The 56,822-nt window shown below is 37.4% G+C and overlaps 1 protein-coding gene across 1 annotated transcript; it reads right to left on the bottom strand.

Moving 5' to 3' along the window:
• Nucleotides 1-14,956: 14,956 nt before the first annotated feature.
• On the bottom strand, nucleotides 14,957-40,626 carry LOC109084636 (NLR family CARD domain-containing protein 3-like). Its single transcript, XM_042713959.1, has 8 exons — nucleotides 40,445-40,626; nucleotides 39,359-39,465; nucleotides 32,114-33,973; nucleotides 30,890-31,027; nucleotides 25,187-25,411; nucleotides 17,396-17,569; nucleotides 17,078-17,124; nucleotides 14,957-16,986 (listed from the first exon to the last, which is right to left on the bottom strand). The coding sequence occupies exons 1-8, from the start codon at nucleotides 40,460-40,462 to the stop codon at nucleotides 16,331-16,333; spliced, it is 3,225 nt and encodes a 1,074-aa protein (XP_042569893.1). The 5' UTR covers nucleotides 40,463-40,626; the 3' UTR covers nucleotides 14,957-16,330.
• Between the last annotated feature and the right edge of the window lie 16,196 nt (nucleotides 40,627-56,822).

Below are 56,822 nucleotides of genomic sequence, written 5' to 3'. Positions count from 1 at the left end.
TAATTTGCAATCAAGTCAACAATATCGCTGTAAATGAAGTGTCCCCAACTAAGCAAGCCAGAGGCGACAGCGGCAAGGAACCAAAACTCCATCAGTGACAGAATGGAGAAAAAAACCTTGGGAAAAACCAGGCTCAGTCGGGGGGCCAGTCCTCCTCTGGCCAGACGAAACCAGCAGTTCAATTCCAGGCTGCAGCAAAGTCAGATTGTTCAGAAGAATCATCTGTTTCCTGTGGTCTTGTCCCGGTGGTCGTCTGAGACAAGGTCTTTACAGGGGATCTGTCTCTGGGGCTCTAGTCCTGGTCTTCGCTGTCTTTCAGGGGTGTAAAGGTCCTTTCTAGGTGCTGATCCACCATCTGGGCTGGATACATACTGGATCCAGGTGACTGCAGTGACCCTCTGACTTGGATACAGACTGGATCTGGTGGCTACGGTGACCTCGGAATAAGAGAGAAACAGACTAATATGAGCGTAGATGCCATTCTTCTAACGATGTAGCAAGTACATCAGTTGTTATGGGAAGTGTTCCCGGTTCCGGTTTACCTAATTAATGCAGCCTAAAAATCCTTTAACGGACTTGGATATTAGAAGTGTATTAGGATGTTATGTGTAAGCCAGGTTAAAGAGATGGGTCTTTAATCTAGATTTAAACTGCAAGAGTGTGTCTGCCTGACGAACAATGTTAGGTAGGTTATTCCAGAGTTTGGGCGCTAAATAGGAGAAGGATCTGCCGCCCGCAGTTGATTTTGATATTCTAGGTATTATCAAATTGCCAGAGTTTTGAGAACGGAGCGGACGTGGAGGACTATAATGTAACAAGAGCTCATTCAAATACTGAGGTGCTAAACCATTCAGTGCCTAATAAGAAAAAACCAACATTTTAAAATAAAAACAATATCTGCTGCATTTTGGACTAACTGGAGTTTGTACGGGCTAATATGATCATACTTCCTGGTTCTAGTAAGAACTCTAGCTGCTGCATTTTGGACTAACTGGAGTTTGTTTACTAAGCGTGCAGAACAACCACCCAATAGAGCATTACAATAGTCTAACCTTGAGGTCATAAACTCATGGATTAACATTTCTGCATTTGACATTGAGAGCATAGGCCGTAATTTAGATATATTTTTGAGATGGAAAAATGCAGTTTTACAAATGCTAGAAACGTGGCTTTCTAAGGAAAGGTTGCTATCAAATAGCACACCTAGGTTCCTAACTGATGACGAAGAATTGACAGAGCAGCCATCAAGTCTTAGACAGTGTTCTAGGTCATTACATACAGAGCTTTTAGGCCCTATAATTAACACCTCTGTTTTTTCAGAATTTAGCAGTAAGAAATTACTCGTCATCAAGTTTTTTATATCGACTATTCATTCCGTTAGTTTTTCAAATTGGTATGTTTCGCCGGGCCGCGAAGAAATATAGAGCTGAGTATCATCAGCATCAGTTTTTCATGTCAGACTCAGCGGGTTGAAGCAATTTCAATAACATGATATTTATCCCCTGGAATGCGAATTTAGCCAGGGAAGAAAATGTGCTCACGCCAAAATAATGTAATTTTTAACTAGGGAACCCCTCGAAATGCAATTGAGCTAGTTTTGGGCTTGTTTTGAGTAGCATTTGGGAAGGTTTTCTTGTGAAAACCTGGAAACCCAGAAGATGCAACAACAACAATCAACTGAAGACCGCAACATCAATAGACCGCACATTGACAAGCGCTTTTGTGAGGGAGTTATCGGAGTTAACTCTAGTTTAAACGAATATAAAGACAGTGTTATCGGTCATAACATCTGTCGAGGAATAGCGCAGACTGGATGAAGGTGATTATCAAATGCAGTATAGTTTGAAAGTCTGTGTGTTCGGCTAAATATATGCTGGCTAGCCGCTTCAAACAAGGGCGCCAGTAGCACTTCAAATGACAAAAACACACACAATCATGTCAAAATGCACGGTTTTGGCAAGTGATTTTGTAAACACGGCCTTAAATGAGTTACAAAGTCCAAATAATTGTAAAGAGTTGGGAGAAAACCGGATATGTGTCAGATATGCATCATGCGCATCAGATTTTAAAGAGACAGAGCTGCTTTTAAAGTGAAACTTGATGAAGTCTGTGAAATCACAGAAATTAAAAAGAGAAATAACTCAACTGTTCTAGTCACTGATTAACTTTTGTAGCTTGAATAAAAAATGAATTTATATAGTTTATGCATATACAATTTATAGTGAAGATTGTTTTACATTCACTTTAATTAAAAGTTATATTTTTCAGAGCCTAGATAAAGGTTAAAAAATAACACTTTTCAATTATACTGTAATGTTGAATGGCTATAATTAATGGCTAAAATTGAGAGGAAGATTTAACTGAGACATCATCAGCAGTATTATCAAAGGTTTGTTAGTAATAAAGAGACTTGGTGAAGAGATGTCATTAAACATATTTAAAATATACCATCTTTATGTTGTTTCTACATTCATTTGGAGGTTCAGTGTGAAATTATGACAATATATTAATAATCAATTAGTCATGATTAATTACAGAAAATGTTTGATTAATTAGTTTGTTTGTTTTTTTTTTGATTGACAGACAACACAAATATTAACTTTTCATAGACGTTGCTGTTGGTAATATTAATTAATTTACTGCTGAATATGCATTTAATTTTAAATAATTATTTTATAGACCCCACCCCTCCCCCCACCCTCCCAATAAAGAGATTGGGATGGCCCCCATCCCCCTTGGCCCCTTTCAAATTTTCAATTCGATAATCCAGCCCTCAAATGAAACTAATTGAATAGCCCTGCCTTAAACGGTATAGAGTCCCCTCTGCCACACCCCAATCTAGTTCCTCTTCCAGTAAGAGGGCTACTTTGGCTGGTGGCCAGGGTGATCTGAGGGTTACAGTGTGGGTTTCCCCGACGAGTCAGTCTCCTCTGGCCACACCCCCTCACAAACACCGCAGCCCCTGGAGTTTCCGGATGAGGTTGCTGGGCCCTCTCACCAGGTTCCCAGCATCTCATTCGGGGCTCCTGAGGATGACCAAATGTCGATCGCTGCATCACAAGGCAGGCTTGAGTCATCAGGAGATGAGGATTCAGCTGCGCTGCCTCCCTCCAGAGTGCCAGCATTGCCCGAGTCTGATCCCGAGCTGAGGGTCATGCTTTCCCTAGAAGCTGAGAGCATCAGGCTTGAGTGGGATCCTCCATCAGGTCCTGAATGCTCGAGGCTAGACGATTGGTTCATGGGGGCTTCACACGCTGATTGCCAGCGGCCCCCTCCGGTTCCTTTCTTCCCAGAGGTGCATCAGGAAGTGACCAGTTCATGGAAGGCACATTTAACTGCCTGAAACTTTTCTGGTGGGACCTCCGCCTTCACTGCCCTTGACAGCAGGGCAGTCATAGGGTATGCGGAGATTCTCCCAGTGGAGCACTCTGTTGCGATGCAACTGTGTCCTCAGAGCGCCTCCACTTGGCGTGGTGGTCCCAAGCTCCCGTCCAAGGTCTGTAAGTTCTCATCCACGATTTTGTGGCCCAGGCTTACAGAGCTGCAGGCCAGGCCGCTTCTGCCCTGCATGACATGGCCACCCTCCAGGTCTACCAGGCCAAGGTGCTCAAGGAGCTGCACGAGGGCAGTGCTGACCCAGAGGTCTTTCAGGAGGCATGCACTGCTACTGACCTCGCCCTCGGACTCAGCTCCTCAACTCCCTGGTCTCTCAGGCTGGCCTCTTCGGCGACACAGTTGAGAGTTTTGCCCAGCAATTCTCTGCCACATAGAAGCAGTCTGAGGCCATGAAACATATTCTGCCCCTGCTGCCTCCACACTGCTGCCGGCTCAGCCACCTCAGTGGTCCTGCTCGGCCACAGCAGCAGCCTCCACCCGAGCCGCAGCGAGGAGATGGCCGCAGAAGTGCAACGAAGCCTGTCTCTGCCCCCAAACCTGCCAAGCATCAGGCCAAGCGACGTTCCTGAGACAGGCGACCCAGAAATGGGGAAGTCAGCTCTTCAGGAGATGGTAGCAGGACCACTCCTTTCCCCAGAGGAGGGCCGGGGGAGAATCTTTTGTTCTCGTTCTCTTTTTGTTCCACCACTGGGCCCATGAGTGCTCATACTCCACCCTCGCTAAGGGACGCTATGCCTCGCTGCCCCACTGTGGGTATGCCTGTACTTCCTTTGTCTCCGCTGGTTTGAATTCTGGGAGCCTGGTTACAGCTCTCCAGTCCATCCCGCTAGCACATTTGTATGATCAGGCTAGAATGCATGATTCAATTTGCCGGCCCCCACCCCCTCCCAGGTTTCGGGGTATTAGTTCTACGATGGTGGGCAAGGATGCTCCTGTCATGCGCATGGAGGTCGTGACCCTGCTGGCAAAGGCTGCGATAGAGACGGTCCCTCCATCCGACATGAAGTCCAGCTTCTACAGCAGTTCCACAGTTCAGAACCCTTGGTTCCTCCAGCACTGTTGGTGTCAAGCACTTGCGTGCATGCCATGTAAATCAACCCCTGTGTTTGACTATTGCCTCCATGTGTTGTGATTCCCCTCTCGGGCAATCCCATGTGTGTATTTCCACAGTAAGTCTCTCGGTAGTATGTGTCTTTCCCTTGGCAAGCCACCCTTGTCTTCTGTGTCGATGAAAGATTACACCCTGTGTGCTGGGTACCTCAGAGATTCATGTGTATTACCGCTATGCATTGGTATGTGCCTTGTAAGTCCTTCTCTTAGCAGGCAGCCTGTTAGCATACTTCCAGCGGGAATATGCTACCCAGTGCATTCTGTGTTAGGTATAGCCCCTCACTCATGCTGGCCTTATGACAGGCTGCTATCACTTGCATGGGTCACTGGAAGACAGCCATTGTGGCATTTTGTTAGGGACCCCATTTGTCAGTCTGTTCTGTCGTAATGTCGAACATGACCGACTCAAAGGGAATGTCTAGGTTACGTATGTAACCCTCATTCCCTGAAGGAAGGAACAGAGACATGACGTCCCTTTGCCACAATCGCTGTTCTGCTGAACGGCCGGGTCATCTGGCTTGTGATGGTCACATGGTCACATTGAATGCGAGTTGCTCACGCTGCTCCTTATACTGTTTACCCACACAGCGGGGTGGAGCTTGCGAAGCAAATCCCGCAGACCAAGGTACTCAGCATACCATTGGCTCGTTCTGTTACCACTCGAAGGTTATTGGGTTCTCGGGCGAGAACCTATTCGTCAGTCTGGCTTCCCTCCTTCAGGGAATGAGGGTTACATGTGTAACCTAGACGTTTCCAGCGGAGCGGTGTGCTTGTATACTTATAGTATTCAATTATTATTATTTTACAAGAACAACGGGAAGAGAGCATGCACAGCTGTTGTTTATATTGCTGTATGTAGCTTGTGGAAGTAAGGTTAGCTGCAGCAAGGGGCTATAATATTTTTGTTCAATATTTTCCTAATGACAACTTTATGATTGGTTTATAAAGACTACTGTGAACAACATTTTCCCATTTTTATCACAGAATAAGGCAGGAAATATATTTTATAGTTTCTATTCCAAATGATATGTCAATCAGAACTGCATTATTCATTTAGTTTATTTATTTATTACCTGGAGATAAGTTGAAAAAAACAACAACATGTAAACCATACATTTTCGCAATCCTGTTTATTGTTTTCACGTTTCATCAGTAAAAACGTTTCTGCTTTTTATTCAGCTCAGCTATAGCGATAACCGGATGCTTTTGTCCATATTAGGGATTTCCTGCAGAGTCCGTTTTGGACTTTCTAAGTGAGAGCACCCTCCAGCTTGCATGAGAGAGTTTTTCTCCATATCTTGAACAAAAATGGCGGAGGAAGGCAGTCGCTCGACAGGTGCTGCTGCACCCTTCCCAAAACAAACTGGGAGACCGCGAGATCATTTTTTTGTTAAGGGAATTTATGCATCTTGGAACTCACGCATCAAATACAGTGGAACGGAAAACTCATTGCATCTCTGGGTAATTCTATGTGTGATGTTTCTCCTACTGACTCAGCTGTGGGGAACTCGTGAACGCGAACGCCATACTTTGTTGCAGGCCACGGCGTTCGCAGACTTGGCCGTGCCAATGCCACTTGCTTCATGGTGCCAATACACCATATACTCAAACGTTTTAAATGACGGAAGAGCATGTGCTCGTAGCGCGCTGTGCGAGCGGCGCTGCTCCAGACCGACGGTACCAGCGAGTCGGACTCGAGGATATTCTGTCTTTCTCTGCATGGTTCTGCTTCTATGTGGGGATATTCATCTAAACCCGGGGCCTATGGATCATCAAGATCGTGTGAACATTCTAAAATCAGCTGTTTCCGCTCATGTGGTGCAATCGCCGGCGTCGCTGACCCATATCCAAGACTCTAGCGTGGGAAAACGAGGTAACCCCCTGACAAACTCTGCTTCTAAATTCATTCCTGAGAACATATTAAAAGCAGTGATCCACGCAAAGCCAGCAGCAACTGCAAATACGGCCGCCTTACTTAAACAGCAGCAAATGAAACTGTTTCAGACTGTGAATCATGCGAGCGTACTTTGGAACCCGAAAACAAAGCCGAAGGGTATTTTCGGAGGACACTTAAACATCCGCAGCATCGTTTCGAAGACTGAGCAAATTCAACATTTGTTGACAGATTCAAATCTGGATTATCTGTGCTTAACGGAAACTTGGTTAACTCCTAATATTCCCTCTTCTATAGTGAAAGTGTCGGGATACACCTTGTATAGACGCGACAGAAACAAAGGTAAAGGTGGCGGTGTGCTGATTTATGTAAGAGATCACATCCAAAGTAAACAACTGGATATCAGTGACTGTAACTTGGAGTGTGTGGGGACTACTATTACTTTATCTCCTCAAATGACTTTTTGTGTATTAGCAACGACCTCCTAAAGCTACTAATGATTTCTTTATTTCTCTTGGTAATTTACTTAAACAGTGTGATGGAAAAGAAGTCATTCTGGGTGACCTTAATTTAAATTGGTTTGAGAAATCATGTAGAAACAAACTCAAAGAAATAACAAAACCTTTTCAAATGACACAACTATTAAGTAAACCAACTCGTATAACAAGATCCTCTCAAACTTTAATAGATTTAATATTGACAAATAAACCCGACAGAATAATTAAAACTTATAATTTAATTACAGGCATGTCTGATCACAATTTAACTCTAGTAGCTAGAAAATTGATAAAAACAAGGTGCAAGAATGAAAATCAAACGAATAGTAAAATGTATATCACATTCATTCCAAAGAAAGATTTACAACTGGTGGAAAAAGATTTAATACAAACAAAGTGGGCAGACATCCTGGAGAAAAAATCTTGTGAACAGGGCTGTCATGATCTTATGTTGGCTGTAAATGACATTTTAATCAAATATACAAAAAAGAATCAAAGAAAGCGACGTGCAAAACGAAATTTGCCATGGTTTAACAAAATTATTGAGGATATGATGAAAAAGCGAGATATGGCGCTAAAAAAATTTCTCAAATCAGGACTAACAACGGATCGATTCGCCTTTACAAATCAAAGAAATAAAGTTACAGCTGAGCTTAGAAAGGCCAAAGCTAGTTTTTTTCTTGAAATCATTAGAAATGCACAAGGTAATAGTAGATTAATATGGAAAACTATTGATAAACTGATTGGAAAGGAAAAGTCAAAATGTGAGAATATTTGTCTAAATATAGAGGGAAAAATTATTGATGACTCTTTTGCAATAGCAACAAATTTTAATGATTATTTTTTAAACAATATCCAAAAAATGGCTCAGAATTTTCACATTGCTCACCCCCTTCTCACAATCAGTGACAAATCTGGTTTTAATCTTAGCTCAATAACTAAAACTAAAGTTGAAAAAATTATTACTGTGCTAAACAACAGCAAAGCAAAAGATATTTATGGACTTGATACTTCATTTCTTAAACAATATAAGGACATCTTCTCTGATCCGTTAACAATAATGATCAATCAATCGATTAGTGAGGGGGTATTTTTCCAGCAGCCTTAAAACCTGCGATTGTCACTCCAATATTTAAGTCTGGGAACAAACAAGACATGAACAATTATCGTCCAATAAGTATCCTCCCAGCTGCGTCAAAAGTGCTCGAGAAGACAGTGGCAGAGCAACTTACTACCCACTTTGAATCACAAGCTCTTTTAAATCCAATGCAATTTGGTTTCAGACGGAAATATTCAACAGACTCTGCCTGTTGTTACTTCCTGGAAACTATCAGGGCATATGTGGATCGGGGAAGGGTGGTGGGAGCAGTCTTCCTTGATCTGCGTAAAGCTTTTGATACTGTCAATCACCAGATACTTTACAGTAAATTAAATCAATACAGTCTCTCTGAGCACACCCAAAATTGGATAAGATCTTATTTGAGCAACCGACATCAGTGTGTGCAAGTGAATAACATCCAATCTGTGTTCAGAGCCACTTCGATGGGAGTGCCGCAAGGGTCTATTTTGGGACCCTTGCTTTTTAGCATCTATATAAATGACCTCCCTACAGTGTGTTCGGACGTTGATATAATCATGTACGCTGATGATACGGTTATCTTCACTTCTGGGGAAAATGAGCTGGAGGTTGCTGACAAATTATCAAAAGAGATGCAAAAAGTTGCACAATGGTTACATACGTCTTGTCTGACCTTAAACGTTGATAAAACGGTCTCAATGTTTTTTTCAAATAAACGTAAATTACAAGTAACTCAAGAAATTCAAGTAAATGGACAAACAATTAAAAATGTAAATGAAACAAAATATTTAGGTCTAATACTCGATTCGAACCTTGGTTTTAAAAGTCACATAAAAAATCTTAGTAATAAATTGAAATTTAATTTGATGAACTATAAACATATTAGAAATTCATTAACTACGGAAGCCTCAAATATATACCTCAACACTATGATTGTCCCACATCTTCTGTATTGCATGTCTAGTTGGTCTCAGGCGTGTAAAACATCGTTAAAATTACTTGAATCATTATATAAAAGGGCCATAAAAATCCATGATAAAAAGCCTCGCCAGTACCATCACTGTAAAGTACAAAGTAAATATAACATTTTGAGTTTTGAAAACCTCATTAAATATAATCAAATTTCTGCTTTATTTAAAATTATCCACAACATTGCTGCTCCCCACTTGAGAAAATTTGTCACATTAAATTCGGAGAGAATTTCTAGAGCCACACGGTCGACAGTCAGAGGAGAGTGCAGTGTTCCAAAACGTAGAACCACATATGGTCAACAATCATTCTTTTATAAAGCAGCGAACCTTTGGAATATTCTTCCAAATGAAATTATTTCATGCACAAACTACAGTACATTTACACGCCTGTCCAAACAGTGGTTATTATTAAAGCAAACCTGTACGCACTAAATTGACTGTGATACGAACGATGTAAATTCTGAGTGAGTGAGTAAGTGAGTGAGTGAGTGATAGATTCCTGAAGTGGAGTGTGTTTTTATGATGTGAGTAAAGTAATGATTTTATGTATTGTTCTGTATATGTTTTATGAACTTTTGTACGTAGGGCCTATAACATCTACCTGTCCAGGGACTGCGGGTGGAAATTAGCATTTTTTGCTATAACCTGGCACATGACATCTCTTCTTTTTTAGACTAATGTTTTTTCTGTGCATTGTCCCTGATCAAATAAAAATAAATTCAAATTCAAGTGCTCCTGATGTTCACATCTCCTCATTTTGGACATGAATAAAACGTCAGGTCATGCATAGACTATCGATACTCTCTCTTTGAATTTAAATCTAGATTTAAGTCTAGAAACCTCTGCGTGAACACACCTGCCCAAATAAAGTGCAAGGGACGAATTTACATTTTATTTAAATTAAATATTTATTTAATATTAAAAATGCAGGTAACATAGTTCAACACACAGCAATATAAAAAAGGTGAGTGTTCTCTTTCGTTCTTGCTGTTTGATTGAGAAAGGTTTAAAGCTCTTTGAGGGGTCTTGTCTTCTTATGTTATCTGACTAAAAGCTATTCATACTTTAAACTGTTATTATTACAGTATTTATTTAAAAAACGTAGAGTGCCTTAAAAATAATTATCACAACACTGGCTTATGCTGATTTTCTCATTCTCCAAATTATACTATCCTGTTTTTATTTTCATTATCTTTCAAAAATTAATAAATTCATAACAGGATTAGAATAGAATTCTCTTTTAAAGGGGTGGTTGATTTCGATTTCACTTTTTTAATGTTAGTTAGTGTGTAATGTTGGTGTTCGAGCACAATATCTGCCAAGTTATGGCGCTGAAAGTTCTATGCGAACGGAGATATCGTCTTTTAAAATTCTGGCACATTAATGTCTACAACAGCGGCCCTTATAGACTACAACGAGCTACTTCCCGGGTTCGTTAAATCACAAACCCATAAATTTACATAAACCCCCGTCCCCAGGAACATGCAACAAAGGGGGCGGGGCCATGTTGCATGAATTTAGAGAAGAGGAAGAGTTGTAGCCATGCTGTCGATAAATTAATCAATTGAACAATACCTTTACTATTCAGTCATTTAACATTTAAACACAAAACTTAAATAATCAAATAAACAAGCACAAAATGAAAGTAAAAGCGGCAACCCCTCACGGACGACTGCCACATAAAACAACAAAAATCCAGGCCTGGTCCTCTCTCATCCTTCACTGTCGTTACTTCTCTTTTTCTTTCCTGAGCTCCCCCATGGGACTCAAGATCAGTGAGTGGCACAGGTATCGCTCATTATTTTTCATCCCCCGGCCTCGCTCCGTTCCCACAGCTCTCGGCCCCGCCCCACTCGTCACACTTACCATTAAGAAATGTCTTTTAAGTGCCATGCTTGATCCTCTTCATTATTGCTATCTGAGTCTGATTCTGGCTCAAATTGAAACAACAATATTGACACCATTATTTACATTCCACTTGAGCACATGCAACAATTGCCCATAATGGTAATGGGCATGAAGTTTCCAGACAATGTGCAGTACGCGATTAACAAATCACAACACACTGGACCAGCTAACCAATCTGAGCCCATTGCTTATTTCTGAGGAAGTGGTATCATAGAAACAGGAAGTTAACCGGCCGTTCAAATTACAATGGAGACAGCAGCTTACAATAAAGTTAAAATATATGAAAAATAAGTTGTTGTTTTTTGTTAAATGAAGCATGAAGACTTGTTACATTGCACCGTATATACACAATCATGCCAAGAAAAAAAAAGTAGTCAACCACCACTTTAAATCAGACAGAAATATTTTTTCTACAATAGCAATGTTTACAATAGCAAAACCACAATATCCTGTAAGCTCAATAATTATAAGAATAATATAATTCAGTTTCTAATTCCAGAGTAATTAAGAGTAAGAAAAAATTCTTTAACTTTTAAACTTAAAATGGTCTTTTCTGTTCTGTGCTTCATTTTCAAAACTGCGTCACAGCAGTTGCTGCTTTGTCAATACAGAAGCATCTGTTTCGATACACGTTTTGATATCAGCAAGGAGCATAGCAGTATTTAAAGCCATGTTCCATGTGCCCCTTTTATATTTTGAGTTCCACCCCCCAAAGGTCTTTGCATGCCCCTGTTTCATAGTACGGTGCGGGAGCTCACTCTTTCAGTCCCTCATTAGGGGAGGACCAACAGTTTCAAAGGGAAGGGTTTACGGATTCATGAGTGATCTATACTGAAGTATCAATAAAATATAGGCTACAAGCAAATGCTGCAAGACAGAACCAATCAATAACAGAGAGTGTGCGCTGCTGATGCTGCATTCAAACAGAGCAAAGATGCATTTCCTAAAAGTATCCTATCATAAGACCTTTGAGATTACCTTAGACCAGAGGTGTCCATACTCAATCCTGGAGGGTCGGTGTCCTGCAGAGTTTAGCTCCAACTTGCCTCAACACACCTGCTTGGAAGTTTCTAGTATGCCTAAGAGCTTGATTAGCTGGTTTGTCTAATTGTGGTTGGAGCTAAACTCTGCAGGACACCCCTTTGGGCACCCCTGCCTTAAGGGCCTTTCGCACCACTTTAGTTCCAGAACTAAATGTACAGTACTAAAATACGATTTTGCATGAACTATTTCCCAGTACCATTTAAAAGGTTGCATTCGCACTGACAGTGTGTACTAGGAAGTGACGTAAGCCGGTCTGTGCGTGGCGTTCTACAGCGGAAACAAAGAAGAACAACGTTAACAACAGGAAGATGGAGGATGCTGTGATCGGAGCTGTGTTTTTGTTGTGTCTCGCAAGTTTCACAAAAATGGACATGGAATGTCGACGAATACGTAAAGCAATTGAAAGAACGAAAAGGAGTACTAAGAATCTCCAACGACAACTGACAGTGCTATATTTGCTACAAGTGCCTGCAGTTCAGCATCCGTTCATCTATCGCTGTTCTCCATACTTGTGAAATAAGTTGATACAGTGTTTACAATATGTTTACACAGAGTTTTAAATCATGGCGGGTGAGAGCGTTTTCGTACGCGTCTTGCCAATCAATGTCTACTTACGTCACGGGTAGTACCAGTTGTGCTGGTTAGACCCTGCCCCGGTGCAGGAGCTAATTTGTTAAATGTTTCCTAGTGAAACGATCAGTCATTTTCTTAAAATAAAATATATATATATATATACTTTTTAACCACAAATGCTTGTCTTGCACTAGCTCGACTTCACGCATTACGTTATCACGTTGAAAAGGTTATGTGACTTAGGCGGAAGTACGAACCCATTTTTACAAAGTGCACATGTAAAGAAAGTCAAACGCCCTTTACAAGAAAGGTAAAACAGCGATGTCAGACGATTTTGAAGTTGGAGGAGAAAATAAGATTTTTCACCCTACCCTTTTGAACCGAAGTATACAGACGAAGAGCTAACCGTGTGTGACGTTTACAACATGATTACGGCATGCATGACACGCATTGCAGAGCTAATAGGCTCGTTTGAGATGAGCAAAATCTGTGCAGAACTGATCACCGGTGATCACCACAAGATTAATGCTAGTTAAAATGTGTCTGAGGGTGGTCCACCTTCCTCTGATGTCATGCTGACATATGCCAACAATCTCTCGCGACAGCAAGTCAGCCGTGCAGTGGAGCACAGTTTGGCGCAGTTGCCCTCCCCCAGCTGCGCTGACCAAAAACACGATGGGAAATGACTTGCTCACGACACAGCTTAATGTTCATTGGTTAAAACAACCATGATGTTGCCTTCTCTTCTAAAATGTTTTATTTTTAATCTGATATCATGTGATTATGTGTTTAAAATATACATGAATATTCCCCAACACCATGACAGTGCGATCACTGTTTGAGAGTGTCTTGTTCATCATAATTATCATAATTATATATGTTTATCAGCAACACAGCACATTAGAATGAATAATATCTGCCTTTGATCTTGTAGGTGTCTGTTCAACTTCGAAAGCTCGGAACTGTCCGTCTTGACTGCGCTTATTTCACTTCTCCCCTCACTGCAGCCACCTACTCACACCTAAATTTAAGGCGAGGCTAGGTGCATCTTAAACGAGCCTACTGTAAGACGAGCGTTTGTGGTTTAAAAGTATATACATTTTTTTAAAAAATTTAAGAAAATGACTGATCGTTTCACGAGATAAGACCCTTATTCCTCAGCTGAGATCGTGAAGCTGCATTGATTTGGCATGATAGTGCAATTTGGAAGTTCAAACTGTTGAGAAGCATTGAAGTCCATTATATGGAGAAAAAATATATTTATTATTACTAAAAATAGATATTATTAACCTTGTTTAAAACACTTTACCATTTCCTACTCTTAAGTTCTGTGTTATTACAGTAATTAGGAATAATAGTATTTAGACTGTTTTCTCCTTATTAACTCACTATGACTGGATAGGATAAGTCTTTATATTCTGATTAGGTGCTATAAAAGTGGGAGGTCATACTGTCAGGCACATGGACTGTCTGTGTTGTGTTTTTGCTCCCCATGTGCTCTGTTACTCTAGTTTTTTCATGTGTTTGATTGTTCATTGTTTCCAGGTGTTTCTGATTATTAGTCGATTCCACAGTCTGTCCCTCCTTATCTAGTCCTTATAAGCCCTAGTCTGTTCAGTTTGTATTTGTTGTTCTACTTGTTCATGTCATCAGCTACGTGTGTCTTCTTGGTTTCCGTGTGTTGGATTATCTGATTAAAATCTCCTTGTGGATGTACTCCGTGTCGCCTCGTTCCGTGCTCCTAACCACCGCAGATATGTGACACATACAGTATATTCATGTGATTAGACAAGTTCTTCTGTCTGATTTTAATTGGTGTAGCCTATTTGCTTTAACGGCAGCATAAACCTGAGCTGATTTTGCATGTATTTTTTTTTTATGACCCTATCTGAAAAACCAGATTCATTGTTTTCTACATATACTATCCAACAGACTCCAACAGACAACCATTCATTAAAAATATAATTTTCATATATTTTATATTGACTGAGTAAGGCCATGTCAAAAGCTTGCAGAATTTCGGGCTCGGAAAGTCAGGTTGAGAAATTCCAATGTAAGACAAGCTTATTTTTAAAACGCATTTTCAGTGATGTAAGACACACTTATTGGAAAATTCAAAGTTTTGTAAAACAGGTCTATTTATTATGCACATTTCCAAAAAGCATGATATTTTGAAACACTATTATTCTGTGTGTATCTGACCATTCAAGCATAGAACGCCGCTGATTTTGGGTTTGCTTGCTGTCTGAGAGAGGTGTCTTTCTGTGCGCGCTTCAGGTAGGCTATGTGTCAGTTAGAGCGAGTAACGCTCTGTTTTTTTTTGTTTTTTTTTTGCTTATTATGTTTAATAACTATTTTAACAGCAAGCAAGTCCCACACTATATGTTCTCATTCATGAATGTTATTTTTGTAAAAAAACAAAACAGAAACATCAGACGCATCCACAACTTCTTTTATTAATACATAATAAGAGTTCTTGGTTACACTTTAGAATACTGTTCTATCGTTAATGAATAACTACACAGGAACAAATAACTAATGCACTAATAACATTCTAGTAACTACTATTAACTAACAAGAAACTAACGATTTAGTAAGTAATAGCGCTCAGCTGAAAGTGGTAGTTCACTACTAGCTAATCAGTAACTATATATATATATAAGTACTAAAAGCTACTATACAGGTTCATAATTAATGTGAATTATGTATAATGTATAATTAATTCTAAAGTGAAGATCATGGTAACCCACTAGTAATGACCCAAGTATTACCAAATCCTACGTATTTTGAGCGGGTTTGGGGTCTGCTGAGAAATAAAGCTGGGGGGATGGGGGAGGGGTTGGTCACATGACGAGAGTGATGAGAGACACCATGATCCAAAAGCACAAGTTTTGTTAATAAAAGTTTAATTTCTTCGTTTGAAATAAGCGACTTTGTGTTTATTGTTGCTGTTTTCATTTAAAAAATAAATAAATAAAACAACAAACCACAAATTGTAGCATTTGTTTTAAAAGAGGGAAAGTCCTTATTTATTTGTGTTACAACACAAGACTATATCTGCCTTATTCATTGTGTTAATAAAAGTAAGACGTTTAATATAGGCCCATGCGAATTTGCCATTGTACCATTTTATGGCTTATGTGTTTTAATTAATAGGCTAATAATGAACCACAAACTACGATCGTTTTAAAGAAAGGGGAAATCCAATGTTACAATGCGGGTAAAACATGTTTCCCTTATTCATATTGTTAATATAAGTTCAAAGTTTAATATAAGTGAATTTGTCATTGTAGCTGTTTTAAGTAAGTTTGAAGTAAGGGGAAAATCCAAAAAACCTTTTATTTGTTACATTGCGTAACATTCATTTTGTTACGTCTTATTCGTTCTGTTAATAAAAGTTTTGTTTAATATTGTCATTGTAGTATTGCTGATGTTGTGTGTGTGTGGGGGGGGTTATTTATTAAGAGTAATACTGAATCAACCTTAAGCATTTTTTTTGTTCCAACAATAGGAAAGATCTAACATTAAAGATCAAAATAAGCGCTGTAGATGCGAGAATGCGAGATTGGTTTCTGCTGAGGTAAATAGATGCTCACGATCTTTCTCTGCTGTATCTTTGCAATGGCTGTAGAAACGGCCGTTAATTCTTGATTTGGGTATGGCACAGACATGTTACAGATAATAATATGATCAAAAAGTCATGGCAACAAACAAATTCCTAAGTCAGTTTAAGTTTAAATGACTTTCACAATCAATTTGATTCAACTTAATTCATGTTTCACTGTTAATTTAAATATTTATAATGTTATTAATTAAAATTAGAGTACTGAATCTTTGACTATGACTACTTTGATGCTCTTTATCTCATAATTAGATTAGGCAACTTTAGCCGGGTTTTCACAGACGAGGTCACATTTGTGAATGTTCCAGACTGTTCAACCCCACTAATACCTTTCACCCCATTGTTTCGAATCTTTTCAATCTGACGAAGAGACACTGAAGACCCAATAAGAACCCTAAATCCAGCACAGAGGGGTTTAGTGAATGTGGAGTAAAATGTGTGTAAGTGTGTGAGTGTGTGTGTGTCATAGACACTGTAGAAGGACAGAGTGCCTTCCTTCCAGTCCAGAAACACTCCTACTCTCTTAGAGGAGAATGGGATGGGGGCTATGTCAGTGCTTTTTTTATTGTGCCAGACAGTGAAAATGTCATCAGAGCAATCAAGGCTCCAGGACTTTTCATTGAATCCAAACCTACAATCATCACTTCCTCCTTTCCTGCTCATTTCTCTATGTGCCACTGATATGACAGCCCCCCTCCAGCCGCTCCATTCGACCTCCCAGTAGCAGCGTCCCGACAGACTCTCTCTACACAAAACCTGAGGAAAGTAATCAAATCTCTCTGGATGATCAGGATATGACTGCAACTCCTCCAAACGTGTCACCTTTCTGTTCTGCTCAGACAGGCAGAGATGAATGTTTACTGTGTTTGGATCCAGTGTGAGATCACAGGCATCTGAACACAATAGAAATAAACAGGGGGAAGAATGAGAACACAACATAATAACAGTGACAAAAGGTGTGTCTGTGTGTGTGTGTAAACTTACATTTGCATAGTCCTGCTGTAATCATGACCTCTCCAGCATGATCCACACTATAAGAAAGGTCACATTCTCATTGATTGATGCCATCAATAAGTAAATACATAGAAATAAACCCAAATAACAGAAACAGCAGAGAAAGGCACTAGAAACACCAAGGACAGTTCCAAAGACTGCCTGCCATAATAAAAAGTCATTTGCTGTTTCATACATTTCACTTGAAAAAAACTGCCCTTGATACACTAGCACAAACACAATATAAAAGCAAACATAAGTAAAATTGAATTAATCAAAGGAAATTGTGAATCTTAATGCCCAACATACTTGAGTTTCTCCAATTTACAGTGTGGATCCTCCAGTAGGTCAGAGAGCAGCTTCACTCCTGAGTCTCCTGGATGATTGTAGCTCAGGTCCAGTTCTCTCAGGTGTGAGGGGTTTGCCCTTAGAGCTGAAGCCAGATAACAACACCCTTCCTCTGTCACCATACAGCCAGATAATCTAAGACGCACAAAACACTAATTGCTGTCTTTTGTCTCGTTTATTCTTGTGAGTTTCACCAATATTTATGGTTATGTCATGCAGTATGCAAAGTTACTGTAGCTGTGGTCAGAAAGCCAGAACCTAGTATGTCTCCTTACAAACTCCAGGCAAGACTCCAAGGTAATGTTCTCACAATGTTCTCATACCAGCGGTATCTAATTCTTCAGAGTTTAGCACCAACCAGGTCAAAGACACTGGAAATAGCGGATGATGGGCACAGAACATTAACTCATTAACATTAACTCTAAGACATTTAGAGTCACACGCAGGTGTAGTAGTGTGCAAACACTATTACATGGGGATGTTTTAGATAACTGTAAAAAACTCACGTTCACGTTTTTTGAAAATATTTATTGAAAATATTAGTTTTTTTTTTTATAATATATTATATTTTAAGCTTAATAAATGATTGACCCCAAAAAGGGAATTTATAAGCAATAACTGCTCTTTTTCATATTATATTATATTATATTATATTATATTATATTATATTATATTATATTATATTATATTATATTATATTATATTATATTATATTATATTCACGATAGCCTACTGTGTAGGAGCGAGGAACGAGGAGCACACAGGAGAATCATTAGCAACAGTCTTTAATAATCCAACTGGAAGGACACACACGTAGCACTTCTTATACGTACAGTAGGTGGACAACCAAAATGGCTATTACCGCCGTGTGCACTGCCACCGCAGGGCCACGGCATTAACTGCAAGTCAGTCACGCGTTAAACTCATTCATGAAACTACCGCCAGGTGGCGCAAAGGGACCGTTTGCAAACTGACTGGAATTATATGTTGTTTTGTAAACGGAGATCAAATAAATAAATAAAACAACAATAACATTATAATATAACATTATAACATCCCTAAAAATCATTAGAAAATGAATTTAAAATTAATTTTTAGACAGTTTTTCAAAACACCCTTAAACATCAAAAAAAATTTTATTAAATTTACAAAAAGGCTCTTACTGTATGTTATATTTATTAAACAGTCATCGTGAAAACCATTAAAGCTACACAATTTCCTTATGTTGTATTAAGGGGCTTTCATTTCAATCAACAGGCTAATGAAAGATTTTGAATGAAAAACCCTGACCCTGGCCATTGGTCCTCTGTTCAAGGCTGCAAATTCATGAGATTCTATTCGCATTGCAATTTACTCTGACTCACACCATAAAAAAAAAATAAAAATTATGAAAGGCATGAAACTGACATTTAATAATTCGCTGATGTATTTAAGCAGGTCACACATATTTATTCGTTATCTGGCCTATTTTAACACATTTTATTCCCGTATACAGAGCCCATGACATGCCGAAAATTATGTCCGTTAATTAAGAAATGTATCACTTTTTATTGTTCCTTGTTCCTTTGAATTAATTAAAATAATAATTAAACAATTTTTTAAATAAAAAAATAATAATAATACTGATAATAATACGGTTTAGATATAGAATAATGCTGCATGTTTCAAGGTGTTTCAGGGGACCTTTAAGAATTTTATCATTTAATTAAAAAACAACCCCTGATTTACAACGTTCATTTCCAAATGCAGAAATGAGGTAGAGCCCTGCACAGGCCTCAAACCTATGCCCTGTATCCGTCCCTTGGCCCGGCAGCTTACCAGTATCCTTGGCCTGAGTCTAAAGCATGTTCATTATGAAAAAAAGGCCTATTTTATTTCAGCATTTGAACACTAGCTATAATAAACACAGAAGAGTTATCTGCATGGTGACACTGTTATTTTTATTATTGCGAAGTGAGATGAATGAAGAGTGAGTCTGTCTTGCGTGTGCAGACACGCAATGGAAAAGGCAAGTTGGTAGTTCAGTGGAAGAAGCTAGTCAATGATTTCAGTGACATTCAAATCCTGGATTGGGTGTTTGCGATTCTTTTTTTTTTTTTTATAATGAAATAATATATAAAATGATTAATACAGATGTATGTATCCTGCAGTTCGCTGGTTAATGTTATTTTTTTTTTTTTTAAATAGAGCATGTCCATTTTACACTAAACAGCCAGTAGTGTGAATGAATTCAGTTCATCTGAGTGTGGGTTGGGGTTTGGACGTAGTTCTGTATAGCTTGTGGGGGTTGAAATAAAGGTGTGGATCTCTTGCTCTTTCATATGGAGAGTGTGTTGAGCATTTCAAACTTGCAGAGCAGGTTTAGGCAAAGTGTCAGAGTCAGAGTGTCAAAGTGTTTTAGGACAATATAATATGATTTTGTTTTTTTTCTCAGGAGACATGAGGCGCTCTGAAAGAGACAAAGAAACTGACAGAAAGAGATGCGTTACTATATATATAAAATATCGCCTCTGAGAGAGAGAGACGTGTGTCTGCCAGAGAGACAAAAACTTTTGTTTTGTTGTACTATTTTCAATTTTGCACTGTTGTAATCCTACGCGGCAACGCTGCAGTCGTTTTGGCAACACAAATGTAAAAATATATTGCAGTAAAGAAACTGTCCAGAGACAGTTTAGTTTCATTATTGGGCAATTCCTGCATTACTGACGTGACATTCGCAGTCAAAACCTGAAATATAAATTCTCACAGAATGTATTCATTAATAATACATTGAACCATATCTTAATGTTTTTCTAAATCCCAAATAGAGTCCAGACATCAGAAAAGTATCCATCTATGAATGTGTTTTATATGCTATTTTAGATTTTGGAAAAACACATGCGTTAAGGATGTGACAAGAGTTTTTGGGAGACATTTTGTAGACTTTTTGTGATTTACAATGGACAAACCAGAAGCAACAATATTTGCAGAATGGGGAAGGGTTGACCATTCACAAAACATAAAATATAAATTTTATTGAAATTTTAATTTTTGTGTTTCAGAGGAAAAATCAATGTTAAGGATGTGTCATCTCTCTGTTACGGACTGTTGTGAAAGCAGAATTTATGCAAAGGCGTATAAAAAAACTTTAACAGAGATGTCTAGAGAGTATTTAATAAGGCAAGTAATTATTCAAGTAATTCAAGTAATTATTCAACTAATCGCACGTTTATATTAAATTAACAATCTACTAATCCATATGAGCCTTAATATATTCCGCGCTCAAGCACACGCATTAAGTTTGCCACAAAGCACAGGCAGAAGTAGGCTAATAATTGTAAAAAAGGAAACATTTAATTTATTTATTAATATATTAATGTTTTCTTGTCGGCTGCCAGATGAAATTCATGGTGCTGACTCTCCTCTCCACAGCAGCCTACTGCTGTGCCTTCAGAGAGAAATGCAACCTTCACAGATTACATAACCAGGGAGTATTTGCTTTCGTTTTGAACTGGTTCATTTAAAAGTAGACATTTCAAGCTTTCTGTATAGGCCTATATATTTCTCATATATGTGAGGCACACAAATTTAAGTTATTTCATTATCAGGAAAAGATTCAAGTGATCACGAGGGCACCTAGCTCCCTGTCATGCATGCGCATTAATAATTTTCCACAAAAACACTTGAATATGAATAAAAATAGAGCACTTTTTTTTAGGTTACAGTATGGTATCCGCATTAATAGTAAATCTTCACAAGTCTACAACCGAAACAGATGCAATTATTGCCTGTTAATTAAAGGCTATTTGATGTTGTAAAATGATCTAAGATGTTCATGCTCCAATTCGTTGATCATTAGTTTTTTTTGATCAAGATTAAACGGATGTATGACTCTCATAAACTTGTTTTAATAAATCTCTTTTGCATTAAATGATACAGATACAAAGCAGGGTATGTTAAATATTATTGTACAAATAATTATAAAATGCTATAGACTGTGAATAGATTGCAGTTTCACATTTTGCATATGCATTACAAAGTGATGTTGTAATAAATGAAAATTATTTTTTTACATGCAGTGATACAAAATAAAACCAAACAAGATTTGCAATGAAAAAAAAAAATATATATATATATGTAGACATAAGAATAAATGTAACCCCACAGCACATGCAAATCTTGCACACTGATACACTCCTGCATTTAAATGTGGGTGCAATTTTATTAATTTAATAAATAAATATTAAATAAAATTATTTATTTTTATTATTTATTTTTACTTAAATTGTATGAAAGTGAGTAAAAAGGCTCCCTTCAAATCACTGAAGTTGTCAATTAATTAAGCTTTTTTTTCACCATGTGCACTTTGTTGATTATAATGAGAGAACTTGAGTTTAAGCTGAGGACGTTTTATTAATTCATCGCTTCTTTTCAGTTTCAATGATTAAGCTAAATCATGGCCAGGTTTAATTCATTTTTCTCTTGTTTTAGGCCTAAATAATGGGAGTGAAATTATACAGTCCCTCACGTTTTACTAAAATAAAGGAAAGAATTCATAAAACACGCAACAATTTCTTAATGAGTGTATACAGATATATTTTCCCCAAGCAGTTCTCTGTCAAAATAAAGGACAGGTAACAAATAACAAAGTATGTGCGTGACAAAAATGTATATTGTTTTATTAAAGGAATTTTAAAATATAAATTAAAAATGTACTTGTGACAAATATTAAGTAATGTAAGAATATTGACATTTTGCATATAAATCCATTTATGTAGCCTAGCCTACTAAAATAGGCTACCACTTCATGCTCCAATGCAAAGTAAACCGCCATTTCTTTAGGATAATATAACATTATTCGTATTATATAAATACTGAACACCTGTTAAATGTTTCAAATCTAAAATATGGTGTAGCTTAGAGTAAATATAAGCACAGGCTCATAGGCTTGACATTTATCCTGCTTGAATTCTTTCTAAAAAATGCACATAACTTCATAAATGGGCTACTAAATTTTAATCTGTGAATCTTAAATATTTTAACTATAATGTTTTTCTTTAATTTTCCCCAACTGCAGTCATCAAATGTAACAAATTGACAAGGCAAAGCTGCAGAGGTGGGTAGTAATGAGTTACATTTACTTCGTTACATTTACTTGAGTACATTTTTTTGGGTAACTAATACTTTTGGAGTATATTTAAAGATGGGTACTTTTACTCTTACTTAAGTACATTTTTAGTGAAAAAAAATTTACTTTTACTTAGTTACTGTGGGCGACACTCCTCTCGTTACTTTATCTTAATGCAATATAAGTTATAAATGCTTCAGTTTATTCCAAATGCGCCGTATACTTTTCTCTTGGCAATGAGCGATGCCCATTTGCAAATGATTCATTCTTTTGAGTCAGTTCTGTTCAAAAGCTTGATCAAACCAGTTGGCCAACCAGTGAATTGGTTCGAGAATCAGTTTGAATGATTTGTTCAGATCCCTGCCGCTCGCGCTGAGCCGTCTGAAGCGGTTCACTCAGAGTTGTAACAGAAAGTTTAAGAACATCAAGAGCGTTGAAGACGTGGCTTTGGATCTGCAGTCAGTTGAAAGCAAATCTGCAAAGGCTATTTGGTAGCGAAGAAGATCTTTATTGGATGAACACAGTGTGTGCTGTCTACGGTTCAACAGGTATAACTTAGATAGGCTACATTCAATTACAGTACACAATACCACAACATTACCAGTTTGTTGTATGTGTAACTTATACATTAAATACATTTTTACATTAAATAAGCTGTCATTTCATACTCTGTGAATACCCTCTAAACCTGCGTTAGTTCTGTTCCAGGAGGAATGCCCTCGCCTAGACACAATTAATATTGATATTTCCACAATATTTACACTTGCAGAAATATACATTTGTTTACATTTTGCAGAACAGATGGAAGAACATCCGTCATTTGGTTTGTTACGTTCAGATGTTCGGTAACTTAGCCGTCATGTGAGAAATTTTCACTCTTCTCCGTGTCAGAGGTTATTTATAGCCTACATATATAATACATAATTAATATACTTTAACATATAATTTAATTCAGTGATGCGAATCAGAATTTTCATCAGCTGTTACTCCAGTTTTCAGAGTCATTTAATCCTTCAGAGATCATTCTAATATAGTGATTTATTACCAGCACTGGAAACAGTTTTGATGCTTAATATTTTTTTGGAACCTGTGACATTTTGTTTAGGATTCTTTGATGAATAGAAAGCTAAAAAGAACAATTGATAGTAAATCAACATATTGGAATGATTTCTGAAGGATTATGTGACACTGAAGACTGGCATAAAGGTTGATGAAATAATAATAATAATAATAATAATAATAATAATAATAATAATACACACATAAATTGTATCTATATATCTAAATAAAAATAGACTATAGATATACAGTATATGATCCAAAGTAACTAGTAACTAACTACTCGAGTAGTTTTTTTTTACTTTTACTTTTTTACTCTTACTCAAGTAACTATTCAGACTATTACTTTTACTTGAGTAAATATTACTATAAGTACTTTTACTTTAGTACAGTCTTTGGGTACTCTACCCACCTCTGCAAAGCTGACAGTGCTCTAAAGCGTTTGCTTGATAACTTGTGGTTAAAGCGCCACTCAGCGGTCAAAAGCTGCAAATGCACTTTACAGAACACGGCCCGAGGCGGTAAAAAGCTCATTCTGGTTAGCCACCTAAAGTACAATACTGGTCAGGATATGAGGGACAAAACACACCTTATATACAGAACTAAATGAGGGGAACTAGACGAGACAATGCTGGAATCAAATGAACCTAATAGGAACAGGAACAGGAAAGACCAAATAAGGGCATAATCAAACATGATTAACACAAGAGAGAAACTGGGTCATGGAGCACGTGGGGGAGGAAAACAAACACAAAACAGTCCATGGGCGTGACAATTATATTATATTATATTATATTATATTATATTATATTATATTATATTATATTATATTATATTATATTATTATACAGAATCGAATTGTTCTGCATTAATTTTTTCAAATAATTTTTAATGGAATTTCTTGGTAACACAGCACTGTAAATTGTGCATAATTTAGTTACATCAAGGGTCAAACCAAATATAAATAACACATTAAAGTTATAAGTTAGAGACGTTTTTGTGTGTGAGCTGTACAGCTCTGGTATAAAGAATGTTTTTGCTCAGATGGCCAGATGTCCACCTAATAGACAAAAGATTTGCTCAGCAAGAAAAAAAAAACTTGGAGGTAGCATTGCCCCTGGATTAGACAATAGTTCTTCTCATACTGATTTCTGTCATATACCTTTCAGCCTTCAAATAAAACACCTAGCTTTATTTAGGAGATTTATTTTTATCCACAGTTCACTTCAGATTAATCTAGAATGATTTATCTAGAACTTGCTATCAAACATAGTTTATACATGTTGTAAATTTAAAAAACAAAGAAAGAAAACAAAATGTGTGTGTATTTGTACATAAAAAATTACAATACATTATATTAAGTAAGAATTAAGGTCATGCTGATAAACATTTTAATCTGTGAACTAAAAATAAATAATAGACTCAACAATAACAACAGATATAAACTGGAGTCTGCTGAAATATTGCAAATAGTCAGAACAATGACAAATGTAATCCTTTGATAATTTATCTTAATCTTATCTTAATTTAAATCTTAATCTTAATTTCAGGATCTTTCTTACAAGCCAAGTAATGTTCTTAAATACCTCAATATCTCCAGTGTGCAGTTTGGCCTCTTCAGTCCAGCACAAAGCAGTTTCACTCCTGAATCACGCAGATCATTCTTACTCAGATCCAGCTCTTTAAGTGAAGAGTCTGATGATAGAAGAGCTGAGGCCAAGCCTTTGCAGAATTTATCAGTGAGATGACGGCTGTCCAATCTAAACAAAAACTCAAAATTATCATACAACTTAAATAAGCATTGTCCTAGTTAGACTGATCATAATTAGTGGTGGAAAAAGTACTAAGAAACTGTACTTAAGTAAAACTATTGCTACTTAAGGAATAATTTACTTGAGTACAAGAAAAAGTACTGAAATATAATATGACTCAAGTAAGAGTAAAAAAGTAGTTTGCTGAAAATCTTAAATTACTGCATTACAAAGTACTTTAGTATTATTTTTTTTATATTTTTACCCAAAATTAGATTATGTGAGCATTATGGAGCAGGGTTAACCTCATGTACTGTAATGCTTGTTTCACAATATAAACACAGCAAAACAACAATAAGGACAAATGCATCAGATATCACTACAACTGAATAGCATGCAGATAGAGATGCTTTGACTGATGAAACGTAGAAGAAAATAAACACCCAATTTCAATACAACGCTTATTGACATAGCTTGTATCACAGTTAAGATTATTATAAAGAATATTTTCTGTCTCACTGTGATAAGAAGCAACATGGAACCACAGAAGCTAACTGTTTCAAACACGACTGATGTTATATAGTGATTTTGGAGCAAAACATGATATTAGTCTCATAAATTGTCATGTTTGACACTGTTAAGCAAACATACTACCTATCCCTGTTCTAGGAGCAACTGATTTATAACAAATTTTGAAAAATACATTCACATATAAGATTATGTGGTTGTTTTTAAGAAGGGCAAAAGCAAAGAAGTGTAAGTGAGGGTTTAAAAGAAAATAAGGGGTTTAAAACGGTGTGAATTAAAATGTGCCAGTAAAAAATAATGTGGTGTATGGGTAAGGTTGGGCATCATTTTAAATTTTATGATTCCGATTCTTGTCAATTCTTAATTTTGATTCCAATAAGGTAAAACTAATAATAATAACAAATAAATAAATAAAAAATCTTAGATATCATTCACATTTATTCTAACTCTTATTGCAAAATATTTTCTTGTTAGCTGAATACTATGAATAAAAGGATGCATGTGCAGCAGAGAAAACAGAATGGGGCACAGAAAAAAAATGACTGTTGTCTAATTGACAGGCTTTATTTTTTCTTATGTATTGTAATTGGATACACTGCTGGATGATAACCAATAACATGTATTCTATAATATTTTTTTCTGTATTTTCCTAATGACAAAATTAGGATTGGTTTATACAAATACATAAGGCAGAACAGTTTCTATGCTGTATTAAATGTTATGTCATTTAGCACTGGATTTTTAATATATTATATTTATTACCTCAAAATTGTCACAGTCTTCAGCTGGTGTTCCCAGGATGGCCACCAAATGACACTGTCTTTCTGAAACACAGGTGGAGCAACTAAAACAATAATGAGGTAACAAGATGGGCGGGATCAGATGATAAACAGGAGAGAGCACATGGCACCAAACAAACACAACACAAGCCATGTGCTCTCTCCTGTCTATTGTCTGATCCTGCCCATCTTGTTACCTCATAATTGTTTTAGTTGCTCCACCTCTGTTTCTCCCTTTCTTCTGGACTCCATTCCCCTAAACTCCACTCACCTGTTCTCTTGTTACCTTGTTCTCTTGTTACCTCTTGTTCTCCCTATTGGGAGATGGTCGACCACATCATCTATTTAAAGGAGGTGGAACTGCTGGAGGGTGCCCCTCTCCCAGTATGGGCTGCTGTTCCAGGACCGCCCCAGGTCATGCCGGCCACTTCCAGGTTCTTGGGGTCATTCTCTGGGCACCTCGGGCTTAGACGCAGCGTGGAGGATCCTCTGTTGATGTCGGTGAGGGAGGCAATGGCTGCTCACAATCCACCCATGGCAGTGGGACCCGCTCACAGTTCCCCCCGAGGCGGCGGCGTCCGCTCACAGTTCCCCCAGAGGCGGCGGCATCCGCTCACGATCCTCCCGAGGCGGCCAAGGCGGCTGGGGCGCTTCCAGTGGCAGCCGATGAGGCTGCAGGGCCCCCGGAGGTGGCAGACGAAGCTGCAGTGCCACCCTCTCGGAAACGGAGGAGGAAGAGGAAGAAGGATTCTTCCGTCCTTCAAGGCCTGGAGGCCTTCCCAGATCCTGGTGCCATCCCAGAGCCGCCCAAGCTCCTTGCCCAGGCGGAGCCACCTTTGGTGTCAGCTCTATCCCAGCTGCTTGCCCTGCCGGCTCCCTCCTTGATGCTCCCTCCTTGATTTCTTACGTTGGAGCGTCTGGAATCCACTCCTTAAGGGAGGGGTTCTGTCACAGTCTTCAGCTGGTGTGCCCAGGATGGCCACCAAATGACACTGTCTTTCTGTGAGCACATGGCTTCTGTTGTGTTTGTTTGGTGCCATGTGCTCTCTCCTCTCTATTTTCTCACCCCACCCATCTTGTTACCTCATTGTTTTAGTTGCTCCACCTGTGTTTCTCCCTTTCTTCTGGACTCCATTCCCCTAAACTCCACTCACCTGTTCTCTTGTTACCTTATTCTTTGATTTTAATTTGTCCCAGCTGTTTACCTGATTGCCTCTTCTTTATAAGCTTATAAGTGTTTTTATAAGCGTTTTCTGTTCTGGGTTTGTTTTTCTCACATATGTACCGGTTCGTGCCTTTGATGTCTGGCTGCCCTGTGTTCAGTTTATATCTCGTTGGAAGCATGAACGTTAATCTGTTTTTTTTTTTTTTTTTTTTTTTTTTTTCCTTTGGGGTGGTTTCAGATGTGTTTTTGCTTATTTTGGTGAGTTATTAATAAAGACACCTCATCTGTCTCCACTTGAATCTTCGCCTCTTACGATCCGTGACAGAAATGACCTGAAATTATTATTTTATTTTTTTTATTATTTTTTTTTTAGATACAGCAATAGGGGATGCCTTTGTCCATATTAGGGATTTCCTGCATGTCACAAGTTATCACTTCTGGCCCTTTTGGACTTTCTGCACAACAGCACCCTCCGACTTTGAGTTTGAATGAAACATGCACTACATGAGAGTGTTTAGCACTCCATAATGTCCATATTGTCTTGTTTTGGATATTAATAAATCATCCAGTCATCCATAGACTTCTTGTTTATACCCCATGTGCTCATACATCCAAAGCGCACACACAGAAAAAGTGATTTTAAATGCATCTGATTGACAGATAAATCAAGGTTGATCTATCAGCCAGATGCACGTAAAATGCATGCGCTCTTATTTCAATGTTGTTGTTAATGTTGAGGTTATTTTAGCATCATACTTTTAGTTTAACTGCACTATTAAAGAGGGCGATTTTTACCATTTAACTGAGCTATGTGCATGTATTTTAGACACTTACATTGTTCTTGCTCCATCCATGCAATAATTGCATCTTTATATCAACCCAGTGTAATATCGATGGTATGACCCATTTCAGGAGTTGACAAAATTATGATTTAAAACCAGAGCATAGCTCACATTCATTAAAATACTGAAACACTAATAATGCTTGCTAATTCAAAACGACAACGAAGGTAATTGACAGTCAAAGCATAGCACAGTTTGAACGGCCCACCCCGCAGCTGAACTGGAAGTTTTGATTGTTTTTTTTTTGTTTGTTTGGTTGGTTGGTTGGTTGGTTGGTTGTGTTTTTTTTTATTTATTTTTTTTTTTTTACTTTGTACTTTTGGTGAAAATAACTGTGGAGTAGTTGAATACTTTAGTTTTATTCTACTCAAGTAAAAGTAAAAGTACCACAATTTAATTATACTCAAGAAAGTAGAAAAAATTTAAAAATGTACTCAAGTACTGTAACGAAAGTATTTGTAATTAGTTACTTTCCACATCTACTCGCCAGCCAGGTCCAAAAATAAAGCATTGTAGTGCTGCAACTACTCTCTCTTTCACTTTCTCACCTACAACAAAAAGGTAATTATGATTAGACTCGTTCTCTTCTGTTAAATATGGTAGAACCCTGCACGGGCCTCAAATTTAGGCCCTAGCCCGGCCCTGGCCCAAGATGCTCAGGCCCTAGCCCGGCCCACGTCCGACAGCTTATAAGAATTACAGGCCCAACTGAGCCCATCTTTTTTTCCCCTTCTCCCAAAACAGCTTATACTACTGTTTCAGCTATTAAAATAGTTAAGTTTAGTATGGAATAGCAAAGTGATTATATTTTGTTTCTTTTTTTTTATTAAGTTTATTTAGAAAAACGTTTGGAGCATTTTTTATTCGTTAAATATAATTTTCTTGTTTTTTTAAAGTAACCACCAAGCGGCCAGCGGCAGACAGTGAGCCTAGTGTATGTTTGATCAATTTAGCCTTCTCAAATCATTATGACATGCCTTAAATACAATTTATAGATATAAAACAGTTCAAGCATATAACAATGTTTAAATGTTAAACCTAGAAAAATGTGCGCTATATCCAATAGTTTGTGCGGAGACATGAAGGTGCCAGGACATGAAGGTGCCAGCGTGATCACTTGCATTTTTTTCAGTGGATACACCATCATTCTTGCTCATAAAGGTAAGAGTAATCATTCGTAACTGCAAAGGGTCTACTTTTATTTGTGTGTGCTCACAATATCACGCTTTAAATTTCTACTTAACTAAATAAAACAAATCGAAAACAAAAACTCTTTCATTATAATCATAATCTGTAAACATGCACTTCTCTCTAAAGGTGCGTCTAATGAGGAGATGATGAGTCAGGATCATCATCTTCATCCTTGCGACACGGACACAGAAAACACTAGTTTATTAGTAAATAATTCAAATATCTCCTTACTATTTCCCCCGTCACATTTATAGTAATTACTTTTGCCGGTGCTTTGCGGCAAGCATAAGCCTATTGCGTGCATTTGAATGCAGAACTGTTCAGCTGCGCTGTAGGGAAGCTACTGCTGTTGCTGGAGGACACTAAACACTGTTGATCCGCTCTTGTCCATAGCACGGTCTCGTGTTGTTTCCACCAGCACGGCAATTTTTTCATCACTAATTGATGGATGACTAAAATATAAAAATAAGGAGAAGCCTAAAACAAGCCAGAGGCCCGGTCCGCGTCTGAACTATGATGTGAAAATTGGCCCGAAGCCCGGCCCGAGGGGCGTAAAAAAGTCGGGCCGTCGGCCCAGGCTGAAATGCAGGGCTCTGAAATACGGCTTACAACATCCTGAGCACCCTGGAGGTCAGGACCAGGGCAAAGGGCACGTGCGTGCATCTTTAATTATTTAATACCTCAGTTTCTTTAGCTGACATTGTGGACTTTTCAATTTAACAAAATCCAGTTGCACTCCAAAATCATGCAAGTCTATCTCACTGAAGGAGTAGTTTAAACACTGCAAAGATGAATCCAAACCTTGAAAGGATTTATCTAAGACAGACAAACTACACAAAAAAACAACAAACAAGGCAAGAACAAAGGTCACATAGTTTTGCAAAAATTATATATATATATATATATATATATATATATATATATATATATATATATATATATATATATATATATATTTCTACACAGTGGCAGACACTGATAAGTCAATTTATTGTGTCACTACCAGTTTACTTGTTAATGAAAAATCACAAACCTCTCCACTCCATAGTGTAGATTCTTCAGTCCAGTAGAAAACAACCTTATTTCTAGACTCTGCAGAGTGGAGTTTGATGATTGTAGAACTGAAGCCACACTTTCACAGCATAGATCAGTGAGACTGCAGCCTGTAAGTCTGTAACAGAATTTGAATACAAGTATAAAAGTTCTAGATCAGATGTGTCCAATCCCGCTCCTGGATGGTCACTGCCCTACAGAATTTAGCTCGCATACCTTCCTAAAAGTTTTGTTAAAAAAGCAGAGGTGGTGATGTCTAGCTTTAGATGCAAAAGGGTGAGACTGAAGAGAGGGCAGGTTAAAAATGTTTTGTTTTAGACTATAAACATGGGCCATCTGGCATATGAATCATAGTTAAAGAATACCACCATATGAAATGACATTTAAAATAATCACCATCTAAATTGAAAGGATTTGATAGCATATCTGAGAGAGAGAAAAAAATCAGAAAAAGTTAGATCAAAGGCTGCGTTTAAGACTGTTTACCAGTTAGTTGAGTCAGAGGGCTCAACAACATTTAAAAAAAAAAAAAGAAAGAAAAAAAAAAGATTTTTAGTCTTTGATGTATCCAGATGCAAACCCTAATTTGAAGTATGTAATAATGTCTGAAAATACACTACAAGGCAATTCAATTTCTAATTATTCATCAAGAGAACTAGGCATAGTTTCAAAATAAATATATAGTCAATTATTCATCAGTATGCAACACAATTTGGATATCACATGCCAAGGCAACTTACAGTGCTTGACTTCGTGAAAAGGGAGTGAAGGGTGTTTTGCCACTTTAAGCTCATTGTGACTTCTGTGATTGTTGGATAAAGCGCAGGATTGAGCATAAGTGTGACAAGTGAGTGACCAATTGTCACGGAAACATCAGGTCACATACATATTTACGTTTTATTAAAACTGTGGGTACCATGTCACCTGCATATTCTACACTCATTCTCTTGATTACAATGTGCAATTCCTTTTTGTAAATGTATTATGGGATAAATCAACAGAGAAAACAGTGTAAGCATTAGATTTCATGCATACTGATAGTGGCACCTCGTGGCCAAGGTTGGTTCAGCATACTAATGTTCTTTAGTTGTTGTGATATTTAAAACAATTCTCTCATTTTTTGCAATCCTAGGCTTTTCTTCAAATTACTGTTAATTTGTTGACTTGATAGAGAATTTACATTATGAGATAAATAAATACTCACATAGCTTTTCTGCAGTTTCTTACAGCTGGTATCAGTCTTCTCCTACCCTCCTTTGTTGTGTTGTATTTGTTGAGGTCAAGCTCATCCAGCACCTCTTCTGACATCTGAAGCATGTAAGCTATTGCTGAGCAGTGAGCAGCAGAGAGTTTATTCTTTGAGTGTTTGTCTGATTTCACAAAGTCCTGAATCTCTTTGTAAAGAGTCAGATCATTCACTTCCAGCAGACAGAGGAACAGATTGATGGATCCATCAGCTGAGAAATCATTGTTAGCTCTGATTGTGCTTTTAATGTACCGAGTGGTGTTCCTGATGCTCTCTGAGCTGTTCTCTGTTTGTGTCAGAAAATCCTGTAGGAATCTCTGATTGGACTCTAGCGAGATGCCCAGTAGGAACCGCAGGAACAGATCCAGGTGTCCATCTACACTCCACAGGGTTTGGTCAACTGCTGAGAGTAATATCTCAGAAAGTGAGATCTTCCTAAACCCGAACCATTCAAAAGTGTCCAATGCTTGCATGTTCTTAGCGATATATGAATGAAACACAAAGTAAGCAGCAAGAAACTCCTGAAAGCTCAGATGTATGAAGCTATAAACTTTTCTCTGATGAATCACAGATTCCTCCTTAAAGATCTCTATGCAAATCCCAGAATACACTGTGGCCTCAGTGATGTCTATGCCGCTCTCAATCAGGTCCTCCTCATAGAACATCACATTGCCCTTCATCAGCTGTTTGAAAGCCAGTTCAGCAAGTTTCACAATCATTTCTCTGTTTGACTTAAGGAGCTTCTCTAGATTGTCCTCTTCATATTTCTGATTCCTTGTATTTATTTGAATGAGCAAGAAATGTATGTACATTTCAGTCAGAGTTTTAGGAATTTCTGCACTATCATTGTGTTTTAGGATGTTTTGAAGCACAGTGGCTGAGATCCAGCAGAAGACGGGGATGTGGCACATGATGTGGAGGGTTCTTGCCCTTCTGATATGTGAGATGATTCTGCTGGCTTGATGCTCGTCACTGATTCTATTCCTGAAATATTCCTCCTTCTGAGGGTCACTGAATCCCTGAATTTCTGTCACACGGTTGATGTATATGGAGGGGATCAGTTTGGCTGCTGCTGGTCTGGAGGTGATCCAGATGTGAGAGAAAGGAAGAAGTTCTCCTTTGAAGAGGTTTGTTATCAATACACCCACTGATGAAATCTCAGTAACATCAGAAACTTTCTGTCTGTGTGAAAACATCAGTGTCATTTTGTTTTCATCCAGACCATCAAAGATGAAGACAACTTTACATTCATCATAAATCTTAGAGTCCAGATCTTTAAGTTCAGGATGAAAGTCCAGCAGAAGTCTGTGAAGACTGTATTGGTGATCTTTAATCAAGTTCAGCTCTCGAAATGGAAGCACAAACATGAAATCTACATCCTGATTGGCTTTGCCCTCTGCCCAATCCAGAATGAACTTCTGCACAGAGACGGTTTTGCCAATTCCAGCAATGCCTTTAGTAAGAACAGTCTTGATTTGGTTCTCACATCCTTGTTCAGGTAAGGGTTTAAAGATGTCATTGCAGTGGATTGGAGTGTCTTGTGAGTATTGTGGTCTCTGTGTTTTCTCCATCTGTACAACCTCATGTTCTCCATGCACTTCTTCACTCTCTCTTTCTGTGATGTAAAGCTGTGTGTAGATTCTGTTCAGCAAAGTTTGATTCTTTTGTAATTTGATTCCTTCAAATAAGCTCTCATATTTGTTCTTCATGCATGTTTTGTGAGTGTCTTTGATTCTCTGGTGTCTGATGTCAGTCTCCACTAAGTATGAAGTGCAGGTCAGATGATTCACAGATTTCACCAGATTATTGTGTTCATCACTGGAGAGACAGCAACAAGAAATGCAGAACAACAAACAGAAAAAAATATCAAATAAAATCGTGAAAGTACAGAAAGCTACAAATATACTATAGTATACTATATATAGTGCCTTGTGAAAGTATTTATACCCCTTCATTTCTTCATGTTGTGTTTATGTTGCTGACATATGTTAAATTGCTTTAACAAAAAGCTTTAACTTATTTTTTATTGACAGCCAAAAACTTTGCAAATTTATTGAAAATAAATAACTGAAATAATTACATTGCAGTATTTGTACCCTTTTCTGGAAAACTTGACATTTAGATCAGGAACATTCATATCACTTGTAGATGTTACTACTCTTCAAGTAGAGTTAACCTGTGGAAAATACATTTGAATGGGTATGATTTGGAAAGGCAAACGCCTCTCAATAAAAGGTCTAAAAGCTGAAAATTCATATCAGCATATCAAGCCCTTAGGTCAAAAGAACTGCCTGTAGAACTCAGAGACAGGATTGTGTCAAGACACAGATCTAGGGAAGAGTTCAGAAAAAATCTGCTGTATTGAAGGTTCATAGAAGAGAATTTCTTGCATTTATTTACACTGTTAAAAAGTTGGCTTCTCATAGTAAACATGGCCAAAGTTTCAAAAAACAAGTTGGATGTATGATGGAGTATTTCATTGCCAAATACACTCCTTTAGTGTTCTTATAAATTTCGGAAAGTTTTTTTTTTGTTTCCAAGTATATGGCCCTGTATTAAGTCAAAAAGGGCGGAAATCCTTGTATGGGCACTTCTCCTGGAAGAGTGTGTGCACACAACCAGATCAAGAGCGAGAGCAGCCTATCAGCGTGCTTCGTTCGGGCTATGGAAATCGTCAGCAGCACTGCACAGGACTTGCTCCAGAAAGATTTGTCATTTTGTCTTTAAAAAATAAAATCAAAAATGTCACCAAAGAAGTGTGTTTTTGGCTGTGATGGAAAGATAACCTTGTTCAGCTTCCAAAAAGAACCCAGCGTTAAGAAAACAGTGGATGCACTTTGTTTCTCTGGGGCAGCAAGTGTTTTGCAAGTGTTTTTTTGTTTCCCGGCATTTCTGTGATGAATGTTTTATAAACAAGGCCCAATTCGACGCTGCATTTGCAGATCATTTAAACTGAAAGTTGGAGCGGTCTTATTTATATGATGTCACAGCTTGCAGACGATCACTACGCTGTGAAGCTGCATGTGCCTGTGACTCTTTAGCTCCACCCAAGGCCACTTTCAGGAGCTCAACTGTTTCCGGAGAGAAGCGTAAAGCTGTATTTGTCTTTTATAAATCTGATTCAAGTAAAGACTCCTTGGAGATATGAAGGATGCAATACTACTCTATAGGTACTCAAGATTAACATGAGATTGGCAGAAACTGTATGTGTTATGTCCCCTTTAAGTGAAGTGAAGTGAGTGGCGTGACATACAGCCAAGTATGGTGACCCATACTCAGAATTCGTGCTCTCACTACTCTTGACAGAATAACTTTTGTAACATTAATAATGATTAATCTATATTTAATTTATACAGTGAAGACTATGCAGTGTTGTTTTACACTTGATTATTTAATTTTTGTAAAATTTATTTAAGACCTACCTGAAAAACCCGAAAATCACTGTTTATTTAATATATGAGTGACGTGACATACAGCTAAGTATGGTGACTCATACTCAAAATTGGTGCTCTGAATTTAACCCATCCAAAGTGCACACACAGAGCAGTGAACACACACACCCAGAGCAGTGGGCAGCCATTTATGCTGCTGCGCCCGGGGAGCAGTTGGGGGTTCGGTGCACATCCTTAGGGTTTGGAGTCAAACTCTCTAACCAATAGGCCACGACTTCCCCACATAATCCCCATATATATGTGTTTGGTTCTATTGTATTTATTTTCTGCTATTTGTTGTTATTTGGTTTTCCATAGAAAATAATTCTTAGCACTGAGCCCTGAGCCCTGCATGTGTCTCAGACTGTGATGTATAGTACCATCAATTTTATATTTATATATAAAACACTTTAGATAACACTTTAGATTACAACCCGCAACATACTGTGTAATTAAACAGAATTTACAGTGTAACATTTTTGTAATTATAGTGTACCACTTCAGTAGGTATAAGGGAATAATATGCTAAGTTTGGGGACTAAAGGGGTAATAATCTGTAAAATTGCAAATTATTTCTACTTTAATATTTTGAAACTATGGGGTACCTGTTCTAATATTACATAGTATGTATGACCTAACAACAATCTTATATTTGAAAGCGATTTAGCAAAAACATACACTGTGTACTTTTTTATAGCCTACACATATAAAACATGCTGGTAATTGTTTCAATCCAAACCTTTGGTTGAGACTGTTGGGTTAGGAAGCTGGGTTGATATCAGTAATAAGTAACCCGACAGTGCTGGGTTAAGAATGTGGAGGACATGAAAGAGAGCATGCAGCAAGTCAGGCGAGTTCAAACGTGAATGGTTCTGTGTGCGACGAAATCCGTGACTGCAGTGCTTAAGACGGGAACATGTGTGGAAAATAGGAGAAAACTAATCAAAACTTTGAAACTGTCTGGAGTGTGTTCCTTTAATACTGGACCAGTGAATGTGGCGAGTTCGAACTGGAAACAGCTGGAATGGCTCATGAGACGAGTCTATCTGTGTTTGCAGCACTCATGACAGGAATATGTGTCAAAAATACAAGAAAACTAATCAACGCCAAGATGAGAGAGATTTTTTGAAACTGACTGGTATGTGATCTTTTAAACTGGAGGGTTTTGTCAGAGTATGTTCTTACAACTTTGAGCAGCAACTGAAACCGGGAACTGTGAACTAGTTAAAATGGTGCTTGAGGACATGGATCAAAACGGTAAAATCAAAGACGGAAAAATCCTGTCAGTTTGCTATAATACACAATTTAATCTTGACTTTCAGTGTTTAATTCTGTGTGTTTATTGGCGTGATGGTTTGGCCATAATAGTTTAACTTCGTCGGTGGGTGAAAAACATGAACAAATTGAACAAAATCTTACATTTGTTCTCAAACAAGCTTTTCAAAAGAATTTGGTTTAACTGTATAAGCTGTACAAGTATAGAGTTGCTTTGCTTTTTTCTGAGCTGCTGTAATAAATTGTAATTTGTTGCCTGTGTTGTTACTGTTGTCATATTGTGTGTGATTTTAATTTTAAAACCTATTTTGGGTTTATTTAACGCAGCAGTAGGCCTATAGTAAATTTCAAACAGTATTTGAATTAAATAAAATAGTACACCATGTTTATTGATATATTACCTGATATATAATGTATGTATGTATGCCCTTTAAACAATCAAGAGCAATTTGTTGTAGCCACTTACCCTGTAACTACATGGAATAAGGGGGGAAAAAAGCACCACTTTAATTTACAGCCCGCAAATGCTGTATTTACACTGTAACTACATGGAACAAGGGAGGAACTAGTTGGACTTAAACACAGACCAAGTGTATATTTGCACAGTAATTACAGAGGAAAATAGTGCACTAGTTTTAATTTAATTGCTCGATGGCCAAATTAAGGCCGCCACTTTTTATTTATTTATTTATTTGTTTGTTTTTTGCTATAAAAACACCACAGTATCCATCTACTGAAAAACAAATGTTGTATCATGTATTTTTCTCTGCAAACAGCTGGAAAGAGGTAAGCTTGTTTTAAGGTGCATTGAACCTTGATGGTATATCATACCATATCATGCAGAGGTATTTGGTGATACTAATGGTGTTGAGAAGTTGCTGGTGTGAAGTTGCTGAGATCAACGAATAAGCTTTCATAAGGTAAGTAGACTCGTGAATTATAAATCATAGCAAAAACTCATTTGACTAGATGTCCAGTTTTGTTGTTCAGTTCATGTTTCCTTTAATAATAGAATAAAAATACCTAGGCCTATAATTAAATACGAATATAAAATTATAAAAAGCATATTGTCTTTCTGAATCATTTCCAAACATAAGATTGTTGTTTAAGCCATACATACCATGTAATATTAGAATAGGTTTCAAAATAATACAGTATAAATGATTTGTAATTTTACATGTCCAAATTACACCCCTAAGGAAAACCCACTTAGAATTTGCAAAAAAAGCACCTAAAGGACTGTGAGAAACAAGATTCCCTGGTCTGACGAACCTCAGTTCCAAATGTCATGTATGGAGCAAAGCATGAATTCCTCATCACCTGCAGATTACCATCCCAACAGTAAAGTGTGGTGGTAGCAGCCTCATGCTGTGGGGTATTTTTCCGCGGCAGGGACTGGGAGACTCATCAGAGTAAAAGGAAAGCTCAATGCTTTAAAATACTGATATAGCCTTAATGAAAACCTAGTCCAGAGCATTCAAAACCTTGTACTAGACAGAAGGTTCACCTTCCAACAGGACAATAACCCAATGTACACAGCTAAGACAATGCAAGAGTATCTTATGGACAACTCTGTGAATGTCCTTGGCCCAGCCAAAGTATGGTATTGAACCCAATCAACATTTCTGAAGAAACCTGAAAATGTCTATCCAACCTGACATAGCTTGAAAGCTGAAGAGATGAGGAGAAGAATGGCAGATAGTTGCCATATGCAGATGCGCAAAGCTTGTCACATCTTACCAAAAAAGACTTGAGGTGGTTCAGCTAAGTACTGAGTTAAGGGTACAAATACTTATGCAATGTACTTACTTAAATTATACTGAATTAGATTCTCACATCATGAAAGACAATATGTCACTTTCAGCCACGTCCTAGTTTGATGTAGCAGATCTTATAACAGTAATACTGAGTGGACTTATGGGAATGAAATCGATAGGTGAGGTTGTAAACAACAAGTGTCATGTAGTACTTTTTCAAGTTCCAATTGAATTTTGCAACATTCATTGCACATTTTTAAGGAACATGTAATTTCAGATGTGGAGATTAATTTAAATAAGATTACATTTAAAGTTTTTCTGCACAGCATAAAAAGTCCTATTTGTCAGCTAGTACTTTTTAGTTTTCATATTTACAATGAATTTTTAGTTTACATTTTTCTTTATTAAATGTTGGTATAGGAACCATAAATTCAAATACCAGATTAAGTAATTATATTAAAATTCTTTTAAACATAAACCATGAATCCAGAACATTTCATCAGCTTTCACTGTGTTTATACTCACACAGGGTTAGAGGTCACTGTTCCATTACAGAGATTAGGAGGCTGAACAATGGAGTCATTACTCTTCATAGACACACAGCTGGATGCTGGAGATGCTGCTGTCTGTCTCATTCTGATGATATAATTAGCAAAGGTTATTCAGGGCCTGCATGCTGAAGAAGACAATCTGCTTAACTATTATTTGATTTCTTGTTTCCAGTACTGACAAAGTCTCACCTGCTGTCAGAGGTCACTGCTTCATTACTGAATTTAGGGGCTTTATAGATTGAGTTCTCACTCTTCATAGACACACAGCTGGGCTGTGGACAAGGTGCTCTCTGGTACTGAACAAAAACAAAACAATAAAACAATCTCCACTCAAACTGGCTCACTGACGTTTGGTAACAAGATTTGTAATCACATGAGTGTGAGTAAATAATGACTGTATTTTTCTTTTTATCTAAGATGTGTTATGCTAATGTAACTCATACATTTAATATCCTCTGTGATAGTAAGAAAAAGGAAAGAATAAACAGAACTTGGTATGAGAGAGCAGACAATGAGGAATACGGTACAAAGACTAGCTAAACCAGTTAATTATAGGAATTAGGAAATTTAGAATTAAGAAATAACTTTCACTTTTAATCATTAATCAGATGGTTTTTTTTTTCAAATCCACTCTAAAAATGATTCATGCAAAAAGTGTATCAACATAAGAGGCAATGTAAACATGAGAAGTGTCGTAATAGTTTTCAGACATCATTCAGTACAATCTAGAACAGGGTAATAGATACACTAAAAAAATTTTTTAAAAAAGGATCAGCTTGAGGAGTATATGCTAAATATATATATATATATAGTGTGTGTGTGTGTGTGTGTGTGTGTGTGTGTGTGTGTGTGTGTGTGTGTGTGTGTGTGTGTGTGCGTGTGTGAAATTTGTTATTGACCTCATATTTATTAATACATGGAATATTTAAACTGTTTAAAAAAGAAAAAAGTTTACTTTCTTATTATCTTCTAAATATTGTCCTATTTCGACAGTATAGATAAGTAAACTTCCCATGCAATCTTACATAGATATGACAAAGCAAACTGAATCTAAGTTGTCACTACACCATATAAACAAATATGTTAGGATATAAATGTTAAAGTTAAACATATTGTAGTTCCATGTTTAGACATGACGATTTGGCAGAATATCATATTTTTTACAGTATAAAATGTTTCACTGAATGTCTTAGATTTGCTAAGATAAGCTCGAGTTTAAATGAATAACAGGCTTGCAGCCAGGTGATCTGTTGACAGCATCCAATGTGAACTTACCGTGAGATATGAAGGCATTTCATGATCAGCTTTAATCTCTCTTTAATGTCTTTTCATCAACAGGTTGAATTAACATCTATCTGTTTTAGTCTGAGTTTGGTCAGCAGGAATTTAGAAAATTACTTCACCCACATAACATTTTTATAAATGCTGACGGTTGTCAAGTACTCACTCCACCCACAGGTGCATTCATCTTTGGTTTCGGCTCGCCTTACTGATCTGGGGTGTGTTTCCTGTACAACGATGTAACTCACTGATTAACCACCAGAGTATGATGCTTTGTTGTTGAAACAAACTAGCTAGTTTACCACTGTTTCCCGAACACGGTCGCATCTCCGTCGTTTGAACCACATTAGTTCAACAACATAGGGCCATTGTTACTGACGTCACACGCATGTGGTGGAGGAATAACTTCTGCTATTTAACCGATTAGACATCTCTAAGATGCTGCTATATTGAACATGGCACCTGATGACTAATATACTATTTTTTGTTTCCTGACATTTTGCTTTATTTGATGTTTGATTCATCACGGGTTACCTCTTATGTCACACTCCGGGGTTCTGTTTAGGTATTTGTGCACATGTGCACTCTTCAAAAATGGTGCTTTTAGAGGACGCGCAAAAATACATAGATTAAAATTGGATATAATGGAATTTATAGATTGTACTGCATGTTAGCTTGCTTATTGTGCCCAAGACCATATTTATTTAAACCCATATCCCTTGCTAACAAGAAACTATGCTTCTTGTAGTTCCAACCACGTAAGTTTGCGACGCTGTTTGCAAATGTTTATTTGAACTATGGTTTCGGGAAACACCTAATTGTTGAACTATGTTGGTAACAACAGAACTTGCGTCCATAGCTGGCTAACGATGCTTTTGGGAAACGCACCTCTGGGAGATTTGCTGGTTGAGTCAGGGGAGGAACTGAAAACATAGAAGTCAAGACAGACAGCTTCTGCTTTTTGTGGTGCTCACACAGTGCTTTCTTTAGTGCGGTCAAGGTGGATTAGATGTGACAGTTGTCAAATAAACAGACATTTGAATTTTACATGTGGCAACTAGAAACACATATCACTGAATAGGCATAGCCTGTGTGCTGTCTAATACACTATACAAGAAGAAAGTTCAAGATAAGCCATATGCTCTTTAAATACCAAGTCGGTCTGAAGTTTTATAGTCTATTGGTTTTATTTTGATAAACATGACACAATGTGTTAATGTTCATGCGTGTCATTGTGTTATAAAAAGTCATGGGGGCCAGTGGTGTGCCCTGCCCCTTTAGTGGGCCCCGTCGTAAGACATTTACAAATCATTCATCATTCAAATCATCAAAAGTCATTCACAAATCACACACAAAATGTTTTTGCTTTGAAAAATGCAAGACGTGGTAGTGGAATTTAAAAACTCAAGGTGTCTTTTTAAAAAAACTTTGAAACCTCTTTTGACTTGCCACGTATGTAGAACACTGTGTATGGCAAGCCGAATTGACTTTTATTCATTCGCAGGATATGAATTCTTGATATCAACAATTCAATTTTCACTAGTTAAAATGTTTATTCTTGATATCAGGAATTAGATTTCTACTAGTAACAATTGCTATTTTTGATATCAACAATTGTATTTTCACTAGTTAAATGTCACCATAGGCTGCCATTCAAATTTAATTGTTGATATCAAGAATTGCTTTCTTACTAGTTGAAATTCCGATTTCACATATCAGAAATACAATTCTTACTAGTAACAACCTTTATTTTTGATATCAGTTGGGGCTGAGCCCCCCTAAAATGAAAATCCTAGAAACACCCCTGGCTCAAACAGCAACATTACACACTAACTAACGTTAAAAAAGTGAAATTGCAATCAATCACCCCTTTAAAAGGTACAGTCGTGGCCAAAAGTGAAGCCATTGCGTTGCATAAAAATGGCTTCACAGGCAAGGATATTGTGGCTACTAAGATTGCACCTAAATCAACAATTTATAGGTTCATCAAGAACTTCAAGGAAAGAGGTTCAATTCTTGTAAAGAAGGCTTCAGGGCGTCCAAGAAAGTCCAGCAAGCGCCAGGATCGTCTCCTAAAGAGGATTCAGCTGCGGGATCGGAGTGCCACCAGTGCAGAGCTTGCTCTCAGGAATGGCAGCAGGCAGGTGTGAGCGCATCTGCACGCACAGTGAGGCCAAGACTTTTGGAAGATGGCCTGGTGTCAAGAAGGGCAGCAAAGAAGCCACTTCTCTCCAAAAAAAACATCAGGGACAGATTGATCTTCTGCAGAAAGTATAGTGAATGGACTGCTGAGGACTGGGGGCAAAGTCATATTCTCCGATGAAGCCCCTTTCCGATTGTTTGGGGCATCTGGAAAAAGGCTTGTCCAGAGAAGAAAAGGTAAGCGCTACCATCAGTCCTGTGTTATGCCAACAGTAAAGCATCCTGACACCATTCATGTGTGGGGTTGCTTCTCATTCAAGGGAGTGGGCTCACTCACAATTCTGCCCAAAAACACAGCCATGAATAAAGAATGGTACCAAAACACCCTCCAACAGCAACTTCTTCCAACAATCCAACAACAGTTTGGTGAAGAACAATGCATTTTCCAGCACCATAAAGCAACAAGAAGTAGAACACGCGTCAGGCACCGGCTGTTGAGAATGCAGACAGGACGTGCTCAGGACAGTTTGGACATTATGGTGAAAAAAATTATATAAATACTGTTCAGTTTCTTACACAGACCGATCGTTTTGTGTCTTTATACATCAATGTATCGTCTCGAACCACAGGGTTTAATTTGGTTTTGTTTGTGTATGTTTTTTTTTTGACTCTCAAAAAATGTCGTGATTCCCATCCACTTACATTATATGACTGACAGACTGCAACAGTTTGAGTTAAAAAAATTTATTTGTGTTCTACTGAAGAAACAAAGTCACCTACATCTTGGATGCCCTGGGGGTAAGCAGATAAACATAAAATTTTCATTTTTGGGTGAACTATCCCTTTAAACAGTGCCGAAACCTCCTATTCCCAGTCTCTGTCTCATTTCATTTAGGGAGGAAAATAAAACCGGTTCATCGGGATGTGTTGCATCAAGAGTCGACCTGAGACTGGATGGACCTGGAACAGGCATTGTTAGAAAGGCAGGGCTTAGCACACCTGTTAATCACTGCACTGAGTCAGCAGAATGAGACGAACGACAGACCTGGCCCGGATCCAGGAGATATATCGCTGATTTGTATGGGTTAGTGTGCATCTATGACTGATTAACCAGAAATACCCATAGCCAATAAACCTCTGCAGTATTCAATAAACCCCTTTCAAAAGTGACACTTAATCCACTCCTGTGTTCTGATCGACACTAAGAGGAAGGCTAGAGACATTAGTTTTACAGCCTGCCATGTTCTCTTGAAGAATGCATGAATGCCTTCCTTTTTCTTCATATTTGTTTGCTTTTTTAAAGAGACAGAAAAAAGAAATAGAAGAGTAACAGAAATTACCACCAGAGGACCTTTTATTTGATTTGCATTTGAAACTTTAAAAACCTGCCTTCATGGACCCTTTTCACATTTCCGGAGTTCTCAGCAGCACAAAGAGTCATAGTTGAGTAAACTTATATTGACAGGAACAGACACTACAGCAAATTAATTTTTGCATGTCCATTTGCCTCAATAGCGAAAGAAAAATGTAGTGTTTTTATGACTTTCATGACTGAGAAATATGCACATAAACACTCATGCAGCAGCGTTAGTTTTCTTTCATTTAGACCCAAGGAAATATAACACAAAGTATAGTATTATAAATGTACATTACATAAAAAAAAGTATATATATATATATATACAAATTTTGCTTTGCTTAAACACTCTGTGAAAAGACTCCATTAAACATGAAATGCAATAGCACACAGAGTCTATAAACATGTTTTGGTAGGTTAAGATTTGTATAAATTATATTGTATCGCATCTTTCCTCTAGGATGAGCTAATTTTTTCAATTCGTTCTCACTCCCTAGGTGTCCCATAAATGCTAAATATCCAAGACTTTTGAGTGTCAATATAAAGATACCAAATTAACCCTTTAGCATCTTTATTGGCATTCTAATGATAAGGTTTTTCCACCATGGGAATTTTATCATCATGAAATTATGTGCTAAGGTAAAAAAAAAAAAAAAAAAATGACATTATATTTTGGGGCATATAATTTTCATTATCATTTATTATCAGAGACCTTGGGAGTGAGCATAGTTTGGGTTCTTTTTTGTGAATGGATATCAATGGAGAAGACGTTTTAATACAAGTTCAGTTCAATCTGAGTGATTTCAAACTTTTTTTCAATCTCTTATGTTGTTACTGACCTGTTAATGGACGCTAAGCCTAAATGTCGTGTCTGTGTGGATAGGCTTGGAATCAGACTCTGCTTCAGTAAATTGTCCTCTCTTCACTAAACTGAGAACTGAAGTGATTAGCGCAAGCTCTAGAAGCCTCTGTCCTTGTGACGTCGTCATCTCATTTGTGATGCGGGCGTTCTATGAATGACGCAGCGACGCGCAGAGGACTGAAGCAATTTTGACTTCTAAAGCTTTCATTTAGATGTAGTCCTAGGTTTATATTAATTTAAATTATTTTTTATCAAAATATGTTTATTTACCTGCATTAATATAATAAATGAATAAAAAAAACAATATTATTAACATTATTAATTAAAATAAATTAATATTAAAAATGTATTAGTATAATATAAATAATTATATTTTGTTGTCGTTAGGTTAGGGATAGTGTTTAACTAGTATTAGTATTTATTTTACTTTGAATTAATTTGCTTTGTTTTCCTTTTTAAAATTTTAAAAGTTACAAGCAGAGTTCATTTAGAGGTTTTGGTTTTGTATAATTACTTTATTATTCTGTTATTATAATTATTCTATTTAGCTTTTTCTATGTATTAGTAAATAATGGCACATTTTATTTTACTTTATTTATCTGAATTCACCCCAGTTCAGTAAAAAGTGTAAATGTATTAAAGTCCACAGTATTTTTCCAAGTCACATTTTAAGTACAGCAGAGTGAGTTGACTCAGACTTTTTTTTTCATGGTGTAATAGTTCAAGAGGGGTCCAGCAGAGGGCACTACACACTATGTTTTCAGGATCAGTATGAAAGTCAATGTATCTGTGCAAGCCTTGCATTACATTTACATTATGTGAGTACTCAATAACCCTGTTTCATGTATATATGAGGGTGTGTAAAACAAGAACACCTTTTTAACTGCACAAATTTTAGTTCCTTAAGCATTTTTCTACATTCTAAAGTAGTATTTTGATACTTTAGAAATCCATGTCATACAAAACATCAGCCAAGTGTCGTCTGTGTTCAGATGCTGCTAGATCTTTCCTCAGAACTGGCGTTTCTGAGCTGTTTTTCAATGAGTTTTAATCAGTTGGTTTTAATGACTTTCTTTGAGGACAAACCCGAAGTTGAAATGTAAGGAATCGGTTTCCGGGTCCAAGCCTCTACTCATTTCAGTCGAGAATGCTATAAGCACTGTTTGTTCTTACTGTATCACACATTCAAGCTAAGTCTTTAAAAATTCACAATGTTCACTACAGTCTCAAGGCTCATGGTGTCCCAGACACAAATATTTTGACTATTCAGAAAAGATAAATCACTGACTGGTCATCTGAGATTTCAGTGTGGACATAAACATTAGGATTGCATGTCTTTCTTTCACAATAAAGAAGATATTTAGAAAAATGTTTGTTTTGTTGCATACAATTAAATTTTTGCAGAAGACAGTTGTATGTTTGCAACAACCCGAGAGTGAGTAAATGTGTGTACTGTATTTTGTCTCTCTGTATTTGTTGCTCTTTGTCTCTCCTATTTTCTTGGTTCTATATTTAGTTTTCTTCAGGAAGTGAAGATAAAATGTCCACCCTTTGGCTCCTCCTCTGTAATGCTGTGGCACGGGCTCAACAAACCCCACACAAAGTATCTGTTTTCTCTTTTGGGGCGACTTGCCTGCTAGTATTTTTATAATCTCCCTCTTTCCTGAACTGTTGCTCTTCTCCTGGCGCCAGTGCTCTCTGACCCCCGTCCGACAGCCCCATGCGTCCCTTGACTCCTGGGTGGATAATTGAGAGCAGCTGTTGCAAGGTGCCTTACCCAGCAGCCCCTGCACTTGCCGTTTTACCAGACTGCTCACTTAAGATCTGCTGGTCTCCTCCCTAAACTCTGCATGTCTTCCCCATCAATCTCTCTGATGGACTGATTACCCTAATCTTAGCCTCTCAATCTCTCTCTCTTTCTCTCTTCCTATTGGGTGCTTGTCATTTAACAGGCACTGTTTTACCCAGAGAGGCTTACAGTACACTAATAGCAGAAACAGACCCCCGGGGAACCTGGGGATAAGTGATTTGCACAAGGGCACATTGGTTCACCACTGTAAAGTTCTTTAAAAAATAAAATGGTACATTTCCAAAAAATGTTCATACTACGTTTACTTTTTAAAAGTTTATGTCGCCAAACAAATGTTTTAAAAAAGGTTTAAAGCCTATAAAAAGCAAAGCCAAACATGAATTCCTATTATTGTATGTTAAACTTTAAATGGACATAACACCTTTGAAGATACAAACTGAACAAAAACTATACATTGTCTTATTTGAGTCCTAATATGTTGAAATTTATATATATATTGTTTTGTTTTGTTTTGTTTTTTTGGGTTTGTATGTCTGCTCCTGACATAAAAACTATCTAACTTGATTCTACCTTCCAAGACACACCAAGCCGATAGTCGTCCAGTGTTGGCTAATGTTGAGTATCAGTCAGTCCAGTTATTGTAATGATTTACAAACCATTGGCAGTAGTTATATCACTGTTTCCACCTATGTAGAACGAAAAACGTTTATCATGTGACCAATTTTTTGATGCAAAGCACTCTGAAGAACATTAATTGACCACTGAGAATTACAAAGAGACAGCCTCCAGTAGTGCTTTCAGAAATCCCAGAGGTTTCCTTGCATATAAAGCCTTCATTTTATTTCTCATCACTGTCTATGCAAAAAAAATAAAAAATAAAAATAAATAAAAAAGAAGAAGAAAAAGATTGCATAAATAAGAAGATATTTAAGCATTCTCAAGTGTGTGGTTACTGGAGCTGAATGTCATGTATAATTGCATGTTTTTTGCAATTTAATGGAAGAAAAATGAAGGATGACTTCACCTCCATCCCAGCTAACAGAATTCCCCTAAACACACGTTCCCTCCAGCAGTTGTCTCCATGCCATAAAAGCATTCACAGTCAGAGCTCCTCGTCCCCAGGCTAGAAGATTCCATCGCCCTGATGAAGGAGCTCTTCACACCCAGCAGCACAAATATCTCTCTGCTGACGTTCTCTCAATTCATTCTGTCAGTATCCATTCTGATTGCTCATTTTATGCTCTTAGCCTCCTCCAACAGTCATGCACCGATTAAAACATTTGCTGCAATGTATAAAAACACCGTATATATATATATATATATATATATATATATATATATATATATATATATATATATATATATATATATAAATAATTTTTCCCTGTATTTTTTTATATTGTGAGGAAAAAATGTCAGTCCCTGTTAGAAAAGACTGCCACCTTTTTTTTAAATGTTTTCTGTAGAGGTTAGGTTTAGGGAGATGAAAGATACAGGACATATAAAATCATGTCTATAGAAAGCAACGTGTGTGTGTGTGTGTGTGTGTGTGTGTGTGTGTGTGTGTGTGTGTGTGTGTGTGTTTCATTCAGTCACTAGGGGGTCACAGCCTCTCTGGCTCCACAACCTCATGAAAGGAGTCAAAGGAGAGAGAGAGAGAGAGAGAGAGAGAGAGAGAGAGCATTTTCACTCCTCCTTACGTGAAGCTGTGTTTTTGAGGTGTGTAATTCAATAGCATGTCTCTTCCTACATTTGGTTTTCTGAAAAATGAATCTCTCTTTATAGCACTGCTTAGAAATATAGTTCTGTAGTGTGCTGTAAACAACACATGGGAGGTCTTTATAACAGTTCCCTCGCTCTCCCTTCTTTAAATGTGTCTTTCTACCCAACACCTGTTGAGGCATGAGGGTCCTTAAACTGGAAGGGTGTGTGTGTGTGTGTGTGTGTGTGTGTGTGTGTGTGTGTGTGTGTGTGTGTGTGTGTGTGTGTGTGTGTGTGTGTGTGTGTGGAAGGGAGAGCAGGTGTGGGGAACTTTAGAAGACAATAACTTCATGATTGTTACTACACTTGTCTCCCACCCCTTTCTGTCTCACACACACACACACACACACACACACACACACACACAGCTCTTTGAACTGGAGAGCTGAGCATGCATAAGCTAATTAGCCATTTGCTGCTCATTTAGCACCTCAGTGAAAGACTGTATTTAGTCTGTTAACATTGCTGTGGAAATCAGTAATGCTAACAAGCTAAACAACATGAGACACACTACATTAACACATGAACATGTTCATGTTGTCCCAAAGAAAATGTTATTTCTCGGGAGATTTAAAGTCACGCTGTTTGTATGTTTGTTCTAGCCCATTTCTAGCCCATATTTCTAGTCCAAACCTTGATCTCTAGCTTCCGCTAACACAATAAGTGCACATTCAATATAATTAAGCACACTTCTCTTCCCTAGTGTTTGCTTGGTTCGGGCTAATATTATTTATTATAACCTTCAACAGGGTAAAAAAAAGAGCTAAAGTTATTTTGATATGTTTTGTCTTCTATTCAAGTTTTACTAACATGTCAATTTAGGCATGTTTTATCAAACTGAATGGAATGTTTGTTTGTCACCTATGATGATGTCATTTCCTAGAGGATGGTGTCATTAAAACATGTTTTTGTCAGTCAAAGGGTTATTACAAAAGGCTGAAAGAATGAAATTGAGTACACAGAAAAATCTGTAAATTGATTGCCAACAGTATTTCTAAAAAACTATTTTGTTTGAAACATTTAATTGAGAAAGAAAAACACAAGGAACATTTCAAAACAAATTGCCAATTTTTCTTCCTTTTTCCGCCTATTTTTGGGGAAACATCCACTCAAACACAAGTAGTGAAATGATTTATAATTTACTGAAATGATACACCTATGTTCACTTAATTGTGAAATTGTGTTAAAAGAAAACCAACTAATATGTTTTCCAATGTTATTATGTTTATTGAGGACCTTTACATTGTTGACATTATTCTCTGACTATTGATATTAATTTAAAAGTTGTGTGTGTCTTTAGTGGCGTCTCTCAGCAGTGGGACGGATGTAAGCACATCTGGAAAGACTTACGTGCTGGAGGCGGGGGTCTCTGGAGCCGAGCCGAGCCACTGCTGCAGTGTGTGTGTGTGTGTGTGTGTGTGTGTGTGTGGGAATTCTCTCTGCTTTCTCTGTAGGGGGGAGTTTTTCTCAAATCCCCCAAAAACTAGTTTAAATTAATGACTTCAGTGTGAGTGTCCCCATGTGCAGAATAGAGAGACTGTATTGATAAAACCTCACTATCCTTAATCTTTTGTTTTTTTTCTTTTTTTTATCTGTTGTTCTTTCATGTGTTTTTTAAGATTCATTTCCGGACACCATTAGCACCGCCAATTTTAGATAATTATTACTTTTTCTTTTCAGTCTGTTAGTCTGGTCCATGCAGGTTATGGTAATATTAATCAATTTTAATACATTTTGTTTGGTAATCAATTTTGGTACCATGCCAGGTTGATGTTCAATGTAACATCTGGGTCCTGACCCAAAACCATTTGAGAACAACCTCAGACACACACAGAATATCTCCTTCCAACAAATACACACTGCACAATATATTTATGTGATATACAGTATCACAGTTTTTATAATGCAGTGCCACACGTGCTGTGCTCAGATCTCTGCTCTGGGCTAGAAAACCTCTTATACATTCGTGCTGGTTTTGGCTCACTGATGTGGACTTCATGGCCTGGCTCACAAGGCATTTTAGGATCTCAGCTCTCATAATTAAATTGCACATGAAGTCCTTGAAAGAAAATAAAGATCCACTCAAGGATAATAGACAATGATTCTCCCTGTAACTCCACCGTGTTTTTCTTAATGTGTGTGTACCTAATTACTGGTGTCCAAACGTGTTGTTCATAATGTTATAGAAATGTATGAACATAAAAGTTAAAATAACCAAACAAAGTGCTTTGTATTTTCAAGCAAAAATAAAAATAAAAATTAATAATAATGAAAAGAACTTTGTGAGGTTTTAAACAGTAAAACAATCCTCAGAATGGCCGTATTGTGACACTGTGGTTGTCAGATGTTAGTGGATCACATTCACAGGAGATTCTCTACACCTCTGGTTACTCTGCTACACCTGTGTGACCCTGAGAGGAAGTGATTTCACACATCCACTAAAAACAACCACTTCACAGCCACTTTTGATTTGAAATATTTTGTAATATTTTAGTTACTGGCTGTTATTAAGCCTCTCATTAAAAAAACACAACTTGACCCCAAAGAACTAGTTAATAACAGGCCGATGTCGAATCTCCCTTTTCTGTCCAAGATACTAGAAAAGGTAGTATCCTCACAATTATATTCCTTCTTAGAGAAAAATGGCATCTGTGAGGATTTCCAGTCAGGATTTAGACCGTATCATAGTACTGAGACTGCTCTCCTTAGAGTTACAAATGACCTCCTCTTATCATCTGATCGTGGTTGTATCTCTCTATTAGTGCTACTGGATCTTAGTGCTGTGTTCAACACTATTGGTTTACTAACCTAGGTGTGCTATTTGATTGCGATCTTTCCTTAGAAAGCCACGTTTCTAGCATTTGTAAAACTGCATTTTTCCATCTCAAAAATATATCTAAATTACGACCTATGCTCTCAATGTCAAATGCAGAAATGTTAATCCATGCATTCATGACCTCAAGGTTATATTATTGCAATGCTTTATTGGGTGGTTGTTCTGCACACTTAGTAAACAAGCTCCAGCTGGTCCAAAATGCAGCAACTGCGGGCGGCAGATCCTTCTCCTATTTAGCGCCTAAACTCTGGAATAACCTACCTAACATTGTTCGGGAGCCAGACACACTCTTGCAGTTTAAATCTAGATTAAAGACCAATCTCTTTAACCTGGCTTACACATAACACACTAATACACTTCTAATATCCAAGTCCGTTAAAGGATTTTTTAGGCTGCATTAATTAGGTAAACCGGAACCGGGAACACTTCCCATAACACCCGATGTACTTGCTACATCATTAGAAGAATGGCATCTACGCTAATATTAGTCTGTTTCTCTCTTATTCCGAGGTCACCGTAGCCACCAGAGCCAGTCTGTATCCAAGTCAGAGGGTCACTGCAGTCACCCGGATCCAGTCTGTATCCAGCCCAGATGGTGGATCAGCACCTAGAAAGGGCCTCTACAGCCCTGAAAGACAGCGGAGACCAGGACAACTAGAGCCCCAGAGACAGATCACCTGTAAAGACCTTGTCTCAGACGACCACCGGGACAAGACCACAGGAAACAGATGATTCTTCTGCACAATCTGACTTTGCTGCAGCCTGGAATTGAACTGCTGGTTTCGTCTGGCCAGAGGAGAACTGGCCCCCTGACTGAGCCTGGTTTCTCCCAAGGTTTTGGTTCCTTGCCGCTGTCGCCTCTGGCTTGCTTAGTTGGGGACACTTCATTTACAGCGATATCATCAACTTGATTGCACAGATACTATTTAAACTGAACTGAGCTGGATGATGACATCACTGAATTCAATGATGAATTGCCTTTGACTGTAAATTGAGTGTTTACTATTGTCATTTTGCATTATTGACACACTTTTTTCCTATTTAATACTGTAACGTGCTTTGACACAATCTGTATTGTTAAAAGCACTGTATAAATAAAGGTGACTTGACTTACTCCAGTATATGTCTGTGTTGATTTTTCTCTTTACTTCAATTTATCGTAGAAAGGTAATTTTTCACCTATATACCAAATGTTTGGGGTCAGTAAGGTTTTTTATAATATTTTATAATAAAGTGATACTTTTATTTAGCAAGGATGCATTAAATTAAGCAGAAAGACATTTTTAATGTTTGTTTTCTTAACTTTCCAATCATGTTCCAAAATGTTTCATGATATCCTCAAAAATATGAAGCAGCACAACTGTTTTCACCATTGATATTAATCAGAAATATTTATTGAGCAAATCAGCATATCTGAATTAATTCTAAATTGCATTTTACTTTATATTCACATAGAAAACTATTATTTTAAATTGTAGTATTTCACTGTTTTTACTTTATTTTTGATCTGATAAATCCAGCCTTAGTGAACATATAAAGGGACTTTTTTTTCTTTTTTTTATGTAAAATAATCTTTCCAACCGCAGACTTTTGATCAGTAGTGTATTTACACATCCACCTTGCTGGCTTTGGAATCATTCATTCGTTTGTGATTATTCTTTTTAATGAATCTGTCTGTCACCATTCTGAGTGATTAATTTCATAAATCAAATATGAATTAAAACTACAGGAGAAACTCCCTGACAATGCACAATGAGAAATTAAACTATAGTACAGTCATGTAAGCTTCAAATGTTTTTTTTTTATTATTATTATTATTTAAATTTAATGCAATGTGCAATGCTAATGAATTAGTGTGGAATAAGATTTAAAAACTGGCTAAAAGTCGACGTATCGTGGATTCAGCACCGGAATGAGGTTGTTTGATTCATGCACATCCACACATACCTGTGTGACTAACCCCCCTGCAGCAGGACGGCCCGGGCAGGAGGGGTGCTGTTGTTTTGGCTCCACAGGCTGCTCAGGTGGACTGATATCTAGAATTACACAGTGACAGCTGCAGAGACGTTTCAGCAGACCTCAAACCAAGCTGGCAGGTCACTGTCTGTCACAGCTCACTGATCTCTGTGTGTTTCCATGCATTAGAAACACTGTGATTCATTTCAATCATTTTGAATCTATCAGAGTTTGATGTTGGCGTGTTTGTAACCCTTGTGAAAAAGAAGTCCTTAATTCAATAGAAAGTGCACTTGTGTACTTCCAATCTTTAAAATTCCATTGTTTTTCATACTTGTCAATAACATAATGTTAATTACATAAAGACCACTTAAAGGGAGTTCATTTTCATGAATGTTTCATAACACACTTAAGTACTTTTTTAAAATTTCAGTTTGAAAGAAAAATCAAAGGTTTACATTGCTACATTTTACACCATTGTTTTAATACTCTTTTGCTATGCTTAAAAAGTGGTACACTTACAAACTTTGATGTTTTGACTAACCTAATGAAGCACATTACATTATATTAAATTTATAAATTTGATATATTTTAAATTAAGTACATTGCAACTTCATCATTACACAAATACTTAAATACATGACATACAAATTTTAATATATTTTAGTTGACCATAAATGCTTGTCAGTACATTCAGCAATACTCTTTAACCATATTTAATAGAAAATTTAATTATGAAATTACATATAAAATGCAGGTAAGTGTCCAAAAACATTACATCCGATTTGCACCAAAGTACCTTCTTTTAAAGTATATTAAAGTACAGTTCAGTTCAGTTCATCTTTATTTATTTCCCTCATGATACATAGGGTGGGAAACATCCAGCAAAACCTGTTTATGATATAACTGGGTCATAGTCATCTGCTTCCTCCCCGTTATTTTACTTCCCTGTCTTACAGTCCTCTCAAGACAATTCTTGTTGTTCACATTTAGAGAATTAAACCAGCATAGCACTGAACAAGATAACAGTGACTCAATATAGGATCTGTAGAACAACATCAGTGTTTTATCCACATTTAATAAACTTAGTTTCTGCAAGCAATACAATATTTGCTGCCCCCTCTAACCCAAAGCATCAGTATTTGGAGTAAAAGGACGATTTGTTATCCAAGACAGTACCCAAATACTTGTAATGTTCAATACTCCTATAATGCTTGTTTGCTTATTCTGTATAGATTTCCTCCAAGAGTTCAAATCAGTAGTCATCTCACTTTGGTTTTAAGAACATTAAGTTTTAAGAAAAAATAAGTTTTCTGACACCACATAATAAAATCATCAACCATCAGGACCATGCATGGAGTCCTCCTCACTCAATAGGTCAACAATTAAAGACTCATCAGCAAAATTCATGATATGCCTATTTCTAAAACTACTCTTACAATCATTTGTATACAAGATAAATAATAAAGGAGAGAGGACACATTCTTGAGGTAACCCGGTAGATGACAACAGCCATTCAGAAAAACTCTATTTGTTCTCTGCACAAGGAAATCTAAAATCCTACAAGACTAAAATCCATCCCAAATTCATTAATGAGTTTCTCAACTAAAATATGAGGCTGAATAGTATTGAAAGTGGATGAAAAATCAATAAAAAATCAAATGCTGAAGTACTAAGTGTGAGTGAGTTACTACTATATATACACCTCGCTCAGCCCTATATGCAAATTGAAGGGGCTCTAGAGAACTATAAGTCCTTTGCATAATTACTGTCTTTACTAGTTTTTCTAAACATTTCATAACTAAAGATGTAAGTGTCACAGATCTAAAGTCATCTAATGTTGAAATGTACTTTGTCATAAAGGAAGCCTTTGCTGTAATAAGCATAAAAAATGCATTAGGTGAAATTAGTTTGACTGAGAGTGTTTCTATGATCCCTTAACATTCTGTCTCCTAAACAGAATTGTGTGTCTCTGTCTTATGTAACCGGAATCTTTAGTCATAGTAAGGAGACAGGTGTGGACCCACCTGACCACATCCAGAGGTCACGGGCACCTTCTGTCTCCCCTCCATCCACCTGTCTGTGCCTTCTGTGCTGGGACCTCCAGTTCTCCAAACACTCACACCCAAGAGAAAGTACTGCTCAGAGTAAAGCTCAAAGAGACTTTCTCAGAAATTCCTTCAAATGTTTTGAGATTATCCTTAAAATAAATGTATTGAGCTATAACATTATTTTAGCATAGCACAGGGCAGATAACTTGAACTTGGAAGAAACCGGTGAGAAGTATTTGATTACATCCCCTCTCTGTAGGTGAATGGGGAATCTCCAAAACTGTTTTTCAAGATTTTTCAAAATGTCAAATCATCAAGAAGTATAATTTCAATATGTCAAATCTGACAAAAAATGGAATCATGAATATGGCTTCTTTAGCTCTTTACAACACTGAGCACATTATTTTTAGATTTCTTCTGGAACTGACATACATGAGAAGCAGGAGACTTATATTGTTTTTGCCTTTATTAGATAGGATAGGATGAAGAGATTCGGGAAGCACTGGGATACAGAATCAGGAAAGGACCAAGAGGCATGACTGAAAATGAGACAGCAGGCACTTCTGCAACATATGTAGGAGCACTGTCCACAAGGCCATGTCCCAAATGGCACCCTAAGCCATCACGGTCTTCCTCCAAGTCCATCCTTTCATGATGTGATGCCGTAGAAATGGGACACGCTGTGGACTTAATGGACAAACGTATGCAACAGCCTTTGTCCGCAGGTCCACAAGTGCACATGAAGTGTGTCTTTTGGGACAGGGCCCAAGCTAAATTCTTCATTTGCACTCGACATTAAAAAGATATCAGTTGTTCTTTTTCTTTTCATGACCAGTTTCTTACAGGCACTTCAGTACACTTCATCTAATCCAACATTTACCCCATATGAATATCAAAATGGGCCTGTAAGTGTCTATTTATAGCTCTAAAAAGAGATGACTACGTGTGTGTGTGTGTGTGTGTGTGTGTGTGTGTGTGTGTGTGTGTGTGTGTGTGTATAATTTAGTTTTTCCATATGCTCCAAGAAATTTGTAATCTCATCAGTACCTTGAACCGATCAGTGCTGCATATGCTTTTTGGAAAAGTAATATAATATGCTGACATACGTCACAGTAAGAAGACACCAAAACATACTCAAAAATGCACACACTCACAGATAAATGACTAATGACTTATGAATGTACTGAGCGGTTGTGAGATGAAGAGATACAAAGGCAGCCAGAGGGTGTGTATTTCAGGCAGGTGCAATTATACATCTGGAGGCTGTCTTAAGGACACAAGTGAAAAGGCCAACAAGTGTGCGTGTGTGTGTGTGTGTGTGTGTTTGTGTGTGTGTGTGTGTGTGTGTGTGTGTGTGTGTGTGTGTGTGTGTGTGTGTGTGTGTGTGTGTGTGTGTGTGTGTGTGTGTGTGTGTGTGTGTGTTTCAGTGGTCCGCTTCACCTCTGCCTCACACAAGTGGCAGAACAAAAGAGTTGTAAAGTGCTGCAGGTCTCAGGGAAGAACAAAAGTGCACCTTGCACCATTCAAATCATCCAAAGTACCTCCTGAGGCCCCAAATACCTGTGGCACAGTCAGAGACACTGCAGGTGTTTTCTCTG

The sequence above is a fragment of the Cyprinus carpio genome, chromosome A23 (assembly GCF_018340385.1).
Source record: "Cyprinus carpio isolate SPL01 chromosome A23, ASM1834038v1, whole genome shotgun sequence".
NCBI lineage: Eukaryota > Metazoa > Chordata > Actinopteri > Cypriniformes > Cyprinidae > Cyprinus > Cyprinus carpio.
This window is presented reverse-complemented; position numbering and strand designations above follow the sequence as displayed.

Bases quoted from the DNA above. Each gene is read 5' to 3' on its own strand.
- LOC109084636 (XM_042713959.1), bottom strand. The intron at 17,570-25,186 runs GTATTTAAGAAC...TGTGCGTCTTAG, and splicing joins TGCACACTGGAGATATTGAG to ATTATCTGGCTGTATGGTGA. The intron at 16,987-17,077 runs GTAAGTTTACAC...TATTGTGTTCAG, and splicing joins TACAGCAGGACTATGCAAAT to ATGCCTGTGATCTCACACTG.